The sequence below is a fragment of the Scyliorhinus canicula genome, chromosome 26, assembly GCF_902713615.1.
Source record: "Scyliorhinus canicula chromosome 26, sScyCan1.1, whole genome shotgun sequence".
NCBI lineage: Eukaryota > Metazoa > Chordata > Chondrichthyes > Carcharhiniformes > Scyliorhinidae > Scyliorhinus > Scyliorhinus canicula.
The window spans coordinates 8,055,788-8,127,039 of record NC_052171.1 but is presented as its reverse complement, the minus strand read 5'-3'; the positions used below and the strand labels follow the sequence as shown (position 1 = coordinate 8,127,039).

Sequence of the window (71,252 nt, the reverse complement as noted above, 5' to 3'; positions counted from 1 at the left end):
TACTCCTTCCTCAGGTGAATGAAGAGGTGGGTCCCAGAAACATATATATAGACAAAGTCAATGACATGGGTACCACCATTTCACTTGAGAACACCACCCACCAGGTACGCGGTACATACCCGTGCGACTCGGCCAACGTTGTATACCTCATACGCTGCAGGAAAGGATGTCCCGAAGCGTGGTACATTGGCGAGACCATGCAGACACTGAGACAACGAATGAACGGGCATCGCACGACAATCACCAGGCAGGAATGTTCCCTTCCAGTCGGGGAACACTCCAGCAGTCAAGGGCATTCAGCCTCTGATCTCCGGGTAAGCGTTCTCCAAGGCAGCCTTCAGGATGCGTGACAACGCAGAATCGCCGAGCAGAAACTTATAACCAAGTTCCGCACACATGAGTGCGGCCTCAACCGGGACCTGGGATTCATGTCGCATTACATCCACCCCCCACCATCTGGCCTGGGCTTGCAAAATCCTACCAACTGTCCTGGCTTGAGACAATTCACACCTCTTTAACCTGTGATTATCCCTCTCTCCAGTTGCTCCGTCTGGACCTGTAAAGACTTAATTACCTGCAAAGACTCGTATTCAAAGTATCGCCTTGGATCTTTGACTTTGTCTATATATATATGTTTCTGGAACCTACCTCTTCATTCACCTGAGGAAGGAGCAGTGCTCCGAAAGCTAGTGTTTGAAACAAACATGTTTGACTTTAACCTGGTGTTGTCAGACTTCTTACTGTGCTCACCCCAGTCCAACGCCGGCATCTCCACATCATGGCTGACCCCTTATCCTTAGACTGTGACCCCTAGTTCTGGATGTTCCCAACATTAGGAAAGTTTTTCCTGCATCCAGCCTGTCCAATCCCATCAGGATTTAATAAGTTTCTATGAGATCTCCTCTCATTCTTCTAAACTCCCGTGAGTACAATCCCAGCTGACCCAGTCTTTCTTCATATGTCAGTCCTGCCATCCCGGGAATTAGTCTGGACACCCTCTATAGCAAGAATGTCCTTCCTCAAACTAGGAGACCAAACCTGCACGCAATACTAGTTTATTCCCACTCTCTGTTTCCTGTTTGCCGACCAGTTCTCTATCCACGTCAATACCATGAGCTTTAATTTCCCTCACGAATCTCTGGTGTTAAAAAGCCTTTTGAAAGTCTAGATACACAACATCCACTTGTTCACCCTTGTCTACTCTACTGGTCACATCTTCAAAAAACTCCGGAGGATTTGTCAAGCGCGATTTCCCTTCAGTGAATCCATGCTGACCTGGACCGATCCTGTCCCCACTTAATCCTTAATAATTGACTCCAGGATTTTCCCCACCACCGATGTCAGGCGAACCGGTCGATAATTCCCTGTTTTCTCTCTTCCCTCTTTTTGTAAAAAGTGAGGTTACGTTAGCAATCCTCCAATCCATTGGAACTCTTCCAGAATCTATAGAATGCTGGAAAATAATCACTGATGCGTCCACTATTTCTCGGGCCACTTCTGGGGACTTAGCAATTTCTCCAAGACAATTTCCTGACTATTAAGGATTTCAGTTCTTCCTTTATGCTCGACCCTCTGTCCTCAAGTATTTCCGGAAGGTTATTTGAGTCCTCCTTAGTGAAGACAGATCCAAAGTAATTGTTCAACTGGTCTGCCATCTCTTTGTTGCCCATTATGAATTCACCTGATTCTAACTGTAAGGGACCTACATTTATCTTCACCAGTCTTTTTTCTCTTCACATATCTATAGACGCTTTTGCAGCCAGTTTCTTTTATGTTTTCTGCAAGCTTACTCTCGTATTCTATTTTCCTCTTCTGAATTCAAACCTTTGTCCTCCTCTGCTGAATTTTTTAATTGCTCCCAGTCCTCTGGCTTGCTGCTTGCTTGCTTGAGCCATCAAGTGACAGGAGCTGCAGTTGGACACATTTCCTGCACTGAAGGAAGCAGGGACACCGGGAAGATCCCTGATTTCCCACATCACACAGGAGGAGCATGACACGGGTCTGGCCTCTCCTGCATGACTTAACTCTGAAGTTAATTTTACGACAACACCAAAAGAGAATATAAAATTACAAAATACTTGCTATTCACCAGCCAATCAAGTACCTGCTGGCCGTGATATCCTTCTTTACCATTCCTTGTCCTCCTCACAGTGCCTTTTCCTTTGGTTGGAGGAGGACAGAGCGAGGGAAACACTAATGTAGTTTCCTTGACACCAGTTCTTCGACTACCTACAGTACAGTCCAGGTGACTGAGTTGACTTCTCCCAGAATCCTCTTCTGCCGCCTCTGCTGGATGCGTTAGCTATGTTGTGTTTGCCCAAGGACTTTCCATGAATTCAACACTCCTCACTAACCTCCTCTACGGCTCACTGTGAAGGTGGCTGAGCCAAGAGATTCTCAGACAGAATGTGACTGAGACACCATGACTCAATCTCCCTCAGGGTCTGTGGTCTCAATCTCGCCCAGGGCAATGTCAAGTTGTATCAGTCAGTCGGAGCATCTGGCTTAACCCCATCAGAACCACACCACATACTCACACGCTCTCTCTCACACACACACTCACATACACACTCACACACACTCATCCTCACACACTCTCTCTCACACACACTCACATACACACTCACATACACACTCATATGCACTCATCCTCACACAGTCTCTCACACACACACACATGTACTCACACACTCTCTCTCACACACACTCAAACACACACTCTGATACACGCTCACACACTCACTCTCCACACACTCACATACTGACACAGATCCACATACACACATACTCAGACACTCTCTCTCACACACACTCACACACACACTCATCCTCACACACGGTCTCTCACACACACACACCTACCCACACACACACACTCACACACTCTCTCACACACACTCAAACACACACTCACCCTCACACATGCTCTCTCACACACTCACACACACCCACCCACACACACACACATGTACTCACACACTCTCTCTCACACACTCTCATACACACTCACACACCACACACTCACATACTAACACAGATCCACATACACACATACTCACACACTCTCTCACACACACTCTCATACACACTCACACACTCACTCTCCACACACTCACATACTAACACAGATCCACGTACACACATACTCACACACTCTCTCTCACACACACTCTCATACACACTCACACGCTCACACACTCACTCTCCACACACTCACATACTGACACAGATCCACATACACACATACTCAGACACTCTCTCTCACACACACTCTCATATACACTCACACGCTCACACACTCACTCTCCACACACTCACATACTGACACAGATCCACATACACACATACTCACACACTCTCTCTCACACACACTCACACATACACTCACACACACTCATCCTCACACGCTCTCTCACACACTCACACACACCCACACACGCACACACGCACTCACACTCTCTCACACACACTCAAACACACACTCACCCTCACACACGCTCTCTCACACACTCACACACCCACCCACACATGTACTGACACACTCTCTCTCACACACACTCATACACACTCACACACTCACTCTCCACACACTCACATACTAACACAGATCCACATACACACATACTCACAAACTCTCTCACACACACTCTCATACACACTCACACGCTCACACACTCACTCTCCACACATTCACATACTAACACAGATCCACATACACACATACTCAAATACTCTCTCTCACACACACTCTCATACACACTCACACGCTCACACACTCACTCTCCACACACTCACATACTGACACAGATCCACATACACACATACTCAGACACTCTCTCTTACACACACTCTCATATACATTCACACGCTCACACACTCACTCTCCACACACTCACATACTGACACAGATCCACAAACACACATACTCAGACACTCTCTCTCACACACACTCACACATACTCACACACACTCATCCTCACACACGCTCTCTCACACACTCACACACACCCACACACACTCACACTCTCTCACACACACTCAAACACACACTCACCCTCACACACGCTCTCTCACACACTCACACACCCACCCACACATGTACTCACACACTCTCTCTCACACACACTCTCATACACACTCACACACACACTCTCCACACACTCACATACTAACACAGATCCACATACACACATACTCACACACTCTCTCACACACACTCTCATACACACTCACACGCTCACACACTCACTCTCCACACACTCACATACTAACACAGATCCACATACACACATACTCAAATACTCTCTCTCACACACACTCTCATACACACTCACACGCTCACACACTCACTCTCCACACTCACATACTGACACAGATCCACATACACACATACTCAGACACTCTCTCACACACTCTCATACACACTCACACGCTCACACACTCACTCTCCACACACTCACATACTAACACAGATCCACATACACACATACTCAGACACTCTCTCTCACACACACTCTCATACACACTCACACGCTCACACACTCACTCTCCACACTCACATACTGACACAGATCCACATACGCACATACTCAGACACTCTCTCTCACACACACTCACACATACACTCATCCTCACACACGCTCTCTCACACACTCACACACCCACACACACACACACACTCACACTCTCTCACACACACTCAAACACACACTCACCCTCACACACGCTCTCTCACACACTCACACACCCACCCACACATGTACTCACACACTCTCTCTCACACACACTCTCATACACACTCACACACACACTCTCCACACACTCACATACTAACACAGATCCACATAGACACATACTCACACACTCTCTCTCACACACACTCTCATACACACTCACACGCTCACACTCACTCTCCACACACTCACATACTAACACAGATCCACATACACACATAGTCACACACTCTCTCTCACACACGCTCACACTCACTCTCCACACACTCACATACTAACACAGATCCACATACACGCATACTCACACACTCTCTCTCACACACACTCTCATACACACTGAGACACACACACACATTAACACACGCTCACATAGACACACTCACACACACGCATTCACAGACTCGAAGGGCCAAAAGGCCTACCCCTGTTCCTAATTCACCTCGGATTATAAATTGTTAATGCTCCCATCTTCACTGCTCACGGTGCGCGCGAGTGAGTGTGCGCGTTTGTGTGAAGGGGTGTGAGCTGGAATGCGAGCAGTGTGTGGGTGAGTGTGTGAGAAAGTGTGCACGTATACGTGATTTACAGTCAGGACCACAACATTTCGCCCTAGGGAATGTGGAGAATTTTCCTCGAATGCGGCTTCCCGCAGAAATTCCTCACCGTTCTCTGCCTGCTCCTGGATGACACGCAAGCCGGGATCCTCACCACCCCCGACCCAATACGTGTGCAAATGGGGTCAAACAGGGTTGCGTCAATGCATCAAGGTCCGACCTCATCACCGTGAAGGTGCCCGCTGGACTCGAATTAAGCTGCTGGACGAGCGGGAAACTGTTCATCATCCGCGTCTCCAGGCCTGAATCAAGGCCACCCCAACCTCTGTCGTCGAGCTGCGGAACGCGGACGATGCCTGTTTGTGCGCACACTCAGAGGCCGAGCATTCACCGAGGCGAATGAGAGAGAGTGGGCCTCAGGCTAAACGTCTGGAAAACAGAGGCTCTGTACCAGCCCGCTCCTGTCAGACAGAACTGCCCCCCTTCAACCATCAACATCAACGGTGATCCCTTAGCCAACTCCACTGGCAGAATAGTTGGGCCTCACGGTAGCATGGTGGTTAGCATCAATGCTTCACAGCTCCAGGGTCCCAGGTTCGATTCCCGGCTGGGTCACTGTCTGTGCGGAGTCTGCACGTCCTCCCTGTGTGTGCGTGGGTTTCCTCCGGGTGCTCCGGTTTCCTCCCACAGTCCAAAGATGTGCGGGTTAGGTGGATTGGCCATGCTAAATTGCCCGTAGTGTAAGGTTAATGGGGGGTTGTTGGGTTACGTGTATAGGGGGGTTACGTGGGTTTACGTAGGGTGATCATTGCTCGGCACAACATCGAGGGCCGAAGGGCCTGTTCTGTGCTGTACTGTTCTATGTTCTATGTTCTAATAGGCATACCAACGTGAGCGTTCTCTCCCAGGCCAATATCCCCAGTATCGGGGCACTGGTCACGCTCGACCAGCTGCGATGGGTGGGCCGCATGCCCCCAGACTCGAGACTCCCGAAACTCTACTCCAACCTCCGCAAAGGCAAGCGATCACTCGGCGGGCAGAGGAAACGCGACAAGGACCCTCTGAAACCCGCTCGAAATAAATGCAACATCCCTATCCACATTCGGGAATCGCTTGCCGTAGAACGCACGAAACTGGGGAAGACGCATCCGGGAAGGTGCCAATCACCTGGGGCGTCGCAGGGCGCAGCGCGCGGAGGTGAAGCATAAACTGTGGAAGGAGAGAGCAGAATCCGGAGCCTCCCACCCACCCACCTCATCAAATACCACCTGCAAAACCCGGGGCAGAGTTTGTAGATGCAGGATCGGACTATTCTACACCGCAGACTCCCCCGGAATGGAAGCAAGTCATACTCGTCCCTGAGTAACTGCCCAGGAATATGGCCTGATGTGTGATTCATAGAATTTACGGTGCGGAAGGAGGCCATTCAGCCCATCAAGTCTGCACCGGCCCTTGGAAAGAGCACCCAACTTAAGCCCCACACCTCCACCTTATCCCCGTAACCCAGTAACTTCACCCAACCTTTTTTGGACACTTAACAGGCAATTTAGCACGGCCAATCCACCCAACTTGCACATCTTTGGACATGTGGGAGGAAACCGGAGCACCCGGAGGGAACCCACGCAAGACAGGGGGAGAAGGTGCAGACTCCCGCACAGACAGTGACCCAAGCCAGGAATCGAACCTGGGACCCTCGAGCCATGGGTGTGAGCCTTTGAGAGTGTGAGTCCGTGTGTGAGTCTGCGGGAGTGTGAGTCCATCTTTAAGTGTGGGTGTGAGCCTGTCTTGGTGTGAGCCGGTCTTTAAGCGTTCGAGCAGTGGTGCGATGCCACCTACAGTCAATCAGCCGGCTGAAGTGAGGTACAGAGACTGGGCGGTTGGATGGAGTGCGTGATGCCCTAAAATGAAAGGGGAGAAATTGTGAGGGAATAATGGAACAGCGAGGAGGCAGTGGACACAGGAATGATGGGTTTCCAAGGATTCTTCCTCTCTGAGAACCAGACATAAACTGGAGCGTTTTCTACATAACAGACTTGGGTAATAAGATGAACCCAGATCAGAAGAATCTGCCACAGAACCTCGAGAGAAAATATCTTTGGAGGAAGTTAAAACCACAACAAAGAACATGTTGATGTGGAAAGGGGGGTGGGGGGAGTTGGTCTCAACGATGATTAGATTTAACAAGATTATATTTCCCTTTAGCGCAAGTCTTATGCAAAACAGGGTGAGTCAACAATTAATGCAGAACATGCAGGAAACACTGGGCAAGCAGTGCCTGGGAATGGAGTCAGCGCTTGACGAAAATCCTCTTTCATCAACTGCAATCTGAGAAAAATGGGGGCACTGGTTATGGTCTGCAATTTGTTACGACCCCCTGGGCAGGACCTCGATGAATTCCAGCCCTACCTGACTGACCCAGAGTCACAACACAGAATTAACCAGTAATTCTCAGGAAAAGTACCCCTTTGGTTGTCCAATAATTACAGTCACTAGGTTTGTAAGTTTAAACGCAATTACTGTTTATTTCTAACAAGAACTATAATTAAATATGCACAAAATACAATTGGTTGACTATTATCTAACTCATAATTCCCCACTTTAGGTTGACCCCACCTTCTACACATGCACACACACACACAAAAGCAGACAAAGACAGAGAGGAGGAGAGGGGTGAAAATAATAAGCACAAGGAAAAAGATTCTTTGCTTCAGGTGGCTGTCTTTAAGCAGACCTTCCGTCAACATCATTTCAGATCCAGGTCTCTGATTTTAGCCTGTAATTGTTTCAATAGGGCCTCTGCAGTTTCAGAAATGCAGCAACTCACAGACTTTCTGGAGGGAGAGAGAGAGAGTGGAGAGTTCAGGATTCAAACTGCGCTCCTCGGGTTTCTGAAACTCATTCCACTCGAGGAGGTCCCAAGCTAGCAGCGCCACGTAGTATGTCGCAACTTGTTGGATTCTTCAATCTCTCCGCTGCTTGACTTAAAGATTCAAGTGCATTAAGCATCCATGGATCTAAAATGGTAACGGCAAGAATAAAGAAATCGGTAGAAAGGGAATCAACAGGGACAAATCCTGGACAAATCCGCTCAGGCTGGAAAACGTGTTTGCGTTGAGCTTCACTCGAACAGTGTGGAGGTCCAAAGGGGCGAGAGGCCAGTGTGTGAGACGGCGGGCGATCGGAATCTCCGAGTCCCGTTGTGCGGCGGACTGAGGTGATGGTGGGGCCGAGCTGTGTTTAGTCTCCACGGGGTAGAGGAGATGTGAGGAGGCAAGGCAGCGTGCGAAACTCAATGTTCTCACAGGGTTTTGAACTGCTGGAAATGTCGAGCGAGTGTGTGTGCGTGCATGCGTGTGTGTGTTGTCTTGCTGAGCCACCCGCATTGGCACCCACAGACGCGTAACCAACATCCTGACTGGCCTGTTGTGCGTGACATCACTTGAGGCACTGCAGACCGGCGTAAGATGTGTTTCACAAGGCCTGAAATAAATCCCCTATTTGGTCTGTGGATTCTGGAGGAACACCAACTAATAGTATAAACCTCAAGCGCACACACACACACATACGCACATGCCTGGACCTCACAGCAGTTTAACCCTTGACCTTCCAGAGGGACCCTCACATCTGACCTTCACTAGTGCTGTTTACTCCATCATACCCTGTGCCCACGGCAGCAGTGATTGGCAAGATATGCCCCCTCTAAGGTACATGCCACCAGGCCACAACAAAGGGGCGTGGCCCCCTTCCACAGATATCGCAAAAAGTACAAAGTCTACTAAGAAACTGCGGCAAGGCGGAAGGGTGGTTAGCCCTGTTGCCTCGCAGCGCCAGGGACCCGGGTTCGATTCCCGGCTTGGGTCACTGTCTGTGCGGGAGTCTGCACATCCTCCCCGTGTCTGCGTGGGTTTCCTCCGGGTGCTCCGGTTTCCTCCCACAGTCCAAAGATGCGCAGGTCAGGGTGGATTGGTCATGCTAAATTGCCCCTCAGTGTCCAGAGATGAGTAGGTTAGGTGGCATTATGGCGGGGGTAAGGTGGGGGGAGTGGGCCTGGGTAGGGTGCTCTTTCAGGGGGTTTGGCGCAGATTCGATGGGCCGAATGGCCTCCTTCTTCACTGCGGGGATTCTATGAACCCTGTCAGGCAATTGGCCCGTTATAGCGATGGTTTTATCGACCGTACAGCTTGCCCAAAGGCATCTGAATTTTCGCTGACAGACATACTTCCCGTGGTCCTGTTATGGGGCAGTGTAACTCATTCAGCAAAACCGACTTCCTGCCTCCTCACCTCACACGGGAGGCAGCAGAGAGTCAGCAGTTATGAGGTGTGTCCAACTTCTCATCAAATGGCTGTTCTCCTCTGTGATCACCTCCTGCACGAAAGGGCCTGGGTTAAGAGGTTGACGGTGCATGCTCACAGACTGGTCGCTGAGGAACGTGGTGAGGCGGGGGGCAGGGGGGGGGGGGGGGGGGGGGGGTTTCGGCTTTAGCCTCAGTGGTGGTCGGCGGGGCTTAGGGCAAACTCTCAAGGAGGGAGTAACAGTTCTGGAAGGACAGGGAGGGAAAGAGAGACTGTGATACATAGAGGGGAGGAAGAAAGAGAGAGAGAGAGAGACAGAAGAGAGGAAAAAGAAGAAGGAACAGAGGAAAAGTAAGAAAAATTCTGAATGACAAGGAGAGAGAGTGAGATTGAGAGAGATGCGGAAATAGAAAACTTATTCAAAAAAGGGATTATTTTAGCATGAGTACAGCTCCGTGAGTTTGCTTGTTATCCCAAATTCCTTTTGAGATTCTGCCGTTTAAAAATTTGTTCATGGGATCTGGACATCACGGCATTTGTTGTCCATCCCTAATTGCCCCTTGAGAAGGTGGTGGTGAGCCGCCATCTTGAGCCGCTGCAGTCAGTGTGGTGTAGGTACTCCCACAGTGCTGTTAGGGAGGGAGCTCCAGGATTTTGACCCAGCGACAGTGAAGGAACGGCCGATATATTTCCGAGTCGGGGCGGTGAGTGACTTCATAGATCATAGAATTTATCATGAAATTTACAGTGCAGAAGGAGGCCATTCGGCCCATCGAGTCTGCACCGGCTCTTGGAAAGAGCACCCTACCCAAGGTCAACACCTCCACCCTATCCCCATTACCCAGTAACCCCACCCAACACTAAGGGCAATTTTGGACACTAAGGGCAATTTAGCACTGGCCAATCCACCTAACCTGCACATCTTTGGACAGTGGGAGGAAACCGGAACACCCGGAGGAAACCCACGCACACACGGGGAGGATTTGCAGACTCCGCACAAACAGTGACCCAAGCCGGAACTTAGAGGGGAACCTCCAGGTGGTGGGGTTCCCAGGTATCTGCTGCCCTTGTCCTTCTAGATGGTAGTAGTTGTGGGTTTGGAAGGTGCTGCCTAAGGAGCCTTGGCGAGTTGCTGCAGTGCATCTTGGGAGATGGTACACACGGCTGCCGCTGTGCGTCGGTGGTGGAGGGAGTGAATGTTTGTGGATGGGGTGCCGATCAAGTGGGGCTGCTTCGTCCTGGATGGTGTGGAGCTTCTTAAGTGTTGTTGGGAGCTGCACTCACCCAGGCAAGTGGAGAGTATTCCCTCACACTCCTGGCTTGTGCCTTGTAGATGATTGACAAGATTTGGGGGGAGTCAGGAGGTGAGTTACTCTCCGCAGAAGCCCACCTACACAGACATAATCGGCATCATCGGCAAATTTGAACATGTAGCTTCATATCCTGCCATCTAAATCGCTTATAAATAGTCGTTTGGGTACAGAACCTGACTATTGCTGAAAAGCACATTTTGTCGAAGCTTTTCACCAAGCACTCATCAGGGCAATCGCAAGGATGCCAATGTCAGCAGAGGCAACAGCTTTCTACCGTATCAGAAGAGAGTGCTGATTGGTTGGCAAGTAGAATCTGATTGGTCGAGGCTTTGCCATGCAGAAGGCACCAGTTGCTGGTAACTGACAGTTAACTGCCAAGCTTTGTTTGCAAATTGAAGCAGGCAACTTGACTCTGATTGGTCAAGGCAATGCCCTGAGGAATGAAGTGGTGAATGGTTGTCACATATTTGATGGCAGGTTGCTGCCTTCAAGGAAGAAGGACGTTCTGCTTATCACACAAATGAGGATTGTGGTGTATGAATTTCTGTGCCAATGTGATGTTGGGAAGCAGGCTACACTCCAGGTGCAGCCTCACCAGCAACCTATCCAGCTGCAACATAGCCTCCCTGTTTTTAAACTCCATCCCAATGAAGGACAAATTTACCTTGGCCTTTTTAATTACCTGCTGCATCTGCAAAACAACTTTTTGCGATTCATCGCAAGGACACCCAGGTCCCTCTGCATAGCAGCCTGCTGCAATGTTTTACCATTTAAATAATAGTCTATTTTGCTATTATAGTAGTCCCCCGTTATACCGCGCTCCGCAATACCGCGGTTCGCAATATACGGCGGGGGGGGGGGGGGGGGGGGGGCTTATGGACCCCAACTGTCAGCTTCCCTCTCCGGATCAAAGTGAGCCGGCCGCTGAAATTGACACTGCCGGCTGATTGGAGGGAGAGAGCAGCCGGCAGTGTCAATTTCAGCGGCCGGCTCACTTTGATCCGGAGAGGGAAGCTGCTCTCTCACTGAAACAATCAGTCGGCCGCTGAAATTGACACTGCCCGCTGCTCTCTCCCTCCAATCCAACTTTTAAGTTTTAATGTTTCTGATTGGAGGGAAGAGAGCAGCCGGCAGTGTCAACTTCAGCGGCCGGCTGATTGTTTCAGTGAGAGAGCAGCTTCCCTCTCCGGATCAAAGTGAGCCGGCCGCTGAAATTGACACTGCCGGCTGATTGGAGGGAGAGAGCAGAGAACACAGGAGGAGGTCATACGGGCCTCTGCAAGACCAGCATGGTCTCACATCGCCCCTCCCCTCTGTAGCCCTGTATTCTAAAATGAACCCCCATCGTGGATATCCGCGGCTCGGATGCAACGCGGGTGGCTGTCTTGGACCCCAACACCCGCGTTATAAAGGGGGACTACTGTATTCATAGGTAAACACCTGTTTGCAGTGTTGCATAAATATATCAAAAGTACAAGTTCTATTTACACAACTAAACTGTCCCTGCGTTTAAGCAGCTTATGTGTTCCGATAGTTTTTTAAAAAGTATATAACCAGCAGGAAACATTCCTATTTATTGTATTTCCCTGATATTCCACTGTTCGCAATGGGCCAGGTGCAGATCAGACCCAGGCTGCACCTGGAGTGTAGCCTGCTTCCCAACATCAGACCCAACCAACCCACGTTTGCAATACTCAAACCATAGTGTCCAACATTAGATGTGATTCCGCAATTTGACAACATTTATTAAATAATCCTCAATGCGCTAAAATTACGCTGACAACCAATTTAAGATTGTCAGTTGGGCTCACAGTGTGGCACACCGGAAGCTACATATAAATACACAGGGCCATGTCCTTTCCAGACAGATAGATCATGTACACACATTGCGCCTGTTTCATCTGTACAAATTAAGTGATAGCTATTTGCTGGTTAAATTTCAAACAACACTTGGCGATTGACTTTCAGTCACCATCAACTGGTGCATTGTCCGTGGAAACGCCTATACCAATCAGAGTCCACTGGTCAACCAATCGGCATTCTTTTCTCACACAGCATAAAGTTGTTATCCCCCCCCCCCCCCCCCCCCGGCATTGATATTCTTGCAGGTTGTACAGATGGGTGCAAGATGAGAAGCTTTGACAAAATGTCTCTTTTTAGCGATACTCATTGATAAATCGATGGATAGTAGAATCCTTGGCACAGCTCCCTGTGGGGCAACACTAGTCACATCCTGCCAAGTAGGGTGAGATACGTTAGCGATCTTTAAGACTTATCTGGATAGGCACATGAACAGACGGGGTATAGAAGGACACAGGCAGTTGGTTGGTCTAGATAGGACATGCTGGGTGACCCTAGCGGAACCCAATCTAAGCATCCGTGGGCAGGTTATTGCTGAGTAAGTGCCGCTTGATAGCACTTGTTGATGACTTCTTCCATCACTTTGGCAAGTAGACTGATAGGGCGGTAATTGGCTGGGTTGGATTTCTCCTGTTCTTTGTGTACAGGACACACCTGGGCAAGTTTCCACATTGCCGGGTAGATGCCAGTGTTGTAGATGTACTGGAACAGCTTGGCTAGGGGTGCGGCAAGTTCTGGAGCACAGGTCTTCAGTACTATTGCTGGGATATTGTCAGGGCCCAGAGCCATAGCAGTATCCACTGCCTCCAGCCATGAGGAGCGAAGGGAATTGACTGAATATTGAATGCATTGGGGATATGAGGAGCAGGTTCAGATGGATCATACACTGAATATTTCTGGCTAAGATTAGTACAAATACCCCAGTGTTGTCTTTTCCTCGGTTCTGCCGCCGTTGAGGGTGTGAATGGTCATGGAGCCTTCCCCATTCATTAGCTTTAATTGTCCACCATTATTCATGACTGGATGTGGTAGGAGTGTGCACTGAATGTGGGTTCAGCGAGTCTGTGAGGGTTCTTGGCACAGTTTATGTTCAGAATCACAGAGAGCCCTGCTCATCACACATCGGGTCCGTCCAAATAGAGACAGACACACTGCACTTGTCGTTCAGGAATACTGCCGAAGATTCTGTGACCAGTCTGCCACAAGATAACTGAACACACTATTAATAATGTCGGTGCTGAGGGAGTGCCGCACTGTCAGAGGGTCAGTACTGAGGGAGTGCTGCACTGTCACGAGGGTCAGTACTGAGGGAGCGCCGCACTGTCAGAGGGTCAGTACTGAGGGAGTGCTGCACTGTCACGAGGGTCAGTACTGAGGGAGTGCTGCACTGTCAGAGGGTCAGTACTGAGGGAGTGCCGCACTGTCAGAGAGTCAGTACTGAGGGAGTGCTGCACTGTCAGAGGGTCAGTACTGAGAGAGTGCTGCACTGTCAGAGGGTCAGTACTGAGGGAGTGCTGCACTGTCAGAGGGTCAGTACTGAGGGAGTGCTGCACTGTCAGAGGGTCAGTACTGAGGGAGTGCTGCACTGTCAGAGGGTCAGTACTGAGGGAGTGCTGCACTGTCAGAGGGTCAGTACTGAGAGAGTGCTGCACTGTCAGAGGGTCAGTACTGAGGGAGTGCTGCACTGTCAGAGGGTCAGTACTGAGGGAGTGCTGCACTGTCAGAGGGTCAGTACTGAGGGAATGCTGCACTGTCAGAGGGTCAGTACTGAGGGAGTGCCGCACTGTCAGAGGGTCAGTACTGAGGGAGCGCCGCACTGTCAGAGGGTCATTACTGAGGGAGTGCTGCACTGTCAGAGGGTCAGTACTGAGGGAGTGCCGCACTGTCAGAGGGTCAGTACTGAGGGAGTGCTGCACTGTCAGAGGGTCAGTACTGAGGGAGTGCTGCACTGTCAGAGGGTCAGTACTGAGGGAGTGCCGCACTGTCAGAGGGTCAGTACTGAGGGAGTGCTGCACTGTCAGAGGGTCAGTACTGAGGGAGTGCTGCACTGTCACGAGGGTCAGTACTGAGGGAGTGCTACACTGTCAGAGGGTCTGTACTGAGGGAGTGCTGCACTGTCAGATGCTCAGTACTGAGGGAGTGCTGCACTGTCAGAGGGTCAGTACTGAGGGAGTGCTGCACTGTCAGAGGGTCAGTACTGAGTGAGTGCTGCACTGTCAGAGGGTCAGTACTGAGGGAGCACCGCACTGTCAGAGGGTCAGTACTGAGGGAGTGCTGCACTGTCAGAGGGTCAGTACTGAGGGAGTGCTGCAATGTCACGAGGGTCAGTACTGAGGGAGTGCTTCACTGTCAGAGGGTCAGTACTGAGGGAGTGCTGCACTGTCAGAGGGTCAGGACTGAGGGAGTGCTGCACTGTCAGAGGGTCAGTACTGAGGGAGTGCTGCACTGTCAGAGGGTCAGTACTGAGGGAGTGCTGCACTGTCAGAGGGTCAGTACTGAGGGAGTGCTGCACTGTCAGAGGGTCAGTACTGAGGGAGTGCTGCACTGTCAGAGGATCAGTACTGAGGGAGTGCTGCACTGTCAGAGGGTCAGTACTGAGGGAGTGCTGCACTGTCAGAGGGTCAGTACTGAGGGAGTGCTGCACTGTCAGGGGGTTAGTACTGAGGGAGTGCTGCACTGTCAGAGGGTCAGGACTGAGGGAGTGCTGCACTGTCAGAGGGTCAGTATTGAGGGAGTGCTGCACTGTCAGAGGGTCAGTACTGAGGGAGTGCTGCAATATCAGAGGGTCAGTACTGAGGGAGTGCTGCACTGTCAGGGGGTCAGTACTGAGGGAGTGCTGCACTGTCAGAGGGTCAGTACTGAGGGAGTGCTGCACTGTCAGAGGGTCAGGACTGAGGGAGTGCAGCACTGTCAGAGGGTCAGTACTGAGGGAGTGCTGCACTGTCAGAGGGTCAGTACTGAGGGAATGCTGCACTGTCAGAGGGTCAGTACTGAGGGAGTGCTGCACTGTCAGAGGGTCAGTACTGAGGGAGTGCTGCACTGTCAGAGGGTCAGTACTGAGGGAATGCTGCACTGTCAGAGGGTCAGTACTGAGGGAGTGCCGCACTGTCAGAGGGTCAGTACTGAGGGAGTGCCGCACTGTCAGAGGGTCAGTACTGAGGGAGTGCCGCACTGTCAGAGGGTCAGTACTGAGGGAGTGCTGCACTGTCAAGAGTGTCAGTACTGAGGGAGTGCAGCACTGTCAGAGGGTCAGTACTGAGGGAGTGCTGCACTGTCAGAGGGTCAGTAATGAGGGAGTGCCGCACTGTCAGAGTGTCAGTACTGAGGGAGTGCTGCACTGTCAGAGTCAGTACTGAGGGAGTGCTGCACTGTCAAGAGTGTCAGTACTGAGGGAGTGCAGCACTGTCAGAGGGTCAGTACTGAGGGAGTGCTGCACTGTCAGAGGGTCAGTAATGAGGGAGTGCCGCACTGTCAGAGTGTCAGTACTGAGGGAGTGCTGCACTGTCAGAGTCAGTACTGAGGGAGTGCTGCACTGTCAGAGTCAGTACTGAGGGAGCGCTGCACTGTCAGAGGGTCAGTACTGAGGGAGTGCCGCACTGTCAGAGGGTCAGTACTGAGGGAATGCTGCACTGTCAGAGGGTCAGTACTGAGGGAGTGCTGCACTGTCAGAGGGTCAGTACTGAGGGAGCGCCGCACTGTCAGAGGGTCAGTACTGAGGGAGTGCTGCACTGTCAGAGGGTCAGTACTGAGGGAGTGCTGCACTGTCAGAGGGTCAGTACTGAGGGAGTGCTGCACTGTCAGAGGGTCAGTAATGAGGGAGTGCTGCACTGTCAGAGGGTCAGTAATGAGGGAGTGCTGCACTGTCAGAGGGTCAGTACTGAGGGAGTGCTGCACTGTCAGAGGGTCAGTAATGAGGGAGTGCTGCACTGTCAGAGGGTCAGTACTGAGGGAGTGCAGCACTGTCAGAGGGTCAGTAATGAGGGAGTGCTGCACTGTCAGAGAGTCAGTACTGAGGGAGTGCTGCACTGTCAGAGGGTCAGTACTGAGGGAGTGCTGCACTGTCAGAGGGTCAGTACTGAGGGAGTGCTGCACTGTCAGAGGGTCAGTACTGAGGGAGTGCCGCACTGTCAGAGGGTCAGTACTGAGGGAGTGCTGCACTGTCAGAGGGTCAGTACTGCGGGAGTGCTGCACTGTGGGAGGGTCAGTACTGAGGGAGCGCTGCACTGTCAGAGGGTCAGTACTGAGGGAGTGCTGCACTGTCAGAGGGTCAGTACTGAGGGAGAGCTGCACTGTCAGAGGGTCAGTACTGAGGGAGCGCTGCACTGTCAGAGGGTCAGTAATGAGGGAGTGCCACAGTTGGAGGAGCAATAGTACCGAGGAGGCAGATCTCCGTTGAAGGGACGCTATTGAGGAGGTGCTGCAGTATCAGAGCTGTTGTACTTTGAATGTATTCTGAAAGCGTATCCCAAATTCCCCAGAGTGACCATGGCAGATTCTATGGCATATTTGAGGGAGTGCGTGTTGTTGTGGGAAGTGGGGAGTTTATTCAGTTCTGGCCAACATTCGCTCTGCACCCATTGAAATAAACTTGTCATTTACGTGACTGCTTTTTGTCTGTGATGCCTGTGCACAAGATGTGGGCTGCCTTTGCTTTTATACTGCCCAGTCTCCAAGATCAAATTAATCCATTGTAAATAAAAGTTTCTCAGAGACAGGGTAGAACACCACAGGAATGGCAGCCCTCTTTTCTTCTTTTCATTAACTGCTGGCAGTCCCTCAATAGCTTAATTGTTGGCATTTTATTAAATAACGTCCTTCCCGGCATTGCATGCAAAACAATATACTGATTAACTGCAAACCATTGTTGGAAAGGTCACTATGGTTGTTCATGCAGAGGCTCCATGGCCTCTGGCGCTACCTAGTGGACACAGTCAGGACTACAGGATGCTCAGCTCGCCCACAATTAACAGGGCGCATTGGGAACCAGGGAGGGCATTGAATTACAATTCTGAGGGAGTGCTGCACTGTCAGAGGGCCAGTACTGAGGGAATGGCGCACTGTCAGAGGGTCAGTACTGAGGGAGTGCTGCACTGTCAGAGGGTCATTACTCAGGGAGTGCCGCACTGTCAGAGGGTCAGTACTGGGGGAGTGCTGCACTGTCAGAGAGTCAGTACTGAGGGAGTGCCGCACTGTCAGAGGGTCAGTACTGAGGGAGTGCCGCACTGTCAGAGGGTCAGTACTGAGGGAGCGCCGCACTGTCAGAGGGTCAGTACTGAGGGAGTGCTGCTCTGTCAGGGTCAGTACTGAGGGAGTGCTGCACTGTCAGAGGGTCAGTACTGAGGGAGTGCTGCACTGTGAGAAGGTCAGCACTGAGGGAATGCTGCACTGTCAGAGGGTCAGCACTGAGGGAATGCTGCACTGTCAGAGGGTCAGTACTAAGGGAGTGCCGCACTGTCAGAGGATCAGTACTGAGGGAGTGCTGCACTGTCAGAGTGTCAGTGCTGAGGGAGTGCTGCACTGTCAGAGGATCAGTACTGAGGGAGCGCCGCTCTGTCAGAGGGTCAGTACTGAGGGAATGCTGCACTGTCATATGGGTCAGTACTGAGGGAGTGCTGCACTGTCAGAGGGTCAGTACTGAGGGAGTGCTGCACTGTCAGAGGGTCAGTATTGAGGGAGTGCTGCACTATCAGAGGGTCAGTACTGAGGGAGTGTCACATTGTCAGAGGGTCAGTACTGAGGGAGTGCTGCACTGTCAGAGGGTCAGTACTGAGGGAGTGCTGCATTGTCACATGGTCAGTACTGAGGGAGTGCCGCACTGTCAGAGGGTCAGTACTGAGGGAGTGCCGCACTGTCAGAGGGTCAGTACTGAGGGAGTGCCGCACTATCAGAGGGTCAGTACTGAGGGAATGCTGCACTGTCAGAGGGTCAGTACTCAGGGAGTGCTGCACTGTCAGAGGGTCAGTACTGAGGGAGTGCTGCACTGTCAGAGGGTCAGTACTGAGGGAGTGCTGCACTGTCAGAGCGTCAGTACTGGGGGAAATCTGCACTGTCAGAGGGTCAGTGCTGAGGGAGTGCCGCACTGTCAGAGGGTCAGTACTGAGGGAGTGCCGCACTGTCAGACGGTCAGTACTGAGGGAGCGCTGCACTGTCAGAGGGTCAGTGCTGAGGGAGCGCTGCACTGTCAGAGGGTCAGTACTGAGGGAGCGCTGCACTGTCAGAGGGTCAGTGCTGAGGGAGCGCTGCACTGTCAGAGGGTCAGTGCTGAGGGAGTGCCGCACTGTCAGAGGGTCAGTGCTGAGGGAGTGCCACACTGTCAGAGGGTCAGTACTGAGGGAGCGCTGCACTGTCAGGGGGTCATTTTTAAAAAAGATGGAGTGAAAGGTTATCGGGGGTGAAAAGTTATCGGGGGTGAAAGGTTATTGGGGGTGAAAAGTTATCGGGGGTGAAAGGTTATTGGGGGTCAGCAGCAATGTGGGACAGAGGTTACAATCAGATCATCCATGATTTTATTGAATGGCGGAGCAGGCTTGAGGGGCCGTGCTGCCTACTCCTCGTCCATATATTGGATGCTGTGCTCTGAAAGCTCGTGTTTGAATCAAACCTGTTGGACTTTAACCTGGTGTTGTAAGACTTCTTACTATCCATATATTCAACAGATATTGTGTTCCTTGTAAATGGCGCTATTGAAGAAGAGTGGAGGCAGGGGAGCATTTCCCTGGCCAATAGTTACTCCTCAACCAACATTATTAATACAGTGGGCATGGTCATTATCTCGCTGTTGTCTGTGGGAGTGAGTTGGCACGTTTCCCGACATTACAGCAGTGCCCGGACTTGACAGGCACGTCATCGGCTGTAAAACCCACTGCGATACCGCCCAAGGGGCTGTAGAAATGCGGGTGTTTCTTCCTGTGCCCCAGGTGCCCTGCTTCTGGCCACACTGTCACAGGAGCCAGTGGGCACAGCAAGATCCCAGAACATGAAGGTCGAAGAGCTAAAACTCACCCCCCCCCTCCCCACCCCACCCCCACCCCCCGTCCCTTAACCACTCGCCGTGTCCAATAAATGAGAGGCCAGAATTTGCCCGGAAAGTAACTTTTCTGTTTAATGACGCTCTCAGTTGTCACTGTACAGGTTTGTCCGGCAGTTTGCGACGAAGGCTGGGAATCGGCGCGTATTCCCCGGGCAGATCGCTGCTGTGTTCAACTCCCAAAACAAAATCTGCAGCTCACTCTCAACTCTTGCGACGCACATGCTGAATTTGTGCATTATATATAAATTAAACTGCTGTAGAGAACATGGGTTGGCGTTTAACAGTGTCAGGGCGCTTTGAATGAGGAGTTTCCTTGCTCCCCCTGCAGGACAGATGGAGAATTACGTGTACTCTCATTCCGACAGGTAGTCAATTGTTGCTGAAGACTTGTAACTTCAATTTTACTTTCCTCGCTGTCTTTTTTTTCTGTCTCTTTTCTCTTCGAACCCCCATCTTTCCTTCCCCCCTCTCTCGTCCCTCCTTCACCCAATATTCTCCGCCCTCTTCCCTCTATTTTGTCCTTGACCTTCACGCTGGTTCAGGAGTTGGGCCGTGGGCCCTCATTGTTCACTGTGGTCCCGGGTGCTCGTTGCCGTTGGCCGCCCACCACCAGCAGTGTAAAGGGACCAATACCTTTGAGCCCAAGGCTGAGGGAGAGGATCTCATCAGGGTCGGCTTCGGGATGCGAGATGACCCCGCCCCCCACCTCCCGGCTCGCAAAAACTAAACCAATGTATTTACAAATGTGTGACGTTAAGAGACACAGGGACCATTCTGTCCCCGGGGAGATAATGCCTGCCCTTTCAATCACTTCAGCCACCCTCGGTTTGAAAACCACCATTTACGTCGGGGAGATGGAATGTGACAGGGCCAGTGGAAAGCAGCAAGTGTCAGAACCAATTGTGAAGGGGATAGTTGCACACTAATCTCTTCCCACACTGGTCTTCTCCACACTGCTGGTGGGGAAGGGGGGGCAGGGGCTGGATTTGTCTCGTTTGCATTTGCAGCGAAAAGCCTGGCGGTCGCCCGGAGTGGGATGGATTTGTACCGCCTACCCCAACACACAGGCACAATATATTCGGCGTGGCACAATGCTCAAAGGGTGTGAAGGAGCAGAGTGATACAGAGAGAGAGAGAGGGAGCTGTGGGTTTACGGACACAAGTCTTCGTACCATGGCAGGAACCACCTGGGAAGCTACGAAAAAGGCAGAAGCTGTCCTCAGCTTTATTAATTCAGGCGTAAAGTACGAGCCGTCCTAACCCGCCGGCCTGGGCCTCAGGCTGCGGTGATGCGTTCAATTCTGGGCACTTGGGGGAAGGATGGCAAGGCCTCGGAGACTCGGTTCCTGGGAGGGCCTCAGTTAGGTGGAGAGAGATTCGGGAGTAAGCCGGGGTTGTTCTCCCGAGGGCCCCGAAGAGTGTGGGGCGGGGCGGGGGGAGGGGGGGGGGATTGAAGAGAGGGCTTGATCGAGGAGTTCCTGTCCCTGTTGCCAGGCCGCACACAGGTTACAATCGAAGGGGAGGCGAGGTGGGAGTTTGCGATCTGGATGCTTGGCCTGAGGAACTGGGAGCGGATTCAGTAATAGCTTTCAAAGGGGTATTTGGGCAGGGCTGGGGGGTAGGGGTGGGCGGATTGGATAGCTCACTCAGTGAGTTGGAGCTGGGGGTGATGGGCTGAATGGCCTCTTCTTGTTCTGTACCATTGCTTGATGCACAAAAGATCGGCCACCACCACCATTCGATTGACCTGTTCAGTGAATCTATCCATTCCCAGCAGAGTCCTGGTCCCCTCCGTCCATCCTTCATGGGCACCCACCCCACCCCGTCGATAACGTGCTTTCTTTTTTTCCTTTTAAATGTAAGCTCTCCTGGTTATTTACACTCTTTCTGCCGGCGAGGGCGGTTAGAAGATGAGGCAGCCCCAGTTGTCCTGGGAGCGGCGGGGCTGACAGGCCTCGGCCTTGGGGCTGGAGCTCCTCCTGCGCCGGGGCGGCGGCTGGGCACAGGCCGCCGCCTGCGTGGCCGCGGTGGGGGCGAACCTGCGCCGGTCCCTGGGGGCCGCCCCCGGGCCGTCCCGGTCCGGGAGCCGGACGGGGACGAGCTGCATGCACTGCGCCTTGGCGGGGGGCCGCTGCCCGTCGCTGCAGCCGCCCGAGGAAGGGGTGGAGCAGCTGCCCGAGGCCTGGGAGCTGCCCCCGTCCTCCTCCTCCTCCGAGGAGGAGGAGGAGGACTGAGAGGGGTTGGGGCCTGCCCGCCTCCGGGGGGGCCTCCTGCCCCGGGGCTGGCTGGAAGTGGACGGCTGGGAGATGCCCTTGCAGCAGCAACTTTCCGACTCGGTCTGCGTCTGGGCGTCCAAGTGGACGACTGCGCAGCGGCGGCCGGGGCGGCGCAACGTCTTCTTGCACCCTCGGCCCCGGGGCCTGGCCCCCCGCTGGTAACCCTCTTCCCAGGTGTCATCAGAGTCCTCGCTCGAGGGCACGTCTGGCCCCTGATAATGTCCCAGTAGGTCGTTGACTTTGGTGTCTCCATACGTCCGTTTCAATGGATTGATTTTCTCCTTCACCGGCCTCCTCGGGTAGTCTCTGGCCAGGCTGTATAACTGTCGCCTCGGCGGTTCCTCCCACTGGAACGTCTCCTCTGCTGAGTTCAGGCAGCCCCTCTCCGCCGGAGCGTTCAGGCACTCGCTCTCGGCCGGAGCCTGCACGTTCTTCCTTTTGGCTTGGGCCTTCCTGGGCCCCAGTTCCTCAGCCCTCTGCTCGTCCATCTCCTGCCGCCTGTTGCGCGTGCATGCTCTCAGGTTGTAGGGTACTTCCCGGTGACAGGTGTCTTTCGGGCAGCCTGGGAACGCGGCGGCCACGTGGCTGGCAGAGGCGCACCTGCCCTGGGAGGTGGAGGGCTTGCCGGGGCCTACCTCCAGCCCCGGGTGCTGGGCCAGGCCTGCCCCCCATGCTCCCCTCCTGCTTTTGCTCAGCGGCCTGTGGGCGGGCTCCGAGGCGGTCTCCGATTCCCGGTTGCCCACGGCGATGCAATGCTGGGCCTTCCTCCTCCTGGAGTAGGGCAGCCCCCTGGGCCGTCCCCGGGGCTGGTACCTCACCACTTTGTTCCCTGCCCCGGCCTGGATCTCCGGCAGGCAGCTCGATGGGCCCGGGTCGTAGCACATTTCCAACCGGGAGCTGGGATTGGGGCGCGCGCTGAACCGCTCCTGAAGGTGCTGGCATCCCTCGGCCTTGTTCACCTTTTCCAGCATTTCCCGGGTTCTGCTTCCCGTTCCCTCCAGCCGTCTACGTTGGCAGTGGCCTGGCCACGTTGGCGTTGTCCTGCAGCGATACCAGTCCCATGTCGCCAGCCTCGAGGCTCAGGTGCAAGCCTCCGGACTCCCACATCGAACGGCCTCGCAGTGTTACTCTGCCCACATTTCACTGCAACATCAACCTTGCCTCCGCAGTGGGGAACGAGAGCTTGGAAAAGTCAGGAGACCTAGAGAGAGGACAACAATGTCCATTTTTAACAATCCGGCACACACACACACACACACACACACACACACACGAGCACAAGCGTCTGCCCACCAAACACTGGCCAGCAGGGAGAGGGAGGCCCAGCAGGGCGGCACGGTAGCACAGTGGTTGGCACTGTCGCTTCACAGCGCCAGGGACCCGGGTTCGATTCCCGGCTTGGGTCACTGTCTGTGCGGAGTCTGCCCGTTCTCCCCGTGTCTGCGTGGGTTTCCTCCGGGTGCTCCGGCTTTCTCCGACAAGTCCCGAAAGACGTGCTGTTAGGTGAATTGGACATTCTTAATTCTCCCTCTGTGTACCCGAACAGGCGCTGGAGTGTGGCGACTAGGGGCTTTTCACAGTAACGTCATTGCAGTGTTAATGTAAGCCTACTTGTGACAATAAAGATTATTATAAAATTATAGAACTTACAGTGCAGAAGGAGGCCATTCAGCCCATTGAGTCTGCACCGGTCCTTTGAAAGAGCACCCTTACTTAAGCCCTCACTTCCACCCTATCCCCATAACCCAGTAACCCCACCTAACCTTTTTGATAACTAAGGGCAATTTATCACTGCCAATCCACCTAACCTGTACATCTTTGGACTGTGGGAGGAAAACGGAGCACCCGGAGGAAACCCACGCAGACATGGGGAGAACGTGCAGACAGTGACCCAAGCCGGGAATCGAACCCGGGACCCTGGAGCTGTGAAGCAACTGTGCTAACGTGCTGCTTCCCATGATTCCCATGGGTTTATTTACTGGGCAGGACAAGGACCATGTCCTCGAAACGGCCTCACTTTCTTGAGTAACTACAAAATTGGCTGCTGGACAGATTTCTTTGTAGACTTGTTTGTGGAGGTCAAAGTTGGGCATGCAGATTGGTGACACAACCTGTCTCGCCTCTCAGAGGGAGAGCTTTGAATCACTGCAAAGCCAGCTCTACCGGCGTGGCAATCCCAGTTTTCTCTGGCTGGTTGGCATTTTGAGTATCACAGAGAGAGAGAGAGAGAGGGGAGAGAGAGGGAGACAGGAGAGAGAGAGAGAGGGAGACGGAGAGAAAGACTGAGAGAGAGAAACCGAGAGAGAGGGAGACAGGGAGAGAGAGGGAGACAGGGAGAGAAAGACTGAGAGAGAGAAACTGAAAGAGAGAGAGGGAGACAGGGAGAGAGAGGAAGCCAGGAAGAGAGAGACCGAGAGAGAGAGACTGAAAGAGAGAGAGGGGAGACAGGGAGAGAGAGACTGAGAGAGAGAGACTGAAAGAGAGAGAGGGGAGACAGGGAGAGAGAGAAATACCGAGAGACAGAGAGAGAGACTAAAAGAGAGAGAGGGAGACAGGGAGAGAGAGAAAGACAGAGAGAGAGAGACTGAAAGAGAGAGAGGGGTTGAGAGAGAGAGAAAGACCAAGAGAGAGATTGAAAGAAAGAGAGGGAGACAGAGAGAGAGAGGGAGCCACGAGAGAGAGAAAGACCGAGAGATAGAGACTGAAAGAGAGAGGGAGACAGGGAGAGAGAGAAATACCGAAAGAGAGAGAGAGACTGAGAGAGAGAGACGGAGAGGAAAGACAGAGAGAGAAAGAGTGACAGAGAGAGACTGAAAGTGAGAAGGAAACAGAGAGAGAGACAGTGAGAGACGGAGAGAAAGAGATAAGAAAGACACAAAGGCAAACAGAGGGACCGAGAGGTAAAGACCAAGAGAGAGAGAGCGACGCAGAGTCGCAGAGAGACAGAAAGAAGGGAGAGAGAGATTGACAGAGAGAAAGAGACTGAGAGAGACACGGGGAGAAAATAGAGAGAAAGGAAGAGGGAAAGAGAAAGAGAGACAGAGAAAGAGTGGCAGAGGGAGAAACAGAGAGAGACAGAGAATCAGAGACACAGATTAGGAGAGAGAGGGAGAGCATGCAAATTGCATTGTGGGTCTCGGTGATCGCCAAGACTGCTCACTGCGAATAAGAAATGAATGGGTTAATGACAGAGGCCGGAGGGCACAGTATGGTGACCCTCTGCTCCAGACTGACACCCAGTGGAAAGACAGGATGGCTCAGCCAGTGCGGGCCCGAGGAAGGGGAGGGCCACATCAGTGTAGCCAGAGGCAGCCTGTGGCCTTGTACCGATCTGCTCAGTGGCCAGTGCTAGCTCTGGAGCAGTAACAGCTCAGAGACATGCTTCTGGCGTTCCGTTTCCCTGTCAGAGAGCAGACGGCATGACTGAAGTGAGGCCCCCAGAAAGAGCCGGGAACACGAACCAGGCAGTGAGCACCGAAAGAGAGGGGCCCTTCTCCAGCAATACTTCTTGGGCCTGGGGACTCACCACATTTATTGATGATCCTGGTGGGGGAGCATGGTCTCTGCCTCCAGCTTCATGGACTGGATCAAATCTCGGCCGGCTGGAACAGTGGCTGACATCAGTGTAAGAGGACAGCAATGATTGTGAGCTCATAAAGAGGAAATTAATATCACAAAGAGTCCCCATCAAACAGGTACAGCACGGGGTTAGATACAGAGTAAAGCTCTCTCTACACTGTCCCCATCAAACACTCCCAGGACAGGTACAGCACGGGGTTAGATACAGAGTAAAGCTCCCTCTACGCTGTCCCCATCAAACACTCCCAGGACAGGTACAGCACGGGGTTAGATACAGAGTAAAGCTCCCTCTACACTGTCCCCATCAAACACTCCCAGGACAGGTACAGCACGGGGTTAAATACAGAGTAAAGCTCCCTCTACACTGTCCCCATCAAACACTCCCAGGACAGGTACAGCACGGGGTTAGATACAGAGTAAAGCTCCCTCTACACTGTCCCCATCAAACACTCCCAGGACAGGTACAGCACGGGGTTAGATACAGAGTAAAGCTCCCTCTACACTGTCCCCATCAAACACTCCCAGGACAGGTACAGCACGGGGTTAGATACAGAGTAAAGCTCCCTCTACACTGTCCCCATCAAACACTCCCAGGACAGGTACAGCACGGGTTAGATACAGAATAAAGCTCCCTCTGCACTGTCCCCAGCAAACACTCCCAGGACAGGTACAGCACGGGGTTAGATACAGAGTAAAGCTCCCTCTACACTGTCCCCATCAAACACTCCCAGGACAGGTACAGCACGGGGTTAGATACAGTGTAAAGCTACCTCTACACTGTCCCCAGCAAACACTCCCAGGACAGGTATAGCACGGGGTTAGATACACAGTAAAGCTCCCTCTACACTGTCCCCATCAAACACTCCCAGGGCAGGTACAGCACGGGGTTAGATACACAGTAAAGTTCCCTCTACACTGTCCCCATCAAACACTTCCAGGGCAGGTACAGCACGGGGTTAGATACAGAGTAAAGTTCCCTCTACACTGTCCCCATCAAACACTCCCAGGACAGGTACAGCACGGGGTTAGATACACAGTAAAGCTCCCTCTGAATAACTGTCCCGAAACATCACCAGCAATGGTGCTCCTTAAGTAGGGAAATAAACTGAATCAACAAATTGAGGAATTGGTTAATAATGCAGTTCCTTGAAGGGATACTGTCTGAAAGTAAGCAGAATCTCCAAGAAACTTAGAACACCAAAACAAAATGTGATCAAGGGAATCTTTAATGCAGGGCTGTCCCCACGGTGCCCACTGGGTATGGTAAATCCCAATGGTTCTGGCAGACACCGCGTGCTCCCTTTCCAGGTGAAATCTGGCAGAGAGCATAGCCGCAGAAGAGGGACAAGACAGTCGGGATGGATGACCTCCTCCCTCCCCCGCACCGGGCTCCTGAAGATCAGGAACATGGGGCTGAAACGGAACCCAAGAGAAAGTAACAGATTTGCCCGTGAACCAAAAAGTGGGTGTAACCTCGAACACTGACGCACGCATGGCCGACGGAAGCTCGCAAACGCAGCGTTGTGTCAACACGTTTTAAAGAGTCGATAATTCACAGATTAAAGGTCAGCATGAGTGAATAAATTGAATTGATCTCGGTTTTCGCATCAACCATTGGGAACGGTTGATCGGAATACAAATTGTGAAGTTGACCTTAAAACAACCGTGCAAATGACATTAAAATTAGCCAAGTGTTGGGGCAGTGAGTGTCTCCAGCAGTGATCCAGCCATCGGGCCAGTACTCGGGTTCCAGCGCTCCGCAACAGTCGGGTATTGGTTGCACTGAACTCAAAACCTGCACCGTCGACCCTCGTCTTTGGGGTTGTGGGGGCCAGACCCACGCAGACACGGGGAGAACGTGCCATCTCCACACAGACAGAGACTCGGGTTCGAACCCGGGTCCTCAGCCCCGCGAGGCAGCAGCGCTAACCACCGCGCCGCCCACCGCGATTGATACGACGGGAGAACAGGGTGCTGATTTTTCCCTGCTGCGCAAATTGCTACGGTTGTTTCTGAAATATGGAGTTCTTCCATTTGCCCTGATGAGTGCAATTTGAAAAACTTTGACGGGATGTCTCTTTTCGGCAATGTTGGAGTTCTGTGCTGCTGGGCAATTACTGAGGTCCTTAAATTGCCTTTCTGGAATTGCTACATTCTTTACCAATGCTGGGTAAACGTGCTTCAGTTGGCATCAATGTCACATCAATAGAAATGGTGTGTGTAGTGTCGCTGCTCAACTGGTGGAAAGCTGTGAAAAACGTAGTGCCTCACACAATTATACATCCTGATCCCTGTGTGCATTCTTCAATCTTTGGTCTCGGAAATATGGTCACCCTTGTATCACGTACACTCAGTGAGTGCGACGCTGCGTCAGCACTTTGTAGCCAGCCCCAATCGCGGGTGTGTTGCCCCCTCCACACCCCAACCATTCCCCGCACTGCCCAGTACAACAGCTCAGGGTGCATCAATCACCCCCCGCCCCTCCCCACCCCCTCCGCCTTTCCCTCTGCTCCAGAACTCTTCGCTCAATTTGTAAAATGAAATAAATTGAGAGTGCCCAATTATCTTTCTTTCCAAAGAAGGGGCAATTTAGCGTGGCAATTTCCCGTACCAGCCTCCCCGAACAGGCGGCGGAATGTGGCGACTAGGGGCTTTTCACAGTAACTTCGTTTGAAGCCGGCAATTGTGACAATAAGCGATTTTCATTTCATTTCATTTCAATCTTCCTGCACATAGGACATAGAAAAACACAGCGCAGAACAGGCCCTTCAGCCCACGATGTTGTCCCGAGCTTTTGACCTCCATTAAGAACAAATTAATCTACACCCCATCGTTTTACCGTAATCCACGTACCTATCATCTTTGGGTTGTGGGGGTGAGACCCACCCAGACACGTGGAGAATGTGTAAACTCGCCACGGACAGTGACCCAGGGCCGGGATCGAACCAAGACCCTCGGCACCGTGAGGTAGCAGTGCTAACCACTGCGCCACTGTGCTGCCCCACCCCTTGACAACTGATAATTATGTAATTATAAAACAAGTGCTTCAAGTTTTGGAAAAAAAAAATTTATATCAAACTTTTTACATTTATACAGTATAAGATTAGTTCGGATAACGATGTAACTTATAACGTACATGTCATTCTCCTCTGTGCTAATCCCCCCTCCCTTCTTGGGTTCCCTCCCCACCTCTCTCATTCATTGTTTCAGGGTCCATCTCTGGGTAGTTATCCACATGGCGGGCGGTGTCCTTCCTCTCTCCCTCCGCCACCCCCCCCCCCCCCCCCCCCCCCCCCCCCCCATTTGTTGTTGGGCCCTCTCCCCTTTTCCCCTGCCCCCTCTCCCTATCCTATTTACGGCAATCTTTGTTGGTTCCTTTTCTTGTAGTCTTGTTCCCAGCTCCCTGGACTCTGCGTCGGTTGTTTTATGGCCTCCTCTTTTCCCGTAGCCTCCCCACCCTCCTGTCCGCTCTCTGTGGTCCGGTTGGCTCCCCTGCCCCCCCTCCTCCCCCGTTGATTGCGACGCTCTGTAAAAAATGTTATTTTAAGGGACAATTTAGCGCAGCCGTTCCGCCTACCCTGCGCATCTTTTTTGGGTTGTGGGGGTGAGACCCACGCAGACACGGGGAGAATGTTCAAACTCCTCACGGACAGTGACCCAGGGTCGGGATCGAACCCGGGTACTTAGCGCCGTGAGGCAGCAGTGCTAACCACTGCGCCACCGTGTCGCCCCCACCCCTTGACAACTGACTAACTCTTTTGCAAAGGAAATGAATGGTGGCCATCTTGGATCGAACCGTTCTACCGACCCCCCCCCCAGTGGTGAACTCGGCCTTATCCATATGTAGGAACTCCACGAGGTCACCCAACCAGGCCGAGGCACTGGGTGGAGTAGAATGCCCACCCGAGCGGAACTCACCGCCTGGCAAAGGCGAGGGCATCCACCTTCACCCCCATCTGGAGCACTGGTGACTGACACCCCGAAAATGGCCCCCGGTGGACATGGCTCCAACTCAACATTGAGTATCTCGGACACGGTGTTGAAGAAAGAGGCCCAAAAGCCTACTAACTTGGGACAAGACCAGAACATATGAATGTGGTTCGCCGGCCCCCCGAGAAGATAAACCTTGGTCAGATGACCCTGTGCACCACCTTGAACGGATCAGGCTAAGCCGAGCACAGGAGGACATGGAGTTGACCCTGTGAAGGGACTTGCTCCACAACCCGTCATCCAGAATGGGACCCAACTCATCCTCCCTTTTCTCCTTCACCGAATTCAACGGAGCCGACTCCACTGATGATATCTGGCCATACGTACCCCATCAGACCCGGCAAAATCCTCTCCAATGGGGAAGACTGTGGTGCCAAGGGAAATTAAGGAAAAACCTTCAGCGAAATAAATCTCTAATCTGGAAAAATCGGAACAAATTGGTCCCGGTGGCGGGGCGGGCGGGGGGGGGGGGGGGGGGGGGGGGGGGGGGGGGGGGGGGGGGGGGGGGGTTGTAATTTCTCTGACACCTCCGTAAAGCTGGCAAACCTTCCTTCCACAAACAGGTTCCCAAATCTCCCCAATCCCTTCCCCTTCCCATGACGTAAACGGCGAGTCTAAACCCGCTGGCGAAAAGATGATGATGACTGCAAATAGGGGCCAACAACAAGGACGTGGACCTAAATTTAAAATGATGTCCGAACTGTCTCCACGTTTTCAGGATGGGCACCGTGACTGGATTCGAAGAGCGGAAGCGAGGCAGTGACTAAAGCAGCCAAACTGGAGCCCCTACAGGAACCCGCCTCCATTTACCCCCAGGCGGAACGCGGCTCACTGAGACACTCCCCCAGCACTCTCTCAATATTGGCAGCCCAATGATACAGTTACAAATCGGGTCAAGCAAAACCAACGGACTGGCTATCTCTCTGGGGGGGGGGGGTTAACGCCCTACAGATCCTTGGGACCTTGCCCGCCTGGTGAGTGGCTGTCAACAATTTAAGTTGGTCAAAAGACAAGGAAAAGAGACAGTGAATCAGAGAAACTGAAGGATCAGCTCCATGGTACAGAATTATCGGGCGTCACTGAGCTTGAAGGGAATTTTTCCGTGCCAGTCAGTCCTGACCTCGGGGGGCCTCGTCCATAAGACCATAAGACATAGGAGCAGAATTAGGCCACTTGTTCAAATCGTCAGCAAAACGTTCCCCAATATTCAGTGCTCCGTGGTTCCATTATTCAGTAGTGATAGGCTTATGTCGTTGGCTGCAGTGACTAGGTCCATTTCCGACAGGGTCAACAGCAGAGTCTTCACCGAGGCCTTGTTACCTGCCTTCTGGAGCCAGGTCTGAAGCATCTGATAATGCCCTTCCTTAACGTCCATCACATTATTGTGTTGAGCCTCGACAATCTGGTTCTCAGTCAGCTGGAGCCTCCGCATGAACTCCTTCCAGCGTCCGATAGGCACCGCGTTGACAAACAATGAAAAGGTCTGCCTCAAGCCTGGAAAGTCACAAAGCACAAAGCACGCTGAAGGTTCTCGATTCCCTTTCTTAACTTCCCGAGAGCGATATTGCCTCAGAGAGCTGTGACGCGACGCGGAGGGCATATCATGCAGGCTGCCTCCAACAGAGCAAAATAGGCCGCAGTGTGCGATCTCCCTGCATGCAAAGCATTTCTGTTACTGCTAATGTCCATTGAACTGCTCGCCAGGCCGTTTTTCTATTCACCCGTGGGATGTGGGCGTCACTGGACTGGGCCAGCATTTATTACCCATCCTTAATTTCCCTTGAGCTGAGTGGTTGGCGAGGCCTCTTCAGGGGACATTTAAAAGTGGTCCAGGAGTCACATGTAGGCCAGACCGGGTAAGGACGGCAGATTTCCTCCCCTAAAGAACATCAGTGAGGCGGTGGCAACCTTTCCTCGACTTTCTGGCTCAACGATAGGGTACGGGGACAGCAGCAGCAGCAACCCGGGGAGGGAAAAGGGGAGGGAAAAGGGGGGGGGGGGCCGACAATGACTATGTTTGTTTATTTAATTTTAATATTTTTAAAGTTCTTTGTTGTTCATTAGGGTTGGGGGGGTGGGGGGATGTGATACATGCGCCGATACGGTCTGGGGGGTGTCACAGTTATTATGGGTTATTTTGTTGCATTTCATTGTTTGTCGTTATGTTTTATATTTTCTGTAAAAAATTCCAATAAAAATTATATTAAAAAAAAAGAACATCAGTGAACCAGGTGGGGTTTTTACACAATTGATGATCGTTGCCATGGTCATCATTACTGAGAATAGTGACAATTCCAGATTGGTTAACTGCGTTCCCGTGGTGGGATATGAGCCCATGTCCTCCCAGGGTGTTAGCCTGCATCTCTGAATAACTAGTCCGGTGATAATACCACCATGTCACCCTCCTTCCCGGACCACCACACAAACTGGTCGCCATGGGCAACAGGGCCTGACGACTGACTGTATCGTGCTTCTATCGTAGTAAAACATCTATTCATCTCATCAAAGAGGCCTCAAAACTGAACCAGGTAAGGAGGCGTTAGGACAGATGATTAAAGTGGCAGGGTTTAAGGAGCGTCTTCAAGAAAAAGTGAATACTTCGAAAGGTGGGGAGGTTCCAAAGGCCAAGGCTCTGTAGCTGAAGGCAAGGCCCGCCAAGGCGAAACGATGGAAATCAAGAGGCCGGAATTGGAGAGCGAGCAGAGGTAGAGTGGGGTTTTGGGAGGGCGGAGGTGGGTGGGGGGAGGTGGGGGCACGATGGAGGGAGATTACAGAGAAAAGGAGGGGATGGGGATCATGGAGGGGTTGGAAAACTAGGCCGAGAGCCTACCCCAGGAGAGCGAAAGGGAGACATGCCCGAAAGGAGAGAGGAAGTAATTCCAATCACCGGCAATCAGCAATTGGATCAATCTTCGAAAGATTACCTTCACTATCCAGGAATTCTTCGACCATCTGAAAAGGCTGCGCATTTTCCTGGAAAATACAGGTCAGGACAATGAAACGAAAAGGGCAGCAGGCTGAAGCTTTTGTAACACAGTTAAGTTTGTCGAGAACCACTATACGCAATTTCTTGCCTGTTCAGGCACTGGCGTGTGTGCGCGCGTGTGGTTTGTACGTTCACAGCTGACAGGAATGAGTGCTTTGCGCACTTTTAGAATCGCGAGCTGGTTTAGTTTAATGTCAAACCAAGTCGGTGTGTCAAACCCTAGTGCTTGAGTTGCAAAAAGTTGCTTTTACAGGTGCAACAAGTGATTAAGAAGGCGAATGGAATTTTGTCCTTCATTGCTAGAGGGATGGAGTTTAAGACTAGGGAGGTTATGCTGCAATTGTATAAGGTGTTAGTGAGGCCACACCTGGAGTATTGTGTTCAATTTTGGTCTCCTTACCTGAGAAAGGACGTACTGGCGCTGGAGGGTGTGCAGAGGAGATTCACTAGGTTAATCCCAGAGCTGAGGGGGTTGGATTACGAGGAGAGGTTGAGTAGACTGGGACTGTACTCGTTGGAATTTAGAAGGATGAGGGGGTATCTTATAGAAACATATAAAATTATGAAGAGAATAGATAGGATAGATGCGGGCAGGTTGTTTCCACTGGCGGGTGAAAGCAGAACTAGGGGGCATAGCCTCAAAATAAGGGGAAGTAGATTTAGGACTGAGTTTAGGAGGAACTTCTTCACCCAAAGGGTTGTGAATCTATGGAATTCCTTGCCCAGTGAAGCAGTTGAGGCTCCTTCATTAAATGTTTTCAAGATAAAGATAGATAGTTTTTTGAAGAATAAAGGGATTAACGGTTATAGTGTTCGGGCCGGAAAGTGGAGCTGAGTCCACAAAAGATCAGCCATGATCTAATTGAATGGCGGAGCAGGCTCGAGGGGCCAGATGGCCTACTCCTGCTCCTAGTTCTTATGTTTTTATGTAAAAGGGAAGAGAATTAAAGTGAACCAACTAACTCAACCGCAACGTACGAACACAAGGAGAATAAATAGACGGGGAGAACGTGCAGACTCCGCACAGACAGTGACCCAGCGGGGAATCGAACCTGGGACCCTGGCGCCGTGAACCCACAGTGCTAGCCACTTGTGCTATCGTGCTGCCCTCGAGGATAAACATTTCCAATGGTTCCTAATCCTCGAGTGAAGAACTTTGACCTCATCTCCACCTGACATGGCTGATCCCGCTGTCCTGAGATTGCGACTCCGAATTCTGGGTTCTGCATTTAGGGAAATGACCTTTCACCCTCTCCTCCAAGCACTCAAAATATTTCACACATGTCATGGTGACTAGATGGTAGCACCGCAGAGGGAGCTGGCTGCGCCCTAAAGGACATAGCTGCTCGACTGGGTCTGCGACAGGTGGTGAGGAAGCTAACGAGAGGGAAGAACATACTCGACCTCACCCACAGCAACCTGCCTGCCGCAGATCCATCTGACCATGGCAGTATCGGCAGGAGAGGCAAATGTGGAGACAAAGTCCCATCTTCACATTAAGGATACCCTCCATCGTATTGTGTGGCCCACCACCCAGCTAAATGGAATAGACTCAGAACAGATCGAGCAACTCAAGACTGGGCATACATGAGATGCTGTGGGGGGGGGGGGGGCACAGTGGTTAGCACTGCTGCCTCACAGCGCCAGGGGCCCGCATTCGATTTTGGCCTTGGGTGACAGTCTGTGCGGAGTCTGCACGTTCTCCCCGTGTGTGCGTGGGTTTCCTCCGGGTGCTCCGGTTTCCTCCCACAGTCCAAAGACGTGCGGGTTAGGTGGATTGGCCATGCTAAATTGCCCTTAAAGTGTCCAAAATGTGCAGGTTGAGTGGGGTTACGGGGGTAGGGCTGGGGAGTGAGCCTACGTAGGGTACTCCTACAGAGGGTCAGTGCAGACCTGATGGGCCGAATGGCCTTCTGCACTGGAGGGATAAGCAGAATTGTACTCAACCACAATCTGTAACCTCATGGCCAGGTATAACCTCCACGCGACCATTACCAGCAAGCCAGAGAATCAACCCTGGTTCAAGGGAGTGTGCATGAGAGCGTACCAGGAGCAACACCAGGTATATATAAAAATGAGGGGTCAATCTGTGAAGGACTATTTGTGAGCTGAGCAGCATAAGCAGCAAGCAACAGACAGAGCTAAGCGATTCCACAACCAATGGATCAGATCTATGCTCTGCAGTCCTGCCGCATCCAGCCATGAATGGTGGTGGACAATTAATCAACTCGCTGGAGGAGGAGGCTCCACAAATATGCCCAACCTCAACGAGGAGGGAGGCCAGAACATCGGTGTAATGGTTCCCCATTCAGGAAGACACCTCTGCTTCTCTGCTCTGCCCTCAAACCTAGTTACTCAGGTCACCAAGTCACATTCCCAAAAAAGCTTCAGACTGGTGAGCATTAGGATGGAAAGCTTTTTCCGGGGACTTACCGTGGAATTAAGAGAGTCACTGGGATCATGTTGCACCACGGAGGGGTTGGACATGGAGGTTTCGGCGTGATATCCTGCTGGGGTGCTCAAACCATTCGGCAGTAAACCCTCCGTCTCGTTCCGAGCTTCATTTATCATATTCTCCACCTCTCCGCCGCTTCCAGCCAGGCTGTCGTTGTTCTGCGGGGAGAAGATGAGCATCACACTGTATCACCCCAGCAACACCGTCGGCGCCATCGCCGCGGCGATTTTAAAAGGGGGTCGGATGGGAACTTGAGGGAAATAAACTGGCAGGGCCAGTATGGAGCGAGCTGATAGTCAATGGGCTGAGTGGCCTCCTTCTGTGTCATTAAAGACTTGCTGGAGGCCGATACAATAATCTTTATTGTCACAAGTAGGCTTACATTAACACTGCAATGAAGTTACTGTGAAAATCCCCTCGTCGCCACACTCCGGCGCCTGTTCGGGTACACAGAGGGAGAATTCAGAATGTCCAATTCACCCTAACAAGCACCGCCTTGATACTCCCCATTCCGATGCCGAACTGGTGGCCGGCGCAGGGGCGGAGAATCCATTTTCCAGCAGGGAATCGGGACCAGGGTGGCATATGGCGCAGTGGTTAGCACTGGGACTGCAGCACTGAGGACCCAGGTTCGATCCCGGCCGTGGGTCACTGTCCATGTGGAGTTTGCACGTTCTCCCTGTGTCTGCGTGGGTTTCGCCCCCACAACCCAAAGATGTGCAGGGTAGGTGGATTGGCCACGCTAATTGTCTCTTAATTGGAAAAACTAATAATAATTGGGTACTCTAAATTTAAAAAAAAAGGAATTGAGACCGGCGCTGGTTCCCCCATTCTGCGGGCCCTGAAAAACGTCACACTCGGAGTACGCTGCGTCGCCTGGCACATATCTGGGACGATGGCTGGAGGCTCGCTCTGCCAATCTCCGGCCCTGACTGGTCGAAGTCCCGGCGGCGTGGATCTAATGTGGTCCAGTCGGTCGGGATACTCGCTTGGCGGCTGCGGACTCAGTCCGCGGCTGGCCTGGTCGGGGGTGGGCCATTCGGAGGGCAGGGGTGGCCAGGAAATGTTTGTGCTGGCATTGAGGGCTGGGCGTGCGGCCGATCGGGGCGTCTATTATCTATTCTGAGTCCGCTATGGAGCACGACGCGACCTCCGACCCGGAAGTGCAAGGGCCCTTACCTGCAGCAAAAGCTGCTAGATTTATGCCAGGTCCCTGCTGGGCCCTTTCACACCAGTTTTTCTGGTGTGAAACTCCACAGTTCTGACGCCAGCATGGGGACATAGTCCCAATAACGGAGAATCCAGCCCCACATCTTTCGGGACTTGTGGGAGGAAACCGAAGCACCCGGAGGAAACCCACGCAGACACGGGGAGAACGTGCAGACTCCGCACAGACAGTGACCCAAGCCGGGAATCAAACCCGGGACCCTGGCGCTGTGAAGCAACAGTGCTAACCACTGTGCTACCGTGAACGCCTCGATCAAATCTCCTCTCAACCTCCTCTCCTACAAGGTGAACTGCCCCAACTTATCTCATCGATTCCCCCCAACTGAAGTTCCTCAACCCTGGAACGGTCCTTTAAAACTGAGATGAGGAGGAATTTCTTCAGCCAGAGGGTGGTGAATCTGTGGAACTCTTTGCCGCAGAAGGCTGTGGAGGCCAAATCACTGAGTGTCTTTAAGACAGAGATAGATAGGTTCTTGATTAATAAGGGGATCAGGGGTTATGGGGAGAAGGCAGGAGAATGGGGATGAGAAAAATATCAGCCATGATTGAATGGCGGAGCAGATTCGATGGGCTGAGTGGCCTAATTCAGCTCCTCTGTCTGATGGTCTTATGGATGTGTGCAGTGTCCCTGACAATCCACCTTAAGGAATCCTTCCTAAATCCCTGATCGAATCCACTGACTGTGCTCTTTCCCCTGCGCACAGGTACTGAGCTGAACACAATTCCCGCTCGGTGGGGAACCACCTCATCAATCCTGCCCGTGAATGGCTAGCACGAACACAGAATCTGGAGGAGGCCATCCTGTCCCTCAGGCCTGCCACTCCCTTCAGTAAGACCTTGGCCGAAGTTTGGCTTCAGCTTGATTCTCTACCAATGGCTCCGGGAAAGATTCAAGGCGGCAGCAAGGGAATAACGCTCCAGGGTACAGAATTCCCAACCCTCCGAGCCAAGAAATCTCTCTTCACCCCATTCCGAAGTTCTCCTTATCCTCTCAGCATCTACCCTGTCATACCCTCTCAGAATTCCAGACGGGATCATCATTCCTTGGTATGTCAGACATAGAAACAGGATTCTGAGATCAGGTTTTCATTCTTCCTTTATCATGGTTTCCCACTCACTGTGGTCGACAGGGCTCTCAACCGTGTCCGACCCATCTCCTGTCACCCCACCAGCCTCCGCATTCAAGGAACCATCCTCTGCCAGTTCCGCCAACTCCAGCGTGATGCCACCACCAAACACTCACTCCTCCTGTCAGCATTCCTCAGGGATCGTCCCCTCCGGGGCACCCTGGTCTACTCCTCCATCACCCCCCGACACCTCACCCTCTTCCCATGGCACCTTCCCTTGCAATCGCAGAGGGTGCAACCCCTGCCCCTTTACCTCCTCCCTGCTCGCCATCTCAGGGCTTAAACACTCTTTTCAAGTGACGCAGCGCTTCACGTGCACCTCCTTCAATCTGGTGCTCCCAGTGCGGTCTACTCCACATTGGAGAGACTAAACGCAGGCGGGGTGACTGCTTTGCAGAACACCTTCGGTCCGTCCGTGAGCAGGTCCCAGACCTTCCTGTCGCTGCCATTTCAGCTCACCGTCCTTCTCTCACGTCCACATGTCCCTCCTTGGCCTGCTGCAATGTTCCAGTGACGCCCAGCGCAAACTGGAGGAACAGCACCTCAACTTCCGACTAGGAACGCTACAGCCTTCCGGACTTAACATTGAGTTCAACAACTTCAGACTGTTGACTCTCTCCTCCGCCTTCACCCCATTTTTATTTCTACAATTTATTTTAAGTTCTTCCATTGATCTATTTTCCCCCTCACCATTGTCCCCCTACGCCACTTGGGCCAACTGTTTCTCATTGACCTTTGACACCTGTGTTCTGCCATTAACACATTCTAATCCCTTTATGCGCCACTGTCAACTCCCTTCTTAGCCTTAATCACCCCCATTTACATTCCCTTTGTCTTTCTGTCCTCCACATCTCTGTCAATCTCCACCTAGCCCTGGCCCCTATCCAACCCCACCGCTCCACGCTCCCCCACATTATAAATCTGACCCTATTTCCAGTTCCCTCTAGCTTTGGCAAAGCGTCAAGCAGTCTCGGAACGTGAGCTCCTTTCCTCTCTCCACAGATACTGTCAGGCCTGTTGGGATTGTCCAGTGTCGCCAGCGTATCACGTCCGCAAATTGGGAAGATTCTGGGCGGGAGTGTTCGCGGTCTTAGCCAGGATAGTGGAGGAGGAGGTGGACCTTTGGTGGCGATATTTGGGGTTTCAGAGAAGCCGGAGCTCATGGAGAGGAGGAAGGCCGATGTCTTGGCCTTCGCCTCTCTGATTGCACGGCGGCGAATTTTACTGGAGTGGCGGTCGGCATCGTCACCGGGGAGTAGCAGCTTGGTTGGGTGGCCTGTATGACTTCCTGCGATTAGAGAAGATAAAGTATGAGTTAAGGGGCTCAGCAGGGGGAGTCTAAGAAAAAGTGGGGGATGTTTGTGACCGTGTTTGAGGAGCTGTTCGTCGTGTGGAGGTGGGGGGGGGGGGGGGGGGGGGGGGGGGGGGGGGGGGGGGTGTTGTGACTGAATAGTTGATTGCTGGGAAGTATGTTTATGTGTTGTAATCTGTTTTGATACATGTTGGTAATAAAATATATTAAAAAAAAAGAGATTGCCTGGTGTTTTCAGTTTTTGTTCCCAGATCACGAGCTGGGAGTTGGTGGGAGTAGTGATGTTGCCGTCTCCCTCCCCCTTTTGTTATGCAAGGCCCCACAGTGTGGGACATGTCCTGACTAATTCAGAGAGACTTCAGCCTGGGCCCACGTCAGCCAACAGTTAAAATGGAGCTGGAAATCCCAGGGCCTGTCCAGGAGTGTATTAACTCACCTCTGGATGGTCCTCTTCCTCCATGGCTCCACTTCCACGATCTGTAACATAAAAACATAAGAACATAAGAACTAGGAGCAAGAGTAGGCCATCTGGCCCCTCAAGCCTGCTCCGCCATTCAATGAGATCATGGCTGATCTTTTGTGGACTCAGCTCCACTTTCCGGCCCGAACACCATAACCCTTAATCCCTTTATTCTTCAAAAAACTATCTATCTTTATCTTAAAAACATGTAATGAAGGAGCCTCAACTGCTTCACTGGGCAAGGAATTCCATAGATTCACAACCCTTTGGGTGAAGAAGTTCCTCCTAAACTCAGTCCTAAATCTACTTCTCCTTATTTTGAGGCTATGCCCCCTAGTTCTGCTTTCACCCGCCAGTGGAAACAACTTGCCCGCATTTATCCTATCTATTCCCTTCATAATTTTATATGTTTCTATAAGATCCTCCCCCCGCCCCTTCTAAATTCCAACGAGTACAGTCCCAGTCTACTCAACCTCTCCTTGTAATCCAACCCCCTCAACTCTGGTATTAACCTAGTGAATCTCCTCTGCGCATCCTCCAGCGCCAGTACGTCCTTGAAATGAAAATTGCTTATTGTCACGAGTAGGCTTCAATGAAGTTACTGTGAAAAGCCCCTAGTCGCCACATTCCGGCGCCTGTTCGGGGAGGCTGGTACGGGAATTGAACCGTGCTGCTGGCCTCCTGGATCTGCTTTCAAAGCCAGCGATTTTGCCCTGTGCTAAACCAGCCCCAGTCTTTCTCAGGTAAGGAGACCAAAATTGAACACTAAACTCCAGGTGTGGCCTCACTAACACCTTAAACTCACTACACCTTATAACGGAAGGATGTGCACACGGATCACAGTGATAAAAAACAGCATTCCGGCCAAATCCCCAGATTTCGGACATTCCCGCCGCATCGTTACTGATATCCCACGGATTGGCTCACTCGTGGGAGTGATCAGGAGTGGAGTTTATTGGGAGTGAGGGTCAGCGGTGTACGGTCACTCTTAGTGGATTTTAGTCCACAATTATCAGTCTGGCTCTGCCCCATGTGACAGTCTTACTCCGTGACGCCCTCTCTCGACGCCAGGTGACAGTCTCGCCCTGAGCCCATTTCTCACTTACCCGCTGAGTTCGAACTGCACAGCCATGTGGAAAACTTCAACCTGATCTCTGCAGGGAACAAGCAAGAGAAACAATCACAGCTGTTACCTCCAAGACAGAATAAGAAGTCTGACAACACCAGGTTAAAGTCCAACAGGTTTGTTTCGAATCATTAGCTTTCGGAGAATTGCTCCTTCCGCAGGTGAATGAGGAAGGAGCTGCGCTCCGAAAGCTACTGATTAGAAACGAAACTGTTGGACTTTGACCTGGTGTTGTAAGACTTCTTACTGTGCCCACCCTTGTCCAACACCAGTACCTCCACATCACCCACTTCAAGAGAGAGCTGTGGTTCAATGGATTGGAGCACCAAACACAGGCTCACATTCCATGCGTGGTCGGTGTGGGAATACTGAGGGAGTGCTGCACTGTCAGAGGGTCAGGACTGAGGGAGTGCTGCACTGTCAGAGGGTCAGTAATGAGGGAGTGCTGCACTGTCAGAGGGTCAGTACTGAGGGAGTGCTGCACTGTCAGAGGGTCAGTACTGAGGGAGTGCTGCACTGTCAGAGGGTCAGTACTGAGGGAGTGCTGCACTGTCAGAGGGTCAGTACTGAGGGAGTGCTGCACTGTCAGAGGGTCAGTACTGAGCGAGTGCTGCACTGTCAGAGGGTCAGTACTGAGGGAGTGCTGCACTGTCAGAGGGTCAGTACTGAGCTAGTGCTGCACTGTCAGAGGGTCAGTACTGAGGGAGTGCCGCACTGTCAGAGGGTCAGTACTGAGGGAGTGCCGCACTGTCAGAGGGTCAGTACTGAGGGAGTGCCGCACTGTCAGAGGGTCAGTACTGAGGGAGTGCCGCACTGTCAGAGGGTCATTACTGAGGGAGTGCCGCACTGTCAGAGGGTCAGTACTGAGGGAGTGCTGCACTGTCAGAGGGTCAGTACTGAGGGAGTGCTGCACTGTCAGAGGGTCAGTACTGAGGGAGTGCCGCACTGTCAGGTCAGTACTGAGGGAGTGCCGCACTGTCAGAGGGTCAGTACTGAGGGAATGCTGCACTGTCAGAGGGTCAGTACTGAAGGAACGCTGCACTGTCAGAGGGCCAGTACTGAGGGAGTGCCGCACTGTCAGAGGGCCAGGACTGAGGGAGTGCAGCACTGTCAGAGGGTCATTGAATGTACAGTGACTCTCTGAAAGAGCACCGAACTAGGCCTACCCCGCACCGCCCTATCCACTTAACCCTGCGCATTGATCGTGGCCAATCCACCTCCACATCTTTGAACTGTGTAAACGTGGGATATTGGTGTACCCCAGAGTGCCTTTGGGTCAACGGGCAGGAGGCTGGGCGCTAAATTGACAGGATGGGGTCTTGATAGAAACCTGCTCCCTCAGGTACAGGGAGGATCAATCCAGAGACAGGGATCAAGACTCTAAGCTGTTTGAATCATGGCTGAATACACTCACTGGGGAACCGATCTTCCAGTCCCATCCTCCTGCGGCAAATGAAGACAATGAGACACCCAGCAATCAGCAGAACGGGGGTCACGACAATGGCAGCAATGGCACCTACAGAAACAGTTATTAAATTCAATCATTAACACTCAGGTCACCAGAGTCAAAGAGCACAGCTTCCTTTACAGGAACATGCAGTGTCCATAAATACTCACCTCCCGAGAGGGCGCTGCTTTCAACACTTCCACACACCGTGTCCGATGTCGAGGAACATTTAAACTTCACAACCAGACCTTCAGAACACCTAGCAAATCAGAAATCAGTACACTCAATCCACGAGATGTGGTCTTATCACTGAATGTGTTTGATGGGGACAGTGTAGAGGGAGCTTTACTCTGTATCTAACCCCGTGCTGTACCTGTCCTGGGAGTGTTTGATGGGGACAGTGTAGAGGGAGCTTTACTCTGTATCTAGCCCCGTGCTGTACCTGTCCTGGGAGTGTTTGATGGGGACAGTGTAGAGGGGAGCTTTACTCTGTATCTAACCCCGTGCTGTACCTGTCCTGGGAGTGTTTGATGGGGACAGTGTAGAGGGAGCTTTACTCTGTATCTAACCCGTGCTGTACCTGTCCTGGGAGTGTTTGATGGGGACAGTGTAGAGGGAGCTTTACTCTGTATCTAACCCCGTGCTGTACCTGTCCTGGGAGTGTTTGATGGAGACAGTGTAGAGGGAGCTTTACTCTGTATCTAACCCCGTGCTGTTCCTGTCCTGGGAGTGTTTGATGGGGACAGTGTAGAGGGAGCTTTACTCTGTATCTAACCCTGCGCTGTACCTGTCCCGGGAGTGTTTGATGGGGACAGTGTAGAGGGAGCTTTACTCTGTATCTAACCCCGTGCTGTACCTGTCCTGGTAGTGTTTGATGGGGACAGTGCAGAGGGAGCTTTACTTTGTATCTAACCCCGTGCTGTACCTGTCCTGGGAGTGTTTGATGGGGACAGTGTAGAGGGAGCTTTACTCTGTATCTAACCCCGTGCTGTACCTGTCCTGGGAGTGTTTGATGGGGACAGTGTAGAGGGACATTTTAGAGATAAAATGTCACTTACTTGGTTGTACATTTCTGACACATCTCACAGGTCTGTCTGGGCAGACAGTATCTCCCTGCTTTACACCTACACACAGTGTCGTTCAGTCTGGTGCAGCGAGACACCATCTCCTCATCTGTGAAAACACACAATCATCACTGCAAACGGCCCCATCGCTGGGCACCAGAGGAAATGTCCCGGGAATGGACGGTAGCACAGTGGTTAGCACAGTTGCTTCACAGGGCCAGGGTCGCAGGTTCGATTCCGGCTTGGGTCACTGTCTGTGCGGAGTCTGCACGTCCTCCCTCGTGTCTGCGTGGGTTTCCTCCGGGCGCTCCCTGTTTCCTCCCACAAGTCCCCGAAAGACGTGCTTGTTAGGGTGAATTGGACATTCTGAATTCTCCCTCTGTGTACCCGAACAGGCGCCGGAGTGTGGCGACTAGGGGCTTTTCACAAAAACTTCATTGTCGAGTTAATGTAAGCCTAATGTGACACTAATAAAGATTATAATTTTGAAAGGCCTTCAGCGCTGAGAAATTCTAGAAATGAAGCAATCAGGGAACCATGGAGCTTCCAGGAATGTCTGACGGCGGGAGATTGAGTGGATCCGACCCATATTCCTCGAAATTTGGAAGAGGCACTGTACCCTGGCTGACAATAACATTTTTTTTTACCCTTACACGAGTGGCAGACTGGGCAAGACGATAAAACTATATCCACAACGAGAATTGTCTCCATTTCTTACCTGTTCTACAAGAGCGACAGGGCAGACATTTATCGACTCCATTGGGAAATTCGGTGTAGTCCTCTCCCTCTGTGCAATCTTCACATTTACTACTCTTGGAGTCTTCCTTACAGTGTTCAGCCACGTGGGTTCCTGTAATCAGAGGGCAGGTCACTCAACGCTCCCTCCCGCAGTCTTACCAAAAATCACCTCACAAGTCACGGCAACCTTCCTCCACCTCTGGATCCCACAAACCGTGACAACCGTGTCATGTTTTTAAAAAAAGAATTCTGTTTGGCAGGGCCTGGTGCTTTTAGCAGCCAGAAGGTGAAATTGACAAAGGAACGTGTTTTTCAGTCTGGGCTAATGGGCTGTGGTTTGACTGGGGGAAGTCCCTGGAGAGTCGATGTGCTTTGCAACCCGTAGCTTGGGGAGATTTTCTCCCAAATTTACACCCACCAACAATAAACAATAATCAGTAACAAATGTGTCCATCCCCATATCAATAACAACGATTCCACCCTCCCACCAAACCCCAAACATTAGCCGCATGTTCACACAAACAAGTGACAAAAAGGAATCAGGGATCACCCATAGTCACCATTAACACATACAGACCCTCTGCCCCCCAACCCTCTCACCCACCCCCCCCCCCAATTAATGTTCGATGTTATCCAGTTCTTCAAAGTCCATAATCAATAATGCCCATGAATTGTCGAACCCCTCCGAGCTTCCCCTCAGTTCAAACTTAACCTTCTCAAGAGTCAAGAATTCCAGCAGGTCCCCCCCCCCCCCCCCCCCCCCCCCCGCGCCACGCCAGGGCACAGGGTGGAAAGGTTGATCTCCAACCTATCAGGATCCGCCTTCGGGCGATCAACAAGGCGAAGGCTACAACATCTGCCTCCGCGCCCCGTTTCCAACCCCGGCTGGTCCGACACCCCGAATATGGCCTCCCGAGGGCCCGGGTCCAGTTTCACGTGCCCCACTTCAGAAATTAACCTAAAAACCTCCTTCCAGTAATCCTCCAGCTTTGGACAGAACCAAAACATGTGAACGTGGTTTGCCCCCCCCCCCCCCCCCCCCCCCCAACTAATCCTTTCCATACCCCTGAACATCTTAATGCGATGGCTAACGGCTGAATCGCGGGTGCAAACAGCAGGGGGGACATAGGACATCCCTGTCTCGTCCCACGGTGGAGAGAAAAGTATCTCGAGCTGATGTTGTTTGTGCGGACACTCGCCCTCGGCTCCTTATATATTAGCTTTACCCAGTTCACAAATCTTGGTCCAATCCCAAACCGCTCCAGAACTGCTATCAGGTACCCCCATTCTACCCGGTCAAACACCTTCTCGCCATCCAATGTCACAACCACCTCTGTTTCCTTCCCCTCTGCCGGTGCCATAACGACGTTCAATACCCTTCTAACGTTTGAAAAGAGCTGCCTCCCTCTCACGAACTCCGTCTGATCTTCACCTCTCACCTTCGGGAGGCAGTCCTCCAGCCTACCCGCCAGTATCTTCGCCAATACTTTTGCGTCCACATTCAGAAGTGATATGGGCCGATACGACCCACACTCCGTCGGATCCTTATCTTTTTTTAGCAACAGGAAAATCAATGCCTGCCCCAAAGTTTGTGGCAGCACTCCCTTCCCTATCGCCTCTTCAAACATCCCCACCATCAGGGGTGCCAGCTTATCCTTGAATTTTTAAATGATATTCTACCGGAAACCCATCCGGCCCTGCCACCTTCCCCGACTGCATCCTCCCAATCGCATCCTTTATCTCCTGCTCTGCTATTGCTCCTTCTAATGTAGCCCTGTTCCCCCCTCCCCTAACCTCAGGTACTCCAACCCATCTAGAAATTCCAGCATCCCACGGTCTCCCCCGGGTGGCTCTGACCTGTACAACCTCTCATAAAACTCCTCAAAAACCTTATTAATCAGATCTGGAGCCACCACCAACTTCCCTGCCCTATCCCTCACCTGAACAATTTCCCTCCGGAGCTGACCTGCTAACATATGCCCCGCCTTATCTCCATGTTCGTAAACTACACCCCTTGCTCGTCTCAGTTGGCACACCGCCTTCCTGGTGGACAGTCGGTCGAAGCTCGCCTGTAGTTTCTTCCTCTTTTCCAGCTTCGCTGGGTCCCCATCTTCTGGATAACTCCTATCTGCCTCCAACATCTCATCTATTACCCTCTGCCGCTCCAACCTCTCCTCTTTGTCCACCCTGGCCTTAAACGAAATTACCTCACCCCTCACCACCGCCTTTAGAGCCTCCCAGACGACTGCCTTCGACACCTCACCCGTACAGCTGAAACCTACATATTCCTCAATTACCTTTTCAATTTTGTCACAGAACCCTTGGTTGCCCCAAAAGTCCCGCATCTAATTTCCACCCCGGCCTCTGCGCTACCCCCTTCTCCAGCACCATATCCACCCAATGCGGAGCGTGATCTGACACAGCAATTGCAGAGTATTCCGACCCCTTAACCCCAGCCAGCGAAGCCTTCCCCACCATGAAAAAGTCGATCCGCGAGTATACCCTATGGACTGCTAGGAAAAACGAGTACTCCCGTTCCCTGGGTGCAGGAACCCCCAAGGGTCCACCCCTCCCATTTCCACTATTAGCCCAGCCAACGTCTCCCCCCCCCCCCCCCCCCCCCCCCACTACCGATGGGACCAGCGAGCGCGTGGGGAAAACATCTCCCAGCATCAATCCCTCCCTCCCCCTCGCTCGCCTCGTAGGCCCATCGAAACCTGCTAACCAGGCTCCAATGTCCACAGCCCTCCGCTCACCTCACCTCCGTTCACTAGCCGACTTAGTTAGCTAGTGCGGGTGGCTCCCCCCGCCAAGGTATACCGTCCCCTCCCACCCAGTCCCAGAGAAGGAAAAAACAAAAACAACAATCCAACCCATACAATTCATTAACATAAGATATAACCGTCGCAACACAGAATGCCAATCAACCCAACCAATAACTTGAACTCTGTAACAATGTGAAGAGAAGTAAATTACAATACACGTCAGTAAAAAGAAAGTTGTAGCATTTATACATTTTCCAGCTCCCTAGTCACCATCCACAGTCTCTCTTCCAGTTCCGCTCCTCACGTCTGTCCCAAGCCTTCTGCCCTCACAAACGCCTCAGCCACCTCCGCTGTCTCAAAATAAAAGTCTTTGGCATCATACGTCACCCTCAGCTTCGCCGGGTACACCATACCAAATCGCATTCCTTTTTTGTACAGTGCCGCCTTTACTCGCCCGAACGCCACTCGTCGTTTTGCCAACTCCACCGTCAAGTCCTGGTAGATCCGAACTCCAGCACCGTCCCACAGCACCTTGCGCTTCTGCTTCGCCCCGCTTAATACCTTCTCCTTCATGCAGTACTTATGGAAGCAGATGATTACTGCTCTTGGCGGCTCGTTCACTTTGGGCTTCGGACTTAATGACCGATGAGCTCGGTCCAGCTCGTACCGGCAGGGGTTCTCTCCCTCCCCCATCAACTCCGCCAACTTCTTAGCGAAGTACTCTGTTGGCCTTGGGCCCTCTGTCCCTTCGGGAAAGCCCACAATTCTCAGATTGTGCCGCCTCGAGCGGTTCTCCGAGTCCTCGAGCTTTGCTCGGAGTCCTCTGTTGAGCTCCACCACCCTCCGCAGCTCGTCCACCATCGAGGTGAGCTGGTCGCTGGGCTGTGACACGGCCTCCTCCACTTCCTTCATCTTCGCGCCCTGCTCTCTCACCTCTGCAAATGTCTTTGCCACAGCTACTCTCACCGGGGCGATTGCCTCCTCCACCAATCACTTCAGTGCCACCGCCGTCTCCTTCCTCAGAGCCTCCATGTGCCTCGCAAACTGCTTTTCCAGCTCCACCGCCATCACCTCGGTCATCTTCTCCACCGTAAGGAGTGCGGCCCCACCGTGCGGTCCGACACCCACCATCTTGTCAGCAGTTTAGCTGGTCCCCTCATTCAATGGTGAGCCCGCGTCTCCTGCCTTCCTCGACGCTGATTTTCGCATCCTTTAACGACTTATTATGTTTCCTTTTTTTTCCACCCTTCTTTGCTTCTTCAATCTTTTTATTTTATTTTATAGAGAAACAAAAATCCTTCCTTCAAAAAAAAAAGAAAAAAAATGTTTTCACCGAGTTTCTTTAAAACTTCTTCCTCTTCTTTTTTGTATTCCTCCAGAATTTCCCTGGGACCGGACGTCAGTCTTTTTACCACATTCTAGGCGGGAGCCACCCGATGTGGGACATCTCGCCGACATCGCGCCCTGGCTTCGGGCCCTGCCGCCTTGACCTCGGTTTGGCTCCGCCCCCGGCTGGTCTGACCTCCGCGCGCGCTAGGCCCCACGCCTCAGCGCCCGACACCCGCGCGAGGTTCCTCGCCGGTTCTCAAACTTGATGCCCGGGAGGGTCCCAAAAGGGCCGACAATAATCGGGGGGGGGGGGGGGTGGGGGTGGGGTGGGAGAGCAAAGAATTGGGGAAAGCGATGCAAATAGCGGCCAGAGGCGGGATCTCCTCTCGATATGACCGACCCGCTCGCAAACGCCACCGGAAGCGGGGAATTGAATGTTTAAGGGGTAAGCTGTTCTTTTTGGGTTCTTCTTAATAAAGTTTTGTTTTAAAAATACCAGAGCCCTATTTTTTCACGCAATCGCGCCTGGTGCAAATCATCCTTTCTGCTCCATCTCACAAACAAACTAAAACATTGGAGATTCGCTCCAGTATCCCAGCCACTGTTGGGGTTTAGATTGGCATTGTGATAGAGGCGTGGTTTTTTTTTGGGTCAAAACCATAAACCACCATGTGACCATTTTGTAAACAGTCCACCTGGGTCAAAGGTTACCAGCTTCCTCAAGACCTTATCTCGTGAGACGCCACCTTTTCCAGGAACAGCCGCCACCAGAGTCCTTGCAATGACCCTCGAAGGGCAGTTTCTTTTCAAACAATATCACAAATTTTCCCCAGAGTACTCTTCGTCCTTGAAGATGAACCAATTTCTGTGATTAAATGTCGGGCATCTGACAGCCAATTCGCAAGCAGCGACGTGATAATCACTGGAGGTTCTGTTTGATTGAGGGATGAATATTGGCCCAGGATTCCAGGGCGATCTTCGCTGCTCTTCTTCGAAGGCACTCCACAGGATTATTTGCACCCACTCGATCGGGCAGCTGAGGCCACAATTTAACGTGTTCTCCAGAAGGTGGCAGTGTAGCACCCCCTCGGCCCTGCACCAGAGTGTCAGCCTTGGCTAACCACGGCTGATACTCCCTTCAGTCATGGGCCCTGTGGTCATATGTCTCAGGCGGTTTATTTTAGTTATTTTCTTTTCAATAATTTTCTTGAAATTTAGACTACCCAATTATTCCCCCCCCCCCCCCCCATGAAGGGGCACTTTAGCGTTGGCCAATCCACCTACCCTGCACGTCTTTTTGGGTTGTGGGGGCGAGACCCACGCAGACACGGGGAGAATGTGCAAACTCCACACGGACAGTGACCCAGAGCCGGGATTGAACCTGGGACCTCGGCGGCGTGAGGCAGCAGTGCTAACCACTGTGCCGCTGTGCTGCCCGTCCTAGGCGGTTAATGATCAAGTGTCAGCCCCCAGTAAAGGTCCACAATTACAAGTGAACTCATTCAGATCTGGCTCGTGCAGGAGCTGCTGTCTGGGAATGATTCTAGGCTATGTTTGGGCGAGTTTGGGGATGGCTTTACTTTATACATCGGTACTTTTCAAAACTTTTTTTCCCGGGCTCCACTTTTGCCAACCGGCTGACCTTTGTGAGCCACACCGGCCGTCCTTCGCGGCAAGCCATATTCGCTTAGCTTCAATGAGAAAGGGGAGCCTGCTTGGTCCTCATTATCTCATTCCAGCAGGTTCACAGGAGGACAGGGCAATGCGTGTAGGGTGCAGAATTCAGCCAGTTCCTTTGCGCCGTCTTCACCTTTGTGAGTAGGAAAAAATCAACCTCACACATGTAGGTCGCCGTGAAGGACAATAGCAACAAAATGCTTGTTTTACTCAGCACTGGAGATGCTACTCAGGATGCTGACAGCCTCATAGGCTTTTGCTGTGTTTTTAATGTGGTATCAGGTACAGCGGCTTTTAATTTGGAGTCAGCTGTAAGTTAATAACTGACTCTGGGGTCTCAAGCTCAAAAATATTTTGTTCCCCATCATCTATCTTTCAAAATCTGACACTTTTCCTCTCATTTGCCAGTATTTCCCTGCAGATAACACACATGGGCTTTGCATCCTTCTTTGCATTGGCACAATTGTCAAAACCATACCTCAAGAAACCTCTTTATGTTGCTTTGTTCCCGAGTTAAGTTTCTTCTTTGTGGGCTGTTAACCAGAGACCCTGGAGCGCTGTACAGAGTTAATGCTAGCACTGCTCTGCCCTGCTCTAGACTCTCCTGTGCAGCTCTCTCTAGCAGATTCTGTTGTGAGAACCTGTCCAGTAAGTACACTGCCTATTTGTGTCTCTGGCCGTCTCTTACTTGTAAGAAAATGACCTATCTTCGCAGTCCTCTGGCCAGCAGCTAGAAAATGGAAGCAGCTCTGCCCCGTGATGTGGCACCAAAACAAAAGTACATGGAGGGAGCTTCACGTCAAGTGTACAGGTCTAGATTAGGGGGGGGAACAGTGGGAGATGGAGGGATGTGTTACGCACTGAACTATGTTTACATTTGTATTTGTATCTTTTATTGTTATAAAACCATGAATGCCTTAATAAAATGTTTGTAAAAATAAAAGTACGTGCAGAGCGCGTGACTTGCTCACTGCTGCCCTCTCTGGCCGGAGGACTACTCACGGTCTTATTCTGATTAAAGATGGCAGCGGTCGCCAAACTCAATTTAAAAGCCGCGATTCTCCAGCGATTGGGACCGCCACGGGAATGGTGCGCCTGATCGCTCTGTGACCGTCCCGATCCACACGACCCGCACTCTGGAAAGCCCTGGTATAAATGGCCTCACTCCTGACTTTGTGCGGTGCTCAGTTTTGGCTGGTACGACAATCCAAGGCCATGAAGAGACGTGGGTATGATTAAACTTGTTGAATGCCACAATGGACAGTGATTAAATCCACACCCACCTGCAGGACAGTTACAGCAGCGCAACGCTTGTCCATATGTGTAATAGCCCTCCGAGCAGTGGATATTTCGAATGGTCCCATTGACTTGCGTTAATTTGCTCCTGGTCTGTTTGCCCAGATTCCCCTGTCCGGCCTCCAATATTTCCTCTGGTCCTGGTAATACAGCAGCCACTGGGGCATAGGTCTGATGAACGGGAAGCCCTTGAACAATAACCTGAAGGACCAAGGAGTGTTAAAAAAGTGAAGATTAATCCTGACAACAGTTTGCATTTGTATAGCCTCACTGTAAGGGAGCGTAATCAAACACAATTTGACACTGAACCATGAGGTGACCAAAAACCTGCTCAAGGACATAGAACATACAGTGCAGAAGGAGGCCATTCGGCCCATCGAATCTGCACCGACCCACTTAAGCCCTCAGTCCCGCCCTATCCCACATAACCCCGAACCTTTTTGGACACCAAGGGCAAATTATCGCGGCCAATCCACCTAACCGGCACGTCTTTGGACTGTGGGGGGAAACCGGAGCACCCGGAGGGAACCCACGCAGACATGGGGAGAGCGTGCAGATTCCGCACAGACAGTGACCCAGCGGGGGAATCGAACCTGGAACCCTGGCGCTGTGAAGCCACAGTGCTAGCCACTACGCTACCGAGCTGAGGTAAGCTTTGCGGAGCTTCTTAAAGAAGGAGAGGGGAGGCGGCAGGGCGGCGCAGTGGTTAGCACTGCTGCCTCACTCCGCCGAGGACCCGGGTTCGATTCCGGCCCTGGGTCACTGTCCGTGTTGAGTTCTCCCCCCGCGTCTGGGTGGGTTTCACCCCCACAACCCAAAGATGTGCAGGGTCGGAGGATTGGCCATGCTAAATTGCCCCTTAATTAGGAAATAAGTAATTGGGAACTCTAAACTTAAAACCCTTTGTCATCCTTGCCTGCAATCCCCTCATGCAGCTGTGAAGTGCCTTGGGCCATTTCTATTCCAAATCAGAAACTTCAGTGCAAATGGCTGCAACAGAGATGGAGAAAGAAATGAAATGAAATGAAAATGGCTTATTGTCACGAGTAGGCTTCAATGCAGTTACTGTGAAATGACCCTAGTCGCCACATTCCGGCACCTGTCCGGGGAGGCTGGTACGGGAATCGAACCGTGCTGCTGGCCTGCTTTAAAAGCCAGCGATTTAGCCTGGTGAGCTAAACCAGCCCCTAAACAAGAACCCTGCAGGGTATTATTGCGCATGAGCACAAACAGGGCAGAATCCTGCACTTTCACTGACCTGCACGTTAACTGCAGGAACGTTGCTGGCACACGTTCAACAGCATGTGACAATGTTTCATCACTGCCTTTCCTGCACACACACACACACACTTGGGAGAATGATGCAAGGCGGAGACGTGTTACTCAAGCCCCCACCCCCATCCCAAGAATGCTCCATTTTTACACTTCCTACCACACTCCAAGCCCATGGGATGGAGGAGGGAAGGCCGTAAGGCTAGTTCAATGATGAATCAAATAAGGGGCCATGATTACTGAGCTGATTAGTCTTCAGTTCATGTTACAGGGTTTTAATTGTTCAAATACTTTACATCTCGTAACACATCAATCAGCACTTGAATAATCAGCCTGTGACCTCTCATACCAAGCAGAACTCCCTCAGTGCTGACCCTCTGACAGTGCAGAACTCCCTCAGTACTGACCCTCTGACAGTGCAGCACTCCCTCATTACTGACCCTCTGACAGTGCAGCACTCCCTCAGTACTGACCCTCTGACAGTGCAGCACTCCCTCAGTCCTGACCCTCTGACAGTGCAGCACTCCCTCAGTACTGACCCTCTGACAGTGCGGCACTCCCTCAGTACTGACCCACTGACAGTGCAGCACTCCCTCAGTACTGACCCTCTGACAGTGCAGCACTCCCTCAGTACTGACCCTCTGACAGTGCAGCACTCCCTCAGTACTGACCCTCTGACAGTGCAGTACTCCCTCAGTACTGACCCTCTGACAGTACAGCACTCCCTCAGTACTGACCCACTGACAGTGCAGCACTCCCTCAGTACTAACCCTCTGACTGTGCAGCACTCCCTCAGTACAGACCCTCTGACAGTACAGCACTCCCTCAGTACTGACCCACTGACAGTGCAGCACTCCCTCAGTACTGACCCTCTGACAGTGCAGTACTCCCTCAGTACTGACCCTCTGACTGTGCAGCACTCCCTCAGTACAGACCCTCTGACAGTACAGCACTCCCTCAGTACTGACCCACTGACTGTGCAGCACTCCCTCAGTACTGACCCTCTGACAGTACAGCACTCCCTCAGTACTGACCCTCTGACAGTGCGGCACTCCCTCAGTACTGACCCTCTGACAGTGCAGCACTCCCTCAGTACTGACCCTCTGACAGTGCAGCATTCCCTCAGTCCTGACCCTCTGACAGTGCGGCACTCCCTCAGTACTGACCCTCTGACTGTGCAGCACTCCCTCCGTACTGACCCTCTGACAGTGCAGCACTCCCTCAGTACTGACCCTCTGACAGTGCGGCACTCCTTCAGTACTGACCCTCTGACAGTGCAGCACTCCCTCAGTACTGACCCTCTGACAGTGCAGCACTCCCTCAGTACTGACCCTCTGACAGTGCAGCACTCCCTCAGTACTGACCATCTGACAGTGCAGCACTCCCTCAGTCCTGACCCTCTGACAGTGCGGCACTCCCTCAGTACTGACCCTCTGACAGTGCAGCACTCCCTCAGTACTGACCCTCTGACAGTGCAGCACTCCCTCAGTACTGACCCTCTGACTGTGCAGCACTCCCTCAGTACTGACCCTCTGACAGTGCAGTACTCCCTCAGTACTGACTCTGTGACAGTGCAGCACTCCCTCAGTACTGACCCTCTGACAGTGCAGCACTCCCTCAGTACTGACCCTCTGACAGTGCAGCACTCCCTCAGTACTAACCCTCTGACAGTGCAGCACTACCTCAGTACTGACCCTCTGAGAGTGCGGCACTCCCTCAGTACTGACCCTCTGACAGTGTGGCACTCCCTCAGTGCTGACCCTCTGACAGTGCAGCACTCCCTCAGTACTGACCCTCTGACAGTGCAACACTCCCTCAGTACTGACCCTCTGACTGTGCAGCACTCCCTCAGTACTGACCCTCTGACAGTGCAGTACTCCCTCAGTACTGACTCTGTGACAGTGCAGCACTCCCTCAGTGCTGACCCTCTGACAGTGCAGCACTCCCTCAGTACTGACCCTCTGACAGTGCAGCACTCCCTCAGTACTAACCCTCTGACAGTGCAGCACTACCTCAGTACTGACCCTCTGAGAGTGCGGCACTCCCTCAGTACTGACCCTCTGACAGTGCGGCACTCCCTCAGTACTGACCCTCCGACTGTGCAGCACTTCCTCAGTACTGACCCTCTGACAGTGCGGCACTCCCTAAGTACTGACCCTCTGACAGTGCGGCACTCTCTCAGTACTGACCGTCTGACAGTGCAACATCCCTCAGTACTGACCCTCTGACAGTGCAGCACTCACTCAGTACTGACCCTCCCTCAGCACTGACCCTCAGACATTGCAGCACTCTCTCAGTACTGACCCTCTGACAGTGCAGCACTCCCTCAGTACTGACCCTCTGACGGTGCAGCACTCCCTCAGTACTGACCCCCTGCAGTGCGGCACTCCCTCAGTACTGACCCTCCGACAGTGCAGCGCTCCCTCAGTACTGACCCTCTGACAGTGCGGCACTCCCTCAGTACTGACCCTCTGACATTGCAGCACTCCCTCAGTACTGACACTCTGACAGTGCGGCGTTTCCTCAGTACTGACCCTCTGGCAGGTCGGCACTCCCTCAGTACTGACCCTCTGACAGTGCAGCACTCCCTCAGTACTGACCCTCTGACAGTGCAGCACTCCCTCAGTACTGACCCTCTGACTGTGCAGCACTCCCTCAGTACTGACCCTCTGACAGTGCAGTACTCCCTCAGTACTGACTCTGTGACAGTGCAGCACTCCCTCAGTACTGACCCTCTGACAGTGCAGCACTCCCTCAGTACTAACCCTCTGACAGTGCAGCACTACCTCAGTACTGACCCTCTGAGAGTGCGGCACTCCCTCAGTACTGACCCTCTGACAGTGCGGCACTCCCGTAGTGCTGACCCTCTGACAGTGCAGCACTCCCTCAGTACTGACCCTCTGACAGTGCAGCACTCCCTCAGTACTGACCCTCTGACAGTGTGGCACTCCCTCAGTACTGACCCTCTGACAGTGCAACACTCCCTCAGTACTGACCCTCTGACTGTGCAGCACTCCCTCAGTACTGACCCTCTGACTGTGCAGCACTCCCTCAGTACTGACCCTCTGACAGTGCAGTACTCCCTCAGTACTGACTCTGTGACAGTGCGGCACTCCCTCAGCACTGATCCTCCGACAGTGCAGCGCTCCCTCAGTACTGACCCTCTGACCAAGGGGAGGGAATTGGGAGGCTCCCCTTCAAAAGAGCAGTTAAAAGTTTTAGGTATTTGGGGGTGCAGGTGGCAAAGAACTGGGGGACCCTCCACAAGTTGAACTTTTCCAGACTGGTGGAACAGATGGAGGAGGAGTTTAAGAGGTGGGACATGGTGCCGCTGTCGCTGGCAGGGAGGGTGCAGTCAGTTAAAATGACGGTCCTCCCGAGGTTCTTGTTTTTGTTCCAGTGTCTGCCCATCTTCCTCCCCAGGGCCTTTTTCAAGAAGGTAACGAGTAGTATCATGGGGTATGTGTGGGCACATGGCACCCCGAGAGTTAGAAGGGTCTTTTTGGAGCGGAGTAGGGAAAGTGGAGGGCTGGCGTTACCCAACCTTTCAGGATATTACTGGGCGGCAAATACATCGATGGTACGAAAGTGGACGATGGAAGGGGAGGGGGCAGCCTGGAAGCGCATGGAGAGGGCGTCCTGCGGCAACATAAGCTTAGGGGCACTGGTAACGGCACCATGGCCGCTCCCTCCCACGAGGTATACCACGAGCCCGGTGGTGGCGGCCACCCTCAAGATCTGGGGGCAGTGGAGGCGACACAGGGGGGAAGTGGGAGGTCTGATAGGGGCACCACTAAGAGGGAACCACAGATTTGCGCCGGGAAATACAGGAGGGGGATTTCTGAGCTGGCAGAGGGCGGGTATTAGACAACTGAGGGACTTGTTTATAGAGGGGAGGTTTGCGAGCCTGGGAGAGCTGGAGGAGAAATTTGGGCTCCCCCCGGGGAACACGTTCAGGTACCTCCAAGTGAAGGCATTTGCCAGACGACAGGTAGCGGGGTTCCCCGCGCTCCCCGACAGGGGGGTGAGTGATAGGGTGCTATCAGGGGTCTGGGTCGGGGAGGGGAAGATCTCGGACATCTATAAGATTATGCAGGAGGTGGAGGAGGTACCAGTAGAGGAGCTGAAAGATAAGTGGGAGTTAGAGCTGGGGGAACAGATAGAGGACGGGACATGGGCAGACGCCCTGGAGAGGGTCAACTCGTCGTCGTCATGTGCGAGACTAAGTCTCATTCAATTTAAGGTACTGCATAGAGCCCACATGACGGGGACAAGGATGAGTCGGTTTTTTCGGGGGTGAAGACAGGTGTATTAGATGTTCGGGAAGCCCTGCGAATCATGCACATATGTTTTGGGCATGTCCGGCACTGGAGGAGTTCTGGAAGGGGGTGGCAGGGACGGTGTCGAGAGTGGTGGGGTCCAGGGTCAAGCCAGGATGGGGACTTGCGATCTTCGGGGTTGGGGTGGAACCGGGGGTACAGGAGGCGAGGGAGGCTGGAATATTAGCCTTTGCGTCCTTGGTGGCTCGGAGGAGGATCTTGATTCAGTGGAGGGACGAAAGGCCTCCGAGTGTTAACACCTGGTTAAACGACATGGCAAACTTCATCCAATTGGAAAGGATCAAATTCGCCCTGAGAGGGTCGGTGCAGGGGTTTTTCAGGCGATGGCAACCCTTCCTAGACCTCTTGGATCAGAGATAGAAACTGAGGCCGTGACAGCAGCAACCCGGGAGGGGAGGGGAGGGCGGGAGGGAGGGGGGGGGGGGGGGGGGGGGGGGGGGGGGGGGGGGGGACAAAGACGAAGGAAGTACGGTAGCGGTGGTGGCACGGGCAAGGCCTGCCCGAGGACGCTGCTAGAAATGATAAGTTGGTCTGACTGTCGGTTCGCCGGCGGGGGGGCGGGGGGGGGGGGGGGGGGGGGGGGGGGGGGACGCGCGAGTAGGGGGGGGGGGACTTTTTTCATTTTCTTGTTAAGTAGGGGGGTTTGACTTTGTTTTGTTATAATTTAAATGTAAATGTAGGGGGGGTTAAAATGTTTGTATTTTGAAAAATTTCTTCAATAAAAATTATTTAAAAAAAAAAAGTACTGACACTCTGACAGTGCAGCACTCCCTCAGTACTGACCCTCTGACAGTGCGGCACTCCCTCAGTACTGACCCTCTGACAGTGCGGCGTTTCCTCAGTACTGACCCTCTGACTGTGCAGCGCTCCCTCAGTACTGACCCTCTGACAGTGCAGCACTCCCTCAGTACTGACCCTCTGAGAGTGCAGCACTCCCTCAGTACTGACCCTCTGACAGTGCAGCACTCCCTCAGTACTGACCCTCTGACAGTGCGGCACTCCCTCAGTACTGACCCTCTGACATTGCAGCACTCCCTCAGTACTGACACTCTGACAGTGCGGCGTTTCCTCAGTACTGACCCTCTGACAGTGCGGCACTCCCTCAGTACTGACCCTCTGACAGTGCGGCGTTTCCTCAGTACTGACCCTCTGACTGTGCAGCGCTCCCTCAGTACTGACCCTCTGACAGTGCAGCACTCCCTCAGTACTGACCCTCTGAGAGTGCAGCACTCCCTCAGTACTGACCCTCTGACAGTGCGGCACTCCCTTAGTGCTGACCCTCTGACAGTGCAGCACTCCCTCAGTACTGACCCTCTGACAGTGCAACACTCACTCAGTACTGACCCTCTGACTGTGCAGCACTCCCTCAGTACTGACCCTCTGACAGTGCAGTACTCCCTCAGTACTGACTCTGTGACAGTGCAGCACTACCTCAGTACTGACCCTCTGACAGTGCTGCACTCCCTCAGTACTGACCCTCTGACAGTGCAGCACTCCCTCAGTACTAACCCTCTGACAGTGCAGCACTACCTCAGTACTGACCCTCTGAGAGTGCGGCACTCCCTCAGTACTGACCCTCTGACAGTGCGGCACTCCCTCAGTGCTGACCCTCTGACAGTGCAACACTCCCTCAGTACTGACCCTCTGACAGTGCAAAACTCCCTCAGTACTGACCCTCTGACAGTGCAGCATTCCCTCAGTACTGACCCTCTGACAGTGCGGCACTCCCTCGGTACTGACCCTCCGACTGTGCAGTACTTCCTCAGTACTGACCCTCTGACAGTGCGGCACTCCCTCAGTACTGAACCTCTGACAGTGCGGCACTCTCTCAGTACTGACCCTCTGACAGTGCAACATCCCTCAGTACTGACCCTCTGACAGTGCAGCACTCACTCAGTACTGACCCTCCCTCAGCACTGACCCTCAGACATTGCAGCACTCCCTCAGTACTGACCCTCTGACAGTGCAGCACTCCCTCAGTACTGACCCTCTGACGGTGCAGCACTCCCTCAGTACTGACCCCCTGACAGTGCGGCACTCCCTCAGCACTGATCCTCCGACAGTGCAGCGCTCCCTCAGTACTGACCCTCTGACAGTGCGGCACTCCCTCAGTACTGACACTCTGACAGTGCGGCGTTCCCTCAGTACTGATCCTCTGGCAGTGCAGCACTCCCTCAGTACTGACCCTCTGGCAGCGCAGCACACCCTCAGTATTAACTCTCTCTGACAGTGCAGCACTCCCTCAGTACTGACCCTCTGACAGTGCAGCACTCCCTCAGTACTGACCCTCTGACAGTGCAGCACTCCCTCAGTACTGACGCTCTGACAGTGCGGCACTCCCTCAGTACTGACCCTCTGGCATTGCAGCACTCCCTCAGTACTGACCCTCTGACAGTGCAGCACTCCCTCAGTACTGACGCTCTGACAGTGCGGCACTCCCTCAGTACTGACCCTCTGGCATTGCAGCACTCCCTCAGTACTGACACTCTGACAGTGCGGCGTTTCCTCAGTACTGACCCTCTGGCAGGTCGGCACTCTCTCAGTACTGACCCTCTGACAGTGCAGCACTCCCTCAGTACAGACCCTCTGACAGTGCAGCACTCCCTCAGTACTGACCCTCTAACAGTGGCAGTACTCCCTCAGTACTGACCCTCTGACAGTGCAGCACTCGCTCAGTACTGACCCTCTGACAGTGCAGCACTCCCTCAGTACTGACCCTCTGACAGTGCCGCACTCCCTCAGTACTGACCCTCTGACAGTGCGGCACTCCCTCAGTACTGACCCTCTGACAGTGCAGCACTCCCTCAGTACTGACCCTCTGACAGTGCAGCACTCCCCTCAATACTGACCCTCTGAGAGTGCAGCACTCCCTCAATACTGACCCTCTGACAGTGCAGCACTCCCTCAGTACTGACCCTCTGACAGTGCAGCACTCCCTCAGTACTGACCCTCTGACAGTGCAGCACTCCCTCAGTACTGACTCTCTGACAGTGCAGCGCTCTCTCAGTACTGACCCTCTGACAGTGCGGCACTCCCTCAGTACTGACCCTCTGACCGTGCAGCACTCCCTCAGTACTGACCCTCTGACAGTGCGGCACTCCCTCAGCACTGACCCTCTGACAGTGCAGCACTCCCTCAGTACTGACCCTCTGACAGTGCAGCACTCCCTCAGTACTGACTCTCTGACAGTGCAGCACTCCCTCAGTACTGACCCTCTGACAGTGCGGCACTCCCTCAGTACTGACCCTCTGACAGTGCGGCACTCCCTCAGTACTGACGCTCTGACAGTGCGGCACTCCCTCAGTACTGACCCTCTGGCATTGCAGCACTCCCTCAGTACTGACACTCTGACAGTGCGGCGTTTCCTCAGTACTGACCCTCTGGCAGGTCGGCACTCTCTCAGTACTGACCCTCTGACAGTGCAGCACTCCCTCAGTACAGACCCTCTGACAGTGCAGCACTCCCTCAGTACTGACCCTCTAACAGTGGCAGTACTCCCTCAGTACTGACCCTCTGACAGTGCAGCACTCGCTCAGTACTGACCCTCTGACAGTGCAGCACTCCCTCAGTACTGACCCTCTGACATTGCCGTACTCCCTCAGTACTGACCCTCTGACAGTGCGGCACTCCCTCAGTACTGACCCTCTGACAGTGCAGCACTCCCTCAGTACTGACCCTCTGACAGTGCAGCACTCCCTCAATACTGACCCTCTGAGAGTGCAGCACTCCCTCAATACTGACCCTCTGACAGTGCAGCACTCCCTCAGTACTGACCCTCTGACAGTGCAGCACTCCCTCAGTACTGACCCTCTGGCAGTGCAGCACTCCCTCAGTACTGACTCTCTGACAGTGCAGCGCTCTCTCAGTACTGACCCTCTGACAGTGCGGCACTCCCTCAGTACTGACCCTCTGACAGTGCAGCACTCCCTCAGTACTGACCCTCTGACAGTGCGGCACTCCCTCAGCACTGACCCTCTGACAGTGCAGCACTCCCTCAGTACTGACCCTCTGACAGTGCAGCACTCCCTCAGTACTGACTCTCTGACAGTGCAGCACTCCCTCAGTACTGACCCTCTGACAGTGCGGCACTCCCTCAGTACTGACCCTCTGACAGTGCGGCACTCCCTCAGTACTGACCCTCTGACAGTGCAGCACTCCCTCAGTACTGACCTTCTGACAGTGCAGCACTCCCTCAGTACTGACTCTGTGACAGTGCAGCACTCCTTCAGTACTGACCCTCTGACAGTGCAGTACTCCCTCAATACTGACCCTCTGACAGTGCAGCACTCCCTCAATACTGACCCTCTGACCGTGCGGCACCCCTTCAGGACTGATAGATGGAGAAATACAGCACAGAAAAGGCCCTTCGGCCCACGATGTTGTGCCGAACTTTTGTCCTAGGTTAATCATAGATCATAGAATTTTGGACACTAAGGGCGATTTATCACGGATAATCCACCCAACCTGCACATCTTTGGACTGCACTCCCTCAGTACTGACCGTCTGACAGTGCGACACCCCCTCAGTGACTCAAACGAGAGTGCCACCCACGGACAAAATCACTCTGTGTATTGACGGAACTTGACATCCCTCTCAGGGAGTTGATATGAAACTCCGGATAGCTGGAGCGATGAAATGCGAGAATTTCAGTGTGAGTAAACAAGGGATGTTGCACCACCCAACACATTTCCTCTTCTCCGAGAGCAGCCAAACATTGAACAAAAGAAAAAAGCCACAAATTATAACCTGCAAAACCTCGCCATTGACATCGGTTTCCCAAGACTGAACATTAAAATCAGAGAGCATTGCAGATGAAAGGAAGCTACAGTCTGGGCAGTCACAACTGTTACCCACAGAGAGATCAGTTTGAAGTCCCGGGTCAGGAAACGCAAGTTTTCTTTTATTAATTTAGGGCACCCGATTATTTCTTTCCTAACTGAGGGGCAATTTAGCGTGGCCAATCCACCTAACCTGTACATCTTTGGGTTGTGGGGGTGAGACCCACGCAGACACGGGGAGAATGTGCAAACTCCACACGGACAGTGACCCAGGGCCGGGATCGAACCCGGGTCCTCAGAGCAGTCGCCACCATGCAGCCCGGGAAGCCGGATTGGAATTCCCACTCAGAACTAATTTGTTGTCACTCCAGCAGGCAGTAAAGAACATAGAACATAGAACAGTACAGCACAGAACAGGCCCTTCGGCCCTCGATGTTGTGCCGAGCAATGATCACCCTACTCAAACCCACATATCCACCCTATACCCGTAACCCAACAACCCCCCCTAACCTTACTTTTTAGGACACTACGGGCAATTTAGCCTGGCCAATCCACCTAACCCGCACATCTTTGGACTGTGGGAGGAAACCGGAGCACCCGGAGGAAACCCACGCACACACGGGGAGGACGTGCAGACGCCGCACAGACAGTGACCCAAGCCGGGAATCGAACCTGGGACCCTGGAGCTGTGAAGCATTTATGCTAACCACCATGCTACCCCGTGAAGGCAAATGGTTTGCTGGCCTTCGCTGCGAGAGGGTTTGAGTATAGGAATCGAGATGTTTTACAGCAATTGGGCAGCACGGTAGCACGGTGATTAGCACTGTTGCTTCACAGCGCCAGGGTCCCGGGTTCGATTCCAGCTTGGGTCACTGTCTGTGTGGAGTCCGCACGTTCTCCCCGTGTCTGCGTGGGTTTCCTCCGGGTGCTCCGGTTTCCTCCCACAAGTCCCGAAAGACGTACTTGTTGGGTGAATTGGACATTCTGAATTCTCCCTCTGTGTACCCGAACAGGCGCCGGAGTGTGGCGACGAGGGGATTTTCACAGTAACTTCATTGCAGCGTTAATGTAAACTTACTTGTGACACTAATAAAGAATATTATATTATTATTGTAATTGTATAGGGCATTGGTGAGGCCACACCTAGAGTATTGTGAGCAGTTTTGGGGTCCCTATCTGAGGAAGGATGTTCTTGCGATGGAGGGAGGGCAGCGAAGGTTTACCAGGCTGATTCCTGGGATGGCGGGACTGTCATATGAGGAGAGACTAAGTCGGTGAGGATTATATTCATCGGAGTTTAGAAGAGTGAGAGGGGATCTCATAGAAGCTTATAAAATTCTGACAGGATTGGACAGGGTAGATTCAGAAAGAATGTTCCCGATGGTGGGGGAGTCCAGAACTAGGGGTCAGAGTTTGAGGATAAGGGGTAAATCTTTTAGGACTGAGGTGAGGAGAAATTTTTTCACCCAGAGTGTGGTGAATCTGTGGAATTCCCTCCCACAGAAAGTAGTTGAGGCCAGAATGTTGTGTAATTTCAGGAAGGAATTAGGGGGCCGGATTCTCTCAGCCTGGGGCCGGGCCGGAGAATCCCCGCGACCGATGCGGATCGCGCCACGTCGCCCCAACGCCGGGACGCGATTCTCCTCAAGAGCTGAGAATCGGCGGCGAGCGGCCGTTACAAGAAACCTGCCGGCGCCGTTCTAATCTGCTCTTAGCCGGCGGGACCTCAGCGTGAAGGGTCCGGGGGGTGGCCTGGTGGGGAGGGGAGTGGGGAGGGGGAGGGTCCGACCGCTGTGGCCTGGCCCGCCATCGGGGCCCGCCTCTCGGGCTGGGGGCCTCCTTTCTTCCGCGCCGGCCCCTGTGGCCCTGCGCCATGTTGCGTCGGGGCCGGCGCGGAGAAGGGAGCCACTGCGCATGCGCGGATCCCGGCGGCGCCCAGTTGGCGCCGGAATCAGCAGCTGGGGTGGCGTGGGTCGCTCCAGTGTCGTGCTGGTCCCCTGTTGGAGCCAGAGTTGCTGGTCCTGAGGCCATGCTGACGCTGTCGAGAAACGCGACGGCGTTTCCTAGGGCGTCAACACGAAGGATCTGAGAATCCCGCCGAGATTTGGCTCTTGGGGCTGAAGGGATCAAGGGATATGGAGGAAGGCAGGATGAGGGTATTGAACCTGATGGGGCTGGTTTGGCACTGGGCTAAATCGCTGGCTTTTAAAGCAGACCAAGGCAGGCCAGCAGCACGGTTCAATTCCCGCACCAGCCTCCCCAAACAGGCGCCGGAATGTGGCGACTAGGGGCTTTTCACAGTAACTTCACTGAAGCCTACTCGTGACAATAAGCGATTTTCATTTCATGATCAGCCATGATTGGAATGAATGGTGGAGGAGGCTCGAAGGGCCGAATGGCCACTTCCTGCTTCTATTTTCTGTACATGTTTCTGTGCATGAAACACGCTGACAAGGGGAACAGGGAATGCCAACGGCTGGAGAATTCCAGCCCAGGTGCCAGGCTGAGGCCTACATCACACATACTGAGCCTGCCGACATTGTGCGTGCACCTGGGTGATATCATGAGCAGAGTCACTCCACCTTGTGGAGTCGCTCAAACAGGGAGTGCCGAGTGAGTCAGCCCACATTCCATCGAGCATGAGCTAGCGAAACAAGCTGCTAAACAGGCCACCGCATCCCCTGTAGGGCCTCAGGCAAATGCCTCTGATAGCAGTTGAATCGAACCGAGCCCACTTTAGTAGGCCGGTATCACCAGGTTGGGTGAGAGTCACCCGTGGGCCCCCACTGGGTAAGGGCAGCAAGTGATCCTTCCCCCAGTGATCCCAGTTCAATGATTTAAGCGGAGTTGCGGCTTCTATTCTTTGCCGAGAAGTGGGATTATTCAACGTCGTGAGGGACTCAAGTACGCGTTTAGCTCTCCGTTATCCTTCGCAAGGAATTGCGACATAAAATACAACGCGATGAACTGGTTTTTACTGCCCCTACATCCTGGTGTCCCTACGGGACCCGATGTGTTTACAAATTCCTCACGGTGACACCACGCCCGATTGCCCTTTGCTTGACGCACCAAAGTGATGTCATCAACATTCAGCATGGCTCCTGCACTACCCCCAAAACAGGTTTTGAAGAGAGAAGGGAAAAACACCACGCTAAGAGGCTCATTGAAGTCCTTTTAAGGCAGTCTGGCGCACATATCCAGGCCCGCAACAGCCCTCTGTCGTGGCCAATCAAGCCACCGAGTTGTGTAAAGTTACTGGAAAAATGCTTAACAGATATCAAATTGGACAGACCAGTCAAGCTTTGACGTCGGCACAGGATTCTTACACTAGATCGGCACCCTTTCTGCAAACATACACTCCCTCCCCCACTGACACACAGTTACAGCCGTGTGTAACATCTACAAGATGCACTGCAGCAACTGGCCTTCACAAGCACCTTCCAAACCCGCGACCTCTACCCTCTAGAAGGACAAGGGCAGCAGATACCTGGGAACCCCACCACCTGGAGGTTCCCCCTCCAAGTCACTCACCGCCCCGACTTGGAAATATATCGGCCGTTCCTTCACTGTCGCTGGGTCAAAATCCTGGAGCTCCCTCCCTAACAGCACTGTGGGTGTACCTACACCACACGGACTGCAGCGGCTCAAGATGGCGGCTCACCCACCACCTTCTCAAGGGGGCAATTAGGGATGGGGCAATAAATGCTGGGCCTAGACACTCACATTCCATGGATGGATGAAAATAAGCCATTTCCCGATATGCGTCTATGGTCTGTCTTTGGATTTCATTCCCCGAAATGGATTCATTGATGGTCAGTAAAGTGGGGTCCCTGCCACCCTCACGTCCCTACGCTGGAGAGTCCCTCACGCTGTCACCTTTGACTTTTCCCTCAGGTACGCTGCTTCGACCTCTGGTTACATCCCCCCCCCCCAAACCCCTGCCAAAATATGGAACTATTGAGGTTCCATAACCCTCAACAACCTTTGACCCCTGCCCCCAGCGCATTCATTTTAAGGTTCCGCTCCCTTTGTTCTTGTCTTCCCACCAGAGGAATAGTTGTCCCCTGGCCGTAACCCTCTCAATTCTTTTAATCTCCCGAAACACTTCAATGAGATCACTGTGTCATCTGTTAAAACTCCAAGGAATGCAGGCTTAATCCATACAAATTGGCCTCATAATTTATCCCTTTAAGTCTCAGCATTCATTTACAACGCCCGCCCTGCCCCCCCTCCCCCCCCCCCTCAGGATTCAATGCAGTATCGCAGAGGAGGGGCCTAGCCACTGACTCCGCACCTTGACGCTAACAGAAAGCTCTCCGCCCCCTCATCCAAATTCTCAGTGTGGTGCAAAGCTGGGTCCCCGTCAGTATTCACAGAATCTCTACAACGCAGAAGGAGGCCCCTCGGCCTATCGAGTCTGCACCGAAACTCTGAAAGAGCCCCGAGACCCACTCCCCCCCCCCCCCCCAACCCATAAGGGGGTGGCGCTGTTGGTTCACAGCTCCAGGGACCCGGGTTCAATTCCCGGCTTGGGTCACTGTCCGTGCGGAGTCTGCACGTTCTCCCCGTGTCTGCGTGGATTTCCTCCGGTTTCGTCCCACAAGTCCGGAAAGACGTGCAGGTTAGGCGGATTGACCATGATCAATTGCCCCTTAGTGTCCAAAAAGGATAGGTGGGGTTACTGGGTTGCGGGGCTAGGGTGGAGGCGTGGGCTTAGGTAGGGTACTCTTTCCAAGGGCCTGTGCAGACTCGATGGGCTGAATGGCCTCCTTCTGCACTGTAAATTCTATGATAACCCCACCTAACCCGTCCATCCCTGGACACTAAGAGGCAATTTTAGCACAGCCAATCCACCTAACCCGCACGTGCAGACTCCGCACAGTCAGCCGAGGATGGAATCGAACCCAGGACCCTGGCGCTGTGAGGCAGCAGTGGTAACCATTGTGCCACCCTGCCGCCCAGTCAGTGACTATGGAAATAAAACATGGCTCAGGGTCTAAAAGCACGCACATGACTCAATAAGGCGTCATAAAATGGTCCAGGGAATAATCAAAATGGCCGACGGAGGAGAGGACAGGAATACAACGGGGTTGAAGTCAGACTTCAGCCACACAAAGCTCTGGTTAAACCACACCGGGAGTACTGTCGCTCTGCACTCCACCCACTGGGAACGATATTGGGATCACCCTGGCGAGGGATCACTCATTGGCCTCCTCGTGCGGCTCATGGAGTGTGTGTTTCCATGGTAACGGGCGAAGGCCCATCCAGCTGGGACTCATTATCGAGCCTTTTAAAGACCATTCCAGGCCTGGGCTGCGACACCTGTGTCGTAGGCCGGACATGCGGCTTTGCTTTTGAATTAAACTAAATTTGGTTTACCCTCTGTCACCGTGTCTCCTGGATGGCGACAGATACATACGGGGTGGACTGTGCAGATTTACCCCCACCCAGTTACCGAGATTCCAAGGGATAAATTACAAGGAGCGATTCCCCACGCCGACGGGAAACACGCCGGCCGGGGTGCACCGCCAGTGGGAAAAGAGAATCCCGAAGAGCGGAGATTTCTGGCCTGGAGCACTATTCCCTACTGGAATTCAACAGACTGAAGGATTTTGTCACGACTCCAAAGGGAACTGATAGGGTAGATCAGGGGAAATTGGTGGGGGGGAATCTCGGAATGAGGGGAAAAGTCGAAAGATGAAAGCCAGACCTTTTCGGGAGCATCATGCACAGCGTGTTCAGAATTGGGAACTCTCTCCGGCAAAGGGCAACTGTTAATAATCTTTATTATTGTCACAAGTAGGCTTACATTAACGCTGCAATGAAGTTACTGTGAAAATCCCCTCGTCGCCACATTCCGGCGCCTGTTCGGGTACACAGAGGGAGAATTCAGAATGTCCGATTCACCCAACAAGCACGTCTTTCGGGACTTGTGGGAGGAAACCGGAGCGCCCGGAGGAAACCCACGCAGACATGGGGAGAACGGGCAGCACGGCGGCGCAGTGGTTAGCACTGCTGCCTCACAGCACCGAGGTCACAGGTTCGATCCCGGCTCTGGGTCACTGTCCGTGAGGAGTTTGCACATTCTCCCCGTGTTTGTGTGGGTTTCGCCCCCACAACCCAAAGGTGTGCAGGGTAGGTGGATTGGCCACGCTAAATTGAACCCTTAATTGGAAAAAATGAATTGGGTACTCTAAAAAAAAGACACGGGGAGAATGTGCAGACTACGCAGACAGTGACCCACGCCGGGAATCAGACACGGGTCCCTGGCGCGGTGAAATAACAGTGCTAACCACTGTGCTACCATGCCGAACAGATCAATTAGACCGGGATTATTGTTCTCCGCATATATTAAGCGATATGGGGGGCCAGGGCATGAGTTCACAGGTCAGCCAGAATCTCATTGAATCGCGAACTGGGTTCAAGGGGCTTCCCCGTATCCCGACCTTCCCAATCCAACACCCAAATTATGGGCTGCTGCCAATAAAACCGAGATATATTGTCATAAAAGCAGCCCCAAATTGCTTCACCCAAATCACTGACCCCTCTAAAAAAAAAAGGACAAAGTGGCAAAAAATATATCCAAGAGGTAAGGGTGGGTTTTAAGGAGCGCTTCCAAGAATAAGAGGAGAGGTGGGGTGATTAGGGGAATTCCAGAGTTTAGTGCCAAGGCAGCTGACTGAGGAGGGAGGTAAGGGGTCAGCTAGGGTCGATCAGATGAGTCAGAGGACGACCCCCAGACTCTCACCGTTCACCAACCCCTTGCATGGCCACTTGGGCAGAGTAGGGCAGAAGACCCCCCCCCCCCACGAGTAAATCTGGAGAATCGGGAGTTAATGGCCCGTCACAGACAGAGCAGGCTGCGGTGACAGGAGAGTGTGGAAATCACAGCAAACATGAAACTCTCGGCAGCACAGTGGGTTAGCACTGCTGCCTCACGGCGCCGGGGGAACAAGGGTTCGGCCCCGGCTCCGGGTCACTGCCCGTGTGGAGTTTGCCCATTCTCCCAGTGTCGGAGCGAGTTTCGCCCCCACAACCCAAAGATGTGCAGGGTAGGCGGACTGACCATGATAAACCGTCCTTTAATTGGAAAAAGAAGAATCGGGGACTCTAAATTTATTTTAAAACTCGAGGTAGCTCTGAATATTTGAGGGATTCCTGCGCCGGCACTTACCACACACAGGAAGGACACACACACCAACGCTGAAACCACTAACATCCTGCTGGAACTGAATCCTCAGTTGCCTCCTCCCTCCAGGCTGATTCTCCCGCCAGGAAAAGTTAGACAAACTGTTCGAAACCTCAAGCTGAGGTGTTCAAGGAAGCCAAGAGAAAAAAAAAACCTGCTCGCGGAATCAAACAGAGCGGGTCCAACCCTTCCAGAACACAGGCAAAGTACATTCAAAGCAAGCAGCAACTTTTCAGAGGTGCCTGAACAGTGTGGCGGGCAGCAGCCGAAATCAGGAGAGGAAATGAGTCATTCAGAGGATTTCACAGAGAGAGAGAGAGGGAGGGGTTGGGGCAGGGAGAGTGAGAAGGAGAGAGTGAGAGATTGGGGAGGAGTGAAAAATGGGGTGGGCGAGAGAAGGAATAGGGCGAGGAGAGAGAGCGAGGAAGGGGAGAGAGACAATGAGGAGAGTCAGAGAAGAGAGGGGAGAGAGAATGGGGGAGAGAGAGAATGGGGAGAGAATGTGGAGAGAGAGAATGTGGAGAGAGAATGGGAGAATGGGTTTTGCTGCCATCAGAGCCGTCCCATCCCGGGCGGCACTCCCTCCAGCCTCCCAGGAAAACACCTCTGAGAAGAGTTCGGAGGATGTCACCTTTATCGTCACGTGACAGCTGCCACCCTCACCCTCCATAGCGCAGATACACCCACAGGGTGGGCAACGTTCGTGGTCACTCTTCGGGGGCACAATCTGGTGAGCATCAGATTGCTGCTGTTGTACATCAGGTGGAGGCAGGAACCCCCCCCCCCCCCCCACAAGGTGGGACAGCAGTCGGAGGTCCCAGGACCCAGCTGGGTCCCAGCCTGATGCTGAGCCTGTGGATGGGGTATTCCCGGAGCTGGTGGAGACGATAGTGAGGGGCTGGGACATTCAGAGAGAGATGTCAGCGACACGCCAGCAGATCAATAGCTGCTTGGAGGAGTCCCAGAGCTCTGGGCACAGGAGATGGAGCCAGCAATGAATGGCACTGAGGACAACACTGCCAGGGTGGCAACCGCAGTGGAGAACCTGGTGCACGACGTGGGCACCATTAGTGAAGGTGTCCAAGGTGTTACGTCACGGCTGAGGGTCTGTAAAGAATGTCCGACTCGCTGGGGGACGCGACCCAGTACCAGGCTGACTCTGGCATGTCCCGCTTACAGATGTGAATGGCTGAGGTGCTGCAGAGCACGTGCCAGTCACTGAGGATCATCGCCAAGGGCGTCGACACAATGGTGCGGGCACTGGGGAAGCGCCAGGGTTAGCAGAGCCCGATGATGCAGGGGCAGCCAGGGCATGAACCAGCTGCCCCCCCCGTCCAAAGCTGAACCCCAGGGCCCACGGGGCACCGAGCGGGAGGAGGGGGCACTGGGTGCCAACCTGGACCAGCTCCCCGAGACCAGCCCTGTGATGAGGCTGCGTCTCGGGGTCAGCACACGGGACAGGGCGGCATGCATGTGCGGCCGACATGTGAACCAGGGCCCTCTGACTTCAGAGTCCCCAGAGGACGTCCGCCAGGGGCCTGGAAGGCCACGGGACATGGCAAGCCGCTGTCTGCTTCCACCTCTGCTGGCCATCCTTCGGACACACCTCGATGTACCGGTAGAGCTCGGAGGGCCAAGCACTTTGAGGATCACTGAGGACACCGGGAGAGGGGGTTAGGTAGGGGGTGAGGGGAGGGAGGGGCTCAGCGCCGTCGGGAATACAATGCACAACCAGGATGTGGGCCGACCTGCAACCCTTCGGCCCATCTCCCACTGGCATCTCTCCCATCCCGTGGCACCCACCCACCTTCCAGCCATGGACATGTCCCCAGAGCTGCGTCTCATCCCCTGGGAGTTCGCATGTTGGTTGCTGCGTGTGTGGTGTTGCGTCCCGCAGCGTTCAAGCACAGTGTCTATGTGTCAAAGTGTGATTACGATGTTAGGCAATGACTCCCACATGCTACATGGCCCACGGGAATCCACTTGGCTTGTGCAAAGTGCTCCACAATCGCCAATTCCTTATTAGCGACAGCCTTCCATTACATGGCCAGAGGCCTTGGAAGTCGGTGGGTGGGGGTTATGGATGGTGGGTGGGGCAGACGGGCAGGGACAAGGGTACACATGATCCAGGGGTTGGCATGGTGGTGCCGTGCGAAGTTGCCCTCCCCGGTTGCCTCCCCCCTCCCCCACCCTCCCATGGCGGCCTAACCCTGCGGAAAGGTCCCCCACCCCCCAGACGAGGAACCCCCCCCCCCTCTCCCGCCGAGCACCAGGACGGCAAGCCCGCCAGCCCCGGGCTCTTTGCCTGTGAGCTGTTGGATATGGGGTGGCTCCCGTTAATTGTATGGAAATAGGGTTTAAGTGGTGATAATTGCTTTCTCGCCAAGCCACGGCGAGATCCCGATTTCGCCGACGGGAGCGGGCCGGTTGCATTTGGCGCTTGGCGCAGTTCTCATTTTCGGCCTCTCCCGCTAGTCACCGGCCTCGAGGGGGCTGGTTTAGCTCACTGAGCTAAATCGCTGGATTTTGAAGCAGACCAAGCAGGCCAGCAGCACGGTTCGATTCCCGTACCAGCCTCCCCGGACAGGCGCCGGAATGTGGCGACTAGGGGCTTTTCACAGTAACTTCATTGAAGCCTACTCGTGACAATAAGCCATTTTCATTTATTTCATTTCGATCGAGCAAGAGCGTAAAGAGGCCGGGGACTCCAGCCCAGAGAGAATGGGGGAGGAGAGAATGGTGGAGAGAGAATGGGAGAGAGAGAGAATTGCGAGTCGGCGTGAAACTGGCGTCCGCCACGATTTCAGCATCAAAACCAATCCTCCGTCCAATCGCATTCCCCGATTCCGGCAATAGCCAACGGAGAACTCCACCTATTAAATTTACTTAGATCCATAACTTGTTTCTAATACCCCCCCAGTACAAATATACATGACTTTAAACTATCTGTTTCCTGACAGTTGCCAGACTCTCCCTCACCCTGAGCTCTGTTGTCCATAAGGGGTGGTGGTGGTGTAGAGGTAATGTCACTGCC

General features: G+C 53.1%; 2 protein-coding genes across 3 annotated transcripts; both read right to left on the bottom strand.

The window, feature by feature from the left end:
- Window positions 1-20,823: 20,823 nt before the first annotated feature.
- LOC119957521 (serine/arginine repetitive matrix protein 1-like) lies at window positions 20,824-25,715 on the bottom strand. Its single transcript, XM_038785654.1, has 2 exons — window positions 25,588-25,715; window positions 20,824-23,262 (listed from the first exon to the last, which is right to left on the bottom strand). Exon 2 carries the CDS (start codon window positions 23,030-23,032, stop codon window positions 21,689-21,691), a length of 1,344 nt encoding a protein of 447 aa, XP_038641582.1. The 5' UTR covers window positions 23,033-23,262; window positions 25,588-25,715; the 3' UTR covers window positions 20,824-21,688.
- Window positions 25,716-30,147: 4,432 nt separating this feature from the next.
- Window positions 30,148-68,472, bottom strand: LOC119957471 (tumor necrosis factor receptor superfamily member 10A-like). Of its 2 annotated transcripts, XM_038785555.1 has the most exons (11): window positions 68,204-68,472; window positions 50,627-50,840; window positions 43,553-43,684; window positions 42,829-42,943; window positions 41,941-42,029; window positions 41,738-41,839; window positions 40,304-40,351; window positions 39,174-39,214; window positions 35,050-35,229; window positions 32,555-32,603; window positions 30,148-31,124 (listed from the first exon to the last, which is right to left on the bottom strand). In XM_038785555.1, the coding sequence occupies exons 1-11, from the start codon at window positions 68,246-68,248 to the stop codon at window positions 30,838-30,840; spliced, it is 1,302 nt and encodes a 433-aa protein (XP_038641483.1). In that variant the 5' UTR covers window positions 68,249-68,472; the 3' UTR covers window positions 30,148-30,837. The 2 variants fall into 2 exon arrangements, with proteins under 2 accessions (XP_038641483.1, XP_038641484.1); XM_038785556.1 differs by lacking the exon at window positions 40,304-40,351.
- Between the last annotated feature and the right edge of the window lie 2,780 nt (window positions 68,473-71,252).

What these genes read in the sequence shown, in the direction of transcription:
- LOC119957471 (XM_038785555.1), bottom strand. Translation starts at nt 68,248, where the DNA reads ATGTTAGTGGTTTCAGCGTTGGTGTGTGTGTCCTTCCTGTGTGTG. An exon ending in GTGTGTCCTTCCTGTGTGTG is followed by an intron (nt 50,841 to 68,203) that starts GTAAGTGCCGGC and finishes TTGGTCCTTCAG; the next exon opens with GTTATTGTTCAAGGGCTTCC. An exon ending in AAGCAGCGCCCTCTCGGGAG is followed by an intron (nt 41,840 to 41,940) that starts GTGAGTATTTAT and finishes CTGTTTCTGTAG; the next exon opens with GTGCCATTGCTGCCATTGTC.
- LOC119957521 (XM_038785654.1), bottom strand. Translation starts at nt 23,032, where the DNA reads ATGCTGGAAAAGGTGAACAAGGCCGAGGGATGCCAGCACCTTCAGGAG.